The sequence below is a fragment of the Camellia sinensis genome, chromosome 9 (assembly GCF_055761805.1).
Source record: "Camellia sinensis isolate YWXY chromosome 9, ASM5576180v1, whole genome shotgun sequence".
In the NCBI taxonomy this organism is placed as follows: Eukaryota; Viridiplantae; Streptophyta; class Magnoliopsida; order Ericales; family Theaceae; genus Camellia; species Camellia sinensis.
The window spans coordinates 18825834-18897922 of NC_138969.1; the positions used below are offsets into that span (position 1 = coordinate 18825834).

The 72089-nt window shown below is 33.7% G+C and overlaps 6 protein-coding genes and 1 pseudogene across 6 annotated transcripts; 5 read left to right on the forward strand and 2 right to left on the reverse strand.

Moving 5' to 3' along the window:
- The first annotated feature begins 5280 nt into the window (after positions 1-5280).
- Positions 5281-7162, forward strand: LOC114258490 (tetrahydroberberine oxidase-like). Its single transcript, XM_028198441.2, has one exon. It carries the CDS (start codon positions 5315-5317, stop codon positions 6920-6922), a length of 1608 nt encoding a protein of 535 aa, XP_028054242.2. The 5' UTR covers positions 5281-5314; the 3' UTR covers positions 6923-7162.
- Positions 7163-9348: 2186 nt separating this feature from the next.
- Positions 9349-14821, forward strand: LOC114293371 (ribonucleoside-diphosphate reductase large subunit). The gene is made up of 11 exons (XM_082886251.1): positions 9349-9630; positions 10151-10223; positions 10306-10425; positions 10648-10850; positions 10939-11088; positions 11184-11331; positions 11815-11898; positions 11976-12023; positions 13072-13393; positions 13514-13656; positions 14397-14821. The coding sequence occupies exons 2-9, from the start codon at positions 10203-10205 to the stop codon at positions 13261-13263; spliced, it is 966 nt and encodes a 321-aa protein (XP_082742377.1). The 5' UTR covers positions 9349-9630; positions 10151-10202; the 3' UTR covers positions 13264-13393; positions 13514-13656; positions 14397-14821.
- A 20256-nt stretch (positions 14822-35077) lies between these two features.
- Positions 35078-36940, forward strand: LOC114258489 (berberine bridge enzyme-like 18). The gene has a single exon (XM_028198440.2). It carries the CDS (start codon positions 35094-35096, stop codon positions 36255-36257), a length of 1164 nt encoding a protein of 387 aa, XP_028054241.2. The 5' UTR covers positions 35078-35093; the 3' UTR covers positions 36258-36940.
- On the forward strand, positions 36321-36701 carry LOC145799268 (cannabidiolic acid synthase pseudogene; annotated as a pseudogene).
- Positions 36941-39807: 2867 nt separating the features above from the next.
- Positions 39808-41386, forward strand: LOC145799269 (uncharacterized). Its single transcript, XM_082888815.1, has 3 exons — positions 39808-40756; positions 40853-40981; positions 41252-41386. Exons 1-3 carry the CDS (start codon positions 40280-40282, stop codon positions 41384-41386), a joined length of 741 nt encoding a protein of 246 aa, XP_082744941.1. The 5' UTR covers positions 39808-40279.
- A 3080-nt stretch (positions 41387-44466) lies between these two features.
- On the reverse strand, positions 44467-46350 carry LOC145799043 (uncharacterized). Its single transcript, XM_082888615.1, has 2 exons — positions 45846-46350; positions 44467-45746 (listed from the first exon to the last, which is right to left on the reverse strand). The coding sequence occupies exons 1-2, from the start codon at positions 46315-46317 to the stop codon at positions 44701-44703; spliced, it is 1518 nt and encodes a 505-aa protein (XP_082744741.1). The 5' UTR covers positions 46318-46350; the 3' UTR covers positions 44467-44700.
- Positions 46351-63627: 17277 nt separating this feature from the next.
- Positions 63628-65628, reverse strand: LOC114258462 (berberine bridge enzyme-like 8). The gene has a single exon (XM_028198410.2). The coding sequence runs from the start codon at positions 65484-65486 to the stop codon at positions 63837-63839; it is 1650 nt and encodes a 549-aa protein (XP_028054211.2). The 5' UTR covers positions 65487-65628; the 3' UTR covers positions 63628-63836.
- Between the last annotated feature and the right edge of the window lie 6461 nt (positions 65629-72089).

The following is a 72089-nucleotide window of genomic DNA, read 5'->3' on the forward strand; positions in this document are numbered from 1 at the left end:
GCCAACTTGTCTTTTTGGTAAAGTTCTTAGCGCAATATGGCTTGGGTGCCTTGGCCCTTCTTCTGCTTTTCCTGTCCATATTTTCATTAGTAAAAAAATTTCATTGATAAAAAATAAAAAGTGGAGAAAGTATTGCCTAGTTTAGATTATACAAGATGGGGTATGAGAAGTATGGTTGGGCAAGCATTCATCCACCTGTTAAAATCGAATGACCTGAATTAGTCCGTCAAAAAATGGATGGTTTCAATGGTCCAAATGAATCAATGCGGGTGTATTTCTCTCAATCCGCCTAAGCTCGGACAGATGGTTGATGAGAGGCTACCTAACCTAACCCAATCTGCCAACACCCTTAAGAAAATAATGTTACGTTTTTTGTGTTAAAAAAATACCTTTTATTTAGTAATTACATTAGCTATTTAATTATGAAAAATGAAAGTTGAATTTTTATTTTTATTATAAGAAATGAAGAATAAAAAAATTCGTACCAAATAAGGCCCAAAATAGTAAAGAGAATTATTGGAAAGCAAATCGAAAAAATGCCCCAAACTCTAAGGCCCAAACTGCTTAATTGTTTCGCATCCATCTGCCAATCTATATGGCTTGCTCAATTTGTATCCGCTAACTAAGCGGATGGATGTAGATTGATTTTTCTCAATTTGCCTAAGTTCGAACGAACGACAGATGAGAGGCCCTCCGATCCTCGAGCACCACTATCCAGGCTAAGGCCATTGAGGCCTGTGCCTTAGACCCCAAAAAATTGGTCCAAATAGGGGCCCCAAATTTAATAAGTGTCATAGTATATTACAAATTTAAATATGGCCCAAAATATTCTGTTAGACCATATTTATATATAAGTGTGATTTGGCTCAATTAAAATTAAGATATCTACAAAAAAGTGTTGGTGGCCTAGGAAGAAGAATAATACATCCAAGCTCTCAATCTCTCTCTCTCTCTCTCTCTCTCTCTCTCTCAAAGTGACAAAGGAAAGGAAGCATACCAAACATAAGTAAAGCTGAGCAGCAGCAGAAATTGATCAGAAATTATCAATGGTGGCAACTCACTCTCTCTCTCTCTCTCTCTCTCTCTCTCTCTCTCATAGTAAGTCCCCCTCTCTCTCTCATCAAATTTTAATGGAATAAATAAATTTGTCCTAATGTTTTTCTACTTTCTTTATTTCTTTATCAGATTTTAGCAGAATAATAAATTTGTCCTATTTTTTTTAATTTCTTTATTTATCAGTTTTCAGTGGAATAAATAATTTTCTCCTAATTTTTTTATCCTAATTTTGTTTCATTAAATTATTTTGTTTATAATTTATTTTCTATCAGATATGAGATAATCAGTAGATTGTGATTTGTGGATTGAATTGTAATTATAGTCATGTTTTCTTGGAAGTATAGTTCTAGAGATGAAAAGAGAAAGAAGAATCTAAAAGTAGGACAATTAAATCAATCTCAATCAGGAGCACTTGATAAATATTTTGATCGTAAGAAACAAGTAGATTTGTTTGCTTCACACTGCTAGAATATTTCATTAATTAGATTTGTTGATCAATTAATTTGTTTTGTTAATTTGAACAATACCTTAGGGTTTTTTTTTTGGAGGGGTACTCTATAATGAATATATTTTGATATCTATTTTAGTATCAATCGTCGACAGTGATACCACACATGGTGTTTTATTATTATTATTATTATTATTTTATGAATATAGGACGCTTTTTTGGTTTCGCTTTAGGCTCCTGAAAACTTAGAGCCAGCCCTGGCTAGCACCCCTAATGAGAAGTGTTGATTGATACAAACCTATCATTTCAATAATGTTTAACCCAACATAATTACCCTCTCAAGTTTAAGGACTAAGATTCTCTCCATTACATAGTTGTAATGGAGGATATCCACTACATTATATAAGAGTTATAAAATAATAATAAGAATTTATCAATATTTTAAATTTAAAAAGAATCATTACAAACCCTTGGGTAATGCAGTAGACATCTTCTATTATAACTTTGGAATGGAGAGAATTATAATCCCAAGTTTAAACTCATAATCTCAATATTAATATCCTAAGTCCTAAAAGAAGGTATGCATGTGCCATGGTTTTTATGTCTTGGTTCATCCAAAATAAATATTTATTAATTATTTTATTAAAAAAGAACTTAAAAAAAATTAAGACAAAATCCGTTTTATCTCTTTATAGTTTAGCTTCAGGGCACCTTATTCAAAATAGTCAAACAGACCCCATATAATTTTAGATTAAAATGAGGAGCAAGCGACCATTTTTCATTAAAAATTCTCATGATGGTTAGTTAGGATTTGGACGGATTTGAATTAAAATACAAAATTAAAGAGTAAAATTATCACAATTAGAAGTACATGAATTACTACAGTAACATGCCTAATGTTTTGGAACATTTTTTTAAAGCATTTTTGACAAGTATAAGATGGGTAAAGTTGTTAATTAATATTTGACTTCTGTTAATATAATATTTTCGATGATACTAATCAAATAGTAGTTCTATATTTTCATAAAAATTGATATAATATTGCATGGCTGAAAAATGATGACAATATGGACAAGATGTCTATTGCACTTATTTATTATTTAAAGGTGGAAAAAAAAATGGATAAGATGAAGAATAGTAGCATTTATTAATAAAACTGGGCTTTTTTTCAATCAACGTGATTTTTTTATAAATATGTAGTACTTAACGAGTTTTACACATTGAACGGTTCATATTATCAAAACGAGACCCATGGTGGACTTTTACGAACCTAACAATACCCTCCAATCTAATCACAAACGAAAGAAAAGCCAGCCTCTTATCAAAAAACATTGACAAAATTGTTCATATATGGGATGTGAAATGTCAATAACCATGACTATTGACTAATCAATAATCTTCAATTGATATATGACAACGGCCTAGTTGGTAGAGCTTATTTTCAGTTTATTTTAGCTTTTAGCTTAATTTAAGCTATTTTGATGTGTTTGGTTCAGCTTAATAATACAGCTTATAACTTTTTGTAAGTAAAAAATCAACTTATTTTTTGAGTGGAGGAGGCGAAGCTTAATTTATAAGTAAAAAATCAGGTTATGTTCACAGTTATAAGTTATAAGCGGTTAGGCTATAAGTTATAATCACTTTCCCACAGCTCTACCAAACGAGGCCAACTTACTCATAAAGTACTCGTTTTACCAAGAAAATTTAAGAACAAATTAATCAATTAGTATATATAAGATTACTGTGGAGGACTCCACAATGTTATACATACATTGAGTATCGGAGTTATGATATTAAATTAAAAGAGTATTTATTAATTATAATATTAAAAAAATTTATAAATATATTTCACATAAATTTTTACGATTGAGTTCAAGAAATATATATATATATATATATTATTTGTAATTAATATATCATGAATAATTAAAAAAAAAAGAGTCATGGATATAAGTTTCAAAATAAATTATGTAGTGATAAAGTAATTTTTTATAGAAAATTTTAGAAAAATTCAAGAATTATACTAGGGACCTCAAATAAATTACTAAATTTTTACCAAACCTCTCACATGGGTGTGAGACCCACACACATGTGATTTGTGTAGGTCTCATACCCATGTGAGAAGTTTGATAAAAAATTTAGTATTTCATTTGGAGTCCATAGCATTTTTCAAAATTCACTGTAAAAATACCATTCACATTTCACTGTAAACAATATTTTATAATTTTCTTATTTAAAATATTTTCCTTACGTCTTAAAAAAAAAAATTTATTTCAAAACCCAAGGAGACAAGTGACCCCTGACCCTGTTTGCCTCCGCTGCCGCATACTATTTCATAATTCTCCAACAAATGGTGTTGTTTGGGGCTATTTATATAATTTTTTTTTTTTTTAATTTAGTTTGATTTGAGTGTTTGTATCAAACTATTTAAGATAGTTTTTGAAAAAAACATAAACAATTTTAATAAATTAAAAAAAAAATGATTATTTGAAAGCTGGCACATGGTTGTTTCTGACTTCCACTTTGTCATTATTAGCTATTAGTTTATCTATACTATATATTAAGTAAAAGTAGATTTTTAATTCCAAATTTTATGAGAGCTCTAATTTCTCAATCTAAATTTCTTGATTTTTTTATTTTTTTTAAAAAAATGTTAGCATAAAAAACATATATAGCATAAAAACATAAAAATCTTAACTCCTAAGTCTTACCCTCATAATAACACTTTAATGCATTAAGAACAAACATAAAAAAAATTTTTTGAAATCCAACACATATAATTATTATCCCTCATAATAACACTATAATGCATTAAGAACAAGTATAAAAAAAAATTCTTGAAAAGTCCAACACATATGATTATTATCAAAATATTAAACTTTAATTTAATATAATAAAAAAAAAGACATTTAATTCCTTGAAAAGTTCAACACATATGATTATTATCAAAATATTAAATTTTAATATAATTTAAAAAAATATATTTAAAAATTACAATTCACATATATAGATAATTGTAAATATAATCTGTGGATAGCACGGGTGATATGTTAGTAATAATTATCTGAAAACACAATAATCCTCTATTGAGTATTCAAAGGTAATAAAGCCGTTACTCTCCATCTCTCTTTTCTTTCCAGGAAAAAAAAATCCAAAAAATAAAATAAAATAAAATGTTTAATATTGGTCAAATTTCATTTTTTAAAATTTTTTAAATTTCCTAACTTTTGTAACAAAGCCAAAATGCTTACGCAACATATTGATTTTTTGGGTTTTTTTTTTTGGGGGGGGGGGGGAAGATGTATAAGATTTCTTATCATAAAAAATCTGTTGTACTATTGGTCAAATTTCAATCAATAAAGTTATTCACTCAGGATATTTGTCAAGCATTTCATCTAGAATTGAAAATTGTGATTGAGATTAATTAGCATTTTGTAAGGTCTATGCATAGAATGAATTTGAATTATACATTGATACTTTGAGGCAAAATTTGGATCACATATTATTTAATTTTAATTCTCAAATGCATGCCAAGAACAACTATTGTAATATTGGTCAAATTTCAAATGTCAAATGCCATGCAAGAAGGTTGCTTCGTATTTGGCTAGCTAGGAATTTTATGCGGCCTAATTTGATAAGGAAAGCCATGAGGCAGTGGTTAGAATAGTCATATATATGGCACAAAATTCTAAAACAATAAAGATGAAGAATCCAGGGTTCACATTATCTTAGTTTTCATGGCAACTAGCTAACTATAAATAGCAAAACTTGTATCCTCTTATTATGCACTAACTCTAGAAAACAACAAAGATGAAGACTACCACCACCTTGTTGCTTTCTCTTGTTTTTGTTCTTCTTTTTTCAACTTCATGGGCTCATACTCATGAAGATTTTCTCCAATGTCTTTCCCTTCATTCTCCAAACACAACCTCAATCTCAAAACTAATTTACACTCCAAACAACTCTTCATATTTATCTATCTTGCAATTCTCAATACAAAATTTGAGATTCGCAGAACCATCAACACCAAAACCTCTAGTCATTATCACACCATTGCATGAATCGCAAATCCAAGCAACTATCTATTGTTCCAAAAATCATGGAATGCAAATTCGGGTTAGAAGTGGTGGCCATGACTATGAGGGTCTTTCTTATGTTTCTGAGGTCCCTTTTGTCATTGTTGATCTTATAAACCTCCGGTCCATCACTATCAATGCTGAAAACAACACTGCTTGGGTTGAATCTGGCGCGCGTATTGGGGAACTTTATTATAGAATTGCTGAGAAAAGTAAAACCCTAGCTTTTCCTGCCAGTGTTTGCCCTACTGTTGGGGTTGGTGGACACTTTAGTGGGGGAGGGTATGGCGCGTTGTTGCGAAAGTATGGCCTTGCTGCTGATAATGTCATCGATGCTCGCATTATCGATGTTAATGGCAACATTCTTGACAGAAAATCCATGGGTGAAGACCTTTTTTGGGCTATTAGAGGAGGTGGAGGGGCTAGTTTTGGAGTCATTCTATCATGGAAAGTAAAGTTGGTGGTTGTTCCATCAACTGTCACTGTTTTCACACTTGACAGGACTTTAGAGCAAAATGCAACCAATCTTGTTCATAAGTGGCAATACATTGCCCACAAGTTCCCTCATGAATTATTCATTAGAGTCTTCGTAAGGAGAGTGAATTCAAGCCAAGATGGGAAGAAAAAAACAATCCAGGCTACATTCCAGTCTTTGTACCTTGGTGGAGTTGACAAGCTCATCCCATTGATGCAAGAAAGCTTTCCTGAGTTGGGATTGACAAAACAAGACTGCACTGAAATGAGCTGGATCAAATCGATCCTCTATTTCCATGGTTTTACCAATGGAGAACCCCTTGAAGTCTTGTTGAATAGGACTCAAACATCTGTGTCATATTTCAAAGCAAAATCAGACTATGTGAAGGAGCCCATTCCAGTGACCGGGTGGGAGAAGATTTGGAAAAACTTTTATGAAGAAGAGGCAGAGACGGCTCAGATGATCTTTAGCCCATATGGTGGGAAAATGGATGATATTTCAGAGTCTTCAATTCCTTTCCCACATAGGGCTGGGAATATTTACAAAATCCAACACTTGGTAACTTGGCAAGAAGAGGGAGAAGAAGCTTCCAGAAGGCATATAAATTGGATTAGAAGGCATTATAGTTACATGGCTCCCTATGTTTCAAAGTTTCCAAGAGCTGCATATATGAACTATAGAGATCTTGATGTGGGAGTGAACAACAAATTGGGAAACACAAGCTATGCACAAGCAAGCATTTGGGGCTCCAAATATTTCGACAACAATTTCGATAGATTGGTGCAAGTCAAGAGCAAGGTTGATCCTAGCAATTTCTTTAGGCATGAACAAAGCATTCCATCCACATGGAGGAAGAATGGTGATTAGGGAATCTTGGGCAAAGGAAGTATGATTTACATTTTATTATGTTGGCCTAAATAATTATGAGTCATAAAAAGTATTCCAAAGAGTAAGCAGAAAATGAAGTGCGTGGGTCAGATTTATAATCTATACCATATACTTTAGTTTGTGACTACGTGTGGGATTATTTTTTTATGATTTTTTTTTTCAATAAATGTAGTGGTTCATGTCCAATAAAGTTTAATAGCTTGAATTGCATTTATAGAATGAGTAGTGTAATATGATTTCATTTGTTTAGTTGTGTTTAGATTTTGGATTTGAGATATGATTCATAGAAGAAAGTAATAAGTGGACTTATTATCTAATAGGTCCTATGAGAATTAATGGCAATTTTCATCAAACACCATTAACAAAAGTCACTAATTGTTAATTTTCAGGTACAGTTTGAAAATTATCACAAAAAATCACCAAATATAAGTTTTAGCGACAGTTTTTAAAAATCGTCACAAAAAAGTCACTAATTTTCAATTTTCAGCGAAAGATTGAAAAATTCGTCACAGAAAAATATCATTAATTGTAAGTTTTAGTAACAATTTATAAATACCGTGATAAAAAAATCACTAATTGTCAATTTTTATTTTTAGTGACATGTGCAAAAAAATGTCACAAATTTATTTTTAGCGACAATTTTATTGGGATTTATTTTCAATAAGACTTAATGAAAATTAAAACGAACTATTAGATTCTATTGATAATTTATCTAAAATAAAAAACTAAAATTTTATCACTTTTTCCTTCTCGTTTCATTTTTCTCTGCAAAAATTTGAGATTTAATCATAACTTTAATAATGGAGAGAGTCCACTACGTAATTTATGTGGTAGTTATTGGAGTTATAGGGGTTGTACGTAATTTTTGTGGTGATGGTTGGACTTGGTCCGTATTAGAAGTTTGAGTTATTTTTTGTGATTGTTATTGGACGTGGTAGCTATCGACCATTCAGTTATGGTTAGATTTTAATTGCTCAATTCGATAAGATGTCATGTTTAGTTTAATTTTTAAAAATTTGTTTAAATTTTATTTTTAAATTAAAAATTAATTTGGTGAAAGAAATAAAAAATAAAAAACACTTACTATTTTAACATAATTTTGTCTTTTGTGAGGTTAGAAATAATATTTAAATTTTAAAAATATTTTTTATGTCTATATTTTTATCAAATTAATTTTTATTTTTTTTAAAAAAAATTGAAATTTTTTTTCTCGAAAATAAACCAAACAAGGCTGATGTTTCTTCTATTTATAATTAATCTTTTACTAACTGATCCCAAAAAAAAAATGTGGGTCATTAAATTGTTAATGAATAAAAACATTACTTTGAGGTTGTATTTGGTTCAAAAATTTTAGAGGAATTCAGAAAGAAAAAAGAAAAAGAATAGAAAAGTATGAATAAAATATACTTATATTTTACCTAATTTCACATATTTTTTATTTTTATTTTTCAAATCTCTCTCCATCTCCTTAAAACCAAACACAAGAGCATGAGATGGTTGGGCCATGGCTATAGATGATAGTTATCAAGTTAGTGGAATTCCCATGCAGTGGTGGGTTGTACTTTTATTGGGCTGTTTGTAAAGAAAAGACTTCGGCCCGAAAGTGGTGGGCCTTTTGAGCTGAAATATTGGGCTTCTAAAGAGAATATTTATCAGTGCACAGTATCTTTAATTTCTGGAATTTGGAGTTCAATAAAATGGTTGTATGGGATTTGATTCTTTAGAAACCTTTTGGGGCCTGTTGAATATATTTTTTGAAAACCTAAGATGTCCAGTCTCATTTAATGAACTTCAGTACTTATAGTTCCTACATATCTTATGTAGTCACCAATAAATTATAATATTCTTTTTTCCCCATCATCCTCTTTATCTTCTTTCTTTCTACAATATTTTTCTTAGAGCCTTATACTCTCATCACCATTGTTATCGTTGTCGACCACCGCCACCATCGTCATCCACTAGTCACTACCACCGTCATCGTCTACCCACCACCGTCACCGTTATGTTCCACTTGACATTCACTACCACTACCAACAATTTGTACTTCACATCACCAATCTACCACTACTAGAAAAAGGAGCATTTGACACGGAACAATTTGTGACGGTTTAAGTGCCGTCGCAAAAGCTTTCTTTTTGCGACGGTTTAAGTGCCGTCACGGAATTTATAGTTTTTGCGATGGAGAAAGTTAGACCGTGGCAAAAAATAAGGTTATATGTGATGGTAAGTTAAACGTGGCAAAATTTTTTTGGTTTTAATTTTTTTTCCTATTTTGCGACGTTCTTTTGCCAATCCATCACAAAATTTTACTGTTTTCTCTTTTATTTGCGACGGCCTTAATATCGTCGCAAATAATATTTCCTAATTTCGCGCCAAAGCCCCCTCTCCCACTCTCCTCTTTCCCGATATTCCCAAATTCTATGTTATCTCTTCAGATCAAAAAAAAAAAAAAAAAAAAAAAAGCCCTATTCTCACTGCTCTCTCCCTCCCTCACACCCAGTCGTCACTCTATCTCTCTTGCCCTGGCAACAGCAGCGTCTAGGTAACCAACCCTCTTCTTTCCTCTCGCGCTTGCTCACGCATACCCTCCTTATCACCCAGTCGTCGTTCTGTCTCTCTTGCAGCGGCAACACCGTCTCTCTCACGCATACCCTCCCTCTCACCCACCGTCGCTTTGTCTCGGGTAGGTATGTCCTCTGTTTCGCCCTCTCTCTCTTTCTCTCGCTGTGCGTGTGTCTGTCTCTTTCTGTCTTCCTCTTTATGTCTCCTTCGATTCGCATATGCCTTCACACCCAACCCTAAAGTTGACCCAGCCCCAAATCGGGGAATTTGGGGCTTTATTGGCATCAAACTGGAAAGGATATGACCCTCTCCTAATTTCTTTGGAAAATGCTAAAGTCCCCAAATAATCTATCAAATATTTTACTAAACCTTTTACATGGGTGTGGGACGCAGACAAACCCACATGTATGTGGGTCCCACATCCATGTGGTTCCCACGGGACCCACATCCGTGGTGAGAGATTTAGTAAACATTTGATAGATTATTTGGAACATCTAGCATTACTCAATTTCTTTTTCTCATGGCTTTTCTATTACTTAAGGGTATCGAAAAGGCATTGGTAGCATTATGTAATGGGTTTTATTGGACTAGGATATGATTTTGAATATTGGTATATTAATTAAAAAGGTCAAATCTTCGACACAGACCCATTGGTATTGGAGTACAGGGTCTTGCAAATACCTTTATTTTACTTGGCATGGCATTTGATTCACCTGAGGTAAAAGCAAACTTCGTTTGTGCTTCTCTATTGTAACTTCTAATTAGATCACTTGGGTCTGATGATTTGTTGGTTGTGGAAGGCTCAACAGCTGAACAAAGACATATTTGAGACCATATATTATCATGCTCTAAAAGCTTCTTCAGAGTTGGCTGCAAAAGAAGGCCCATATGAGACATATAGCGGAAGTCCTGTGAGCAAGGTATGCTTTCCAAGTGGTGCTTCCATGAAAGTGTGATTTAGCTACTTGGCTTCTGTTAATGAAATGTCTTATTATGGGCTAACAAAAGGAAAATGCACTTTGTTCTTGAATTTTGCAATTGTGGGCTAACGTGTTTGTGGTGAGAGTCTCCAGGCCACAAAATGATATACCTACATGTTTAACAATAGTTAGGGATGCTTATATGGTGTTTATCCTGTCCAGGGAATTCTTCAACCTGACATGTGGGGGGTAACACCTTCAAGTCAATGGGATTGGGGTGCACTTCGGGATATGATAGCAAATAATGGAGTAAGAAATTCACTTCCTGTAGCACCTATGCCCACTGCTTCAACCAGCCAGATTCTTGGAAATAACGAGTGTTTTGAACCGTACACCTCAAACATCTATAGTCGCAGAGTTCTAAGGTTTGTAATTGCCATTATATGCTAATGAGTGACTTCTAAAGGTTGATTTTTCCTTCTTGTCATCTAATACTCTTCTTTCCCTTTTCAGTGGTGAGTTTGTTGTGGTGAATAAGCATCTTCTTCATGACCTAACCGAGATGGGTCTTTGGTCACCTGCTCTTAAGAACCAGATAATTTATGAGGATGGTTCTGTTCAGAAAACCCCAGAAATTCCTGATGAACTAAAAGTTATTTACAAGTATGAATTTTCTAATTTGTGTGTTTCCTTTTTCGTCTTCCTTTTCCCTTTTCTTATTCATTCTGCCTCTGGACTAATGCATTTTGCTGTATCAGGACTGTTTGGGAGATTAAGCAAAAGACATTGGTTGATATGGTTGTTGATCGTGGATGCTACATAGACCAAAGTCAGAGCTTAAATATACATGTGGACCAACCCAATTTTGGAAAACTTACTTCATTGCACTTTCATGCGTGGTCCAAGGTAAGAATTTTTGTTCATATTAGCATTTGGTGGTTTGAGATTTTGATGATGAGGTTTGCCATACTTTTGTGGTCAAATTTATGTTGGTATAACTTATATTATGCTCATTTAAGTTGATGTGTCAAGATATCAATGGATGGTTTTGGGACATGTTTTTATACATTTGGTTTTCAAAATTATGTCTCGTTTGGTTGTGGAAAACAGCCGTGAACAAGATAAGAAAATGGATGTAAACCATTACCAACATTGATATCCTTATAAATGATTGGTGTGGAGGTTTTCCTTTTACATTGGATGAATATAATTGTCGGTGTATGGAAATTAATTGTTGCATGATTTGATTGTAGTATAAAATTGCTTCCTGAGTTGGATGGTGCAGATGATTGTTTTGTGCAAACATTTTGAATTAACAATTGTGATTTTGGTGAAGTGTTCTGTATTAATATCTGATTCATTTTTTCTCCTTGTTCCTTGATACAAAAAGGTTTGAAAACTGGAATGTATTATCTAAGATCACGTGCTGCAGCGGATGCCATCAAGTTCCCAGTGGACACTTCTATCCTTAATGTAATGATTTGTATGGATTATTATAATCATGATCATTTAAATTATTGAAATAAATCTAACATTTGTTTGCAATGCAGGAAAAACCCAAAATTGAAGATGATGAAAGTTCCAAAATGTCACAAATGGTATGTTCTTTAACAAACCGTGAAGAGTGCATGGCTTGTGGCAGTTAGAATTCTATGTAGTAATTCCAAAACATGCGTTGCTTTTTGCTATAATTGCTTCTCTGCTTACTGAGGGGCCACAAGATTTGGCACGGTTATGGTAGTCTAATAATGATGGATGTTGGCAATGGTGGCACTATGCAATGTTTTGTGGAGAAAAAGATGTGGTCAAATTATTGTGATGTGAAGTCTAAACGGCTTCAAACTGTCTTTGTATAGGCTACAACATAGTATTCTGTCTTTTTGTTTCAGATGTCTTTGTTTCAATAGTTGTTAATTGTCCTGGGTTCATGGATTTTGCTCTTTACTTGGTCTTTCAATATATTAATTGTCTGTCAACTACAAATGGGAATTTGGCTGTAGAAAGAATTTCATTGTCTGTTGTTCAATGAGTTATCAGCCCTGAAATTCTAGTGCCTTAGTACTGGACTAAGATTGACGTGGGTTCTATTGAAAGCATGTTTGGTTGTGAAATTAATTTCCGGATTAATAATCCAATATGATTCATAATCCCATTGAGAAATGGGGCTAGCATAGCTAGTAATGACTTAAGATTGAGAAATGAGTCCCGCGGGACTTAAAGAGACCCATTTTTTTGTAAGAATTGTTTTTGACTTTTTTTTAATATAGATATATGTTTTTTTTTTAATTTTATATAAAAATAATTTATTAATTCCATTGTTAATCATTTTTTACAATATTATTAAAATAAACACATTTTTATTTAATTCTCATTAGTATAATTATGTTTCCAAATTTGTACAGAATCAAAAAACAGGGTAGTTATGTTACTAGTCTAGTCTGTTGAACTCAACAAGGGTTAAAGAGTGTTTGTTTGTTACTCTTCAAGCAGAAATATTGATCGGTTGTGTAAGTAAATAGGAATTGAATTTGTAAGATGCCCATGAAGTCCTTCACAAGAACATATTTCCTACACATACATAGCCAAGTTTTTTATTTTTCATATAAACTACTTGCATTATGCTCACTGCCATAATCATTTTTGCAGGTTAGTGAACAATGGGTGCAGGTGGCCGAATGTCTGTTCCTCCTGAGGGAAAGAAGTCAGACCGCGATGTCATCCGGCGAGTTCCTTACTCGAAACCTCCATTCACAGTTGGCGAGATCAAGAAGGCCATACCACCCCATTGTTTTCGTCGATCTGTTCTCCACTCATTCTCCTACGTTGTTTATGACTTGATCATAGCCTTCCTGTTCTACTATCTCGCCATCAATTACATCCACCTCCTTCCTCAACCTCTCTCGTACCTTGCCTGGCTGGTTTACTGGATCTGTCAATAGATTATAAATAGTCTTCAAGCAATTGATAGGTAAAGGCCAAGTCTGAGATTGCTTATTTTACTGCATATTGTGTGTTCATTCTTTTTCCACGAGTTCCTTGCTTTCGAAATTAATCGGTAAACAAACTTCTCTGACCTTTGTTTGGTCAGCTAGCAGGAGACTTGACATTACTGATGGGTTGAAGAGACTTAAATGTCGGACACTCATATTTGTTGGCAAGGACTCGCCTTTCCATTCAGAGGCTGTTCACATGACATCAAAACTGGATAGAAGATATAGTGCCTTAGTTGAGGTATGTGATGCATCAAATCAGTATGTAAGAATGCTTGTATGATATGAGATGAACAAAACATATACATGGTGGTGGCCCATCCAGGTATAAGTAAAAAGATTGGTGTTCGTTTGGATGGATGTGGATTTCAAATCAAGGGATTTGAGGTTCAATTTTATAAAAATCTTAGAGAGTTAAGTCACTATAGAGAAGGTAAGTTGATATGGAAAAGATGTATTTCAGTAAGATCTTTGAGCTAGGAGGAGACCCCTTAGTATGATTTCAAATATCTACTGTAATAAAGCTTTATAATCCTCATTATAAAGCTTTTTAATCCAATTTTGAAATTCTTAGATGAATTGTCTAACTTGAATTTGAGTTATTCTTCTTGAATAATTAGGGCTTGTTTGGGAATTCGATTTTTTAGTGTCTTTTTGGCTGAAATGTTTGGTTCCTAAACATAATGCCAAATCTATGCATTTCAAATGGAATTTTAGTTTTTGTTGAAGCATTTTCAGTCTATCCAACTTGTTTTACTACATATAACAAATTTTGTTCCTGATATAATATATGCCATGAACAATAACCCCTTGTTCTAGGGCTTTATTTCTTGAACTTCTTTGACTATCATGCCATCTAATTGCTAAATTCTCTACCTTTTTAGGCTGGCAATAAATATATATAATATATAATATACATAAACTTGAAATTAATTATATTGTAAATGATTTTTTTTTTTTTTTTTAGTTTTTTTTTTGTAGGTGCAACCCTTTTGAGTATGTGATGATATCTTCGCGTATCGATATCAAAGTTTACAATCTTATTTATTTATTTATTTTTTGAAAAAAATATCAAATGTTTTACATTTTCTGTAAGCTTAAAAATAATTATGTTGTAAATGATGATTTTTTTTCTTTTTTGTTTCTTTTTGCAAATGCAAACCTTTTGAGTACGTGATAGTTTCGCATATCGATATGGGAGCTTACTATTGATATCAAAACAAGCTACATTATATCTGTTTTTATTTTTTTATTTCTATTGTCGATATTAAAAATTTGAGTTCTTGAATTTCAAAAATTATTAGTATTGTTAAAGGTTATTTTATATATTTTTGTAAATAATATTTGATTGACAATTGTTACAAGGTACATATATTATTCTTGGTATATGATTTTTTGAATGTGAATTTGGATGTGGATGTGGATGTGGATGTGGATGTGGATGTATTTTTAAAAATATTAATAATTTGTATAGGAAATATTTAATAAAATATGATTTTATAAAAAATAATTTTATTGTGACAATAATAAACCGTTGCTAATGTAATTTTCATTTCCTTATATTTTATTAACGACGAGTTAACCTGTCGCATATACATATTAGTTCCAATCTTTTGCGACGGTTTCAACTGTCCCAAATAAATATTTTGCGACGGTTTAAACGGTTGTCAATACGGTATGAACTTAATATTACTTTTTTTGCGACGTTTTAGACCGTCGTTAATAATATTTTTTGCGATGGCAAATACCGTCGCTAAAAAAGGTTTTTTGCGACGGCAATCAACATCGTCACTAAAAATGCCATTTTTTTCCTTTTTTTTGTGTCAGGCGAAATCGTCGCAAAAACTATTGATTAGCTGTCGCTACAAGAATGCGACGGTTTGTAACTGTCGCAAATACTTTTTGTCACGTCCCTTTCCGCCACCCCTCATTTTCCGTCGCTGCTCTGTCGCAAAAAGTCTTTTGCGACGTTTGGGACCGTCGCAAAAAGTCTGATTTTTAGTAGTGTACTACCACTATTCATGAACCATCTCCACCATTACCGATCTACACTCTACACCTCCGATCGCCACTCTACCATGGTTGATTCACCGATCGAGTTCTAAATCTATACCAATCTATTTGTTTCAATGGTCCTGTTCAAAAAAAAAGAAAAAAAGTTGTTTCAGTGGTAAAATCGACTCCAAATAACTCCAAGCAACAGTGTTTTTTTAGATCTTACCCCTCTTCCTTTTCTCTGTCTTTATTTTTAAATTATATCTGCTGCTAATTTATTTTTCAATGATAAATATATCAATCTTTGGTTTTGTATGCGTATGTAGGATATGAGTGTCTTGTGAGTAAGTGATTGTAAGTGTGAATGTGAAGGAGTAAATTGGCGTCTGTAATTTTTTACAAATCACTCAGTGATAAATTTATTACTAATACATTTAGTGAAAATTATCACTGAATGTATCTTTAATTCTTTTGTTGATTTTGTATTGATCTATATGATGGTGAAGACTAATGAAAACTATTTGCTAGTAAAACTTTAGGTTGCGTTTGGATGAACTTTAGAGTTATGATTTGAAAATAGAGTTGTATTTTGAATTTATGAGTTTTGAAATTATGATTTGAGTGTGAAAAATTTGTTTGGTTATGAGTTTTGAAAAGAGTTTTGAATTGGGTTTGAATTAAGTAATGTAACATCTGATATTTGATTAAAAAATTTACAACTTGTAACCAAACACACAACCCAAAATTCTATTTAAAGCTCATAAAAAAAATTTAAAAAAAAATTCAAAATATTTTTTTATTTAAAATATAAAAATAACAGGTGCCAAAAAAAAAAAAAAACATGAACACTGTTTCGGTCAACTGGTCGGACGTGCGGGAGGATGACCAGATAGACGTGTTTTGAAAAGTGGGTATGGAATCAATTTTTAAAAATTGTAAACAAACAGAGCACTCAAATCATATTGTAGAATCATATTTGGAAAGCTCTACCAAACATAACCCATCTCTCTCTCTCTCTCTCTCTCTCTCTCTCTCTCTCTCTTGTTGTTACTAGAATTAAGGAGGTAGTGGGAATAGTAATGTGGTGGAGTTGAACATTTGTTTTTGTTGAACATTTGTTTTTGTTGAAAAATGGTCAGAAAAATATTATTGAAAATTGCCTGAACTCAGAAGTAATTGCCAGTAGTAAAAAATGGCGGTCGGAGGTGGCCACTAGAGGTTTGAGGTACTCACTAAAGGTCGGAGGTTGTTGCCGGTGACCGGAGGTAATTGTTGGTAATAGCGGTCATGCCAGTAGTGTTATGGTTGATGTGTTGGATGAGATCAGTTGATGATATTTTACAGATATTGATAATTAAAAAAGAAGCAAGACCTATAGATAAACAAGTCTAATCAATAGGACCAGCCCGTTAGTACCCTTTAAAACTTCGGGTTAGATATTGGGCCTAAACGGGTTACTTTGCTAGATTATCTTTTTAGAAAATGTTTGTGACCTGCAAAAAATTCTTATAATTTGATTCACAATGATGTGATATAAAATAACTCTTAGAAACCCATAACTTTAGATCCACAAGTAAAGAAGTTGGGGCCGTATATCATTAGATGTGTATCAAATCAAAAGTTTACACATATCATACTACATCATTGTGGGCCAAATTGTAAGACTTTTTTGCGAGTTTTAAACATTTTCCGTGGTATAATAAGTGTCAATTTTGATTTGTTAAAACACTTAATGGTAAGACCTAACTCATTTACTATATCATTGTAAGTGTATTTGTAGGTCTTAAAGTGTGAATTTTTAGCATTTCTCTTCTGTTTTTTAAAGGAATTTTTAAATGCAAGAATTGTGATTAATTTTTGAGTTTTTGTGTTTTTATTTTTTTATTTTTGTGTTAATTTTTGAGTTTAAAGTACCGGAAAGTTAATTCCCATACTACCCTAATAGTAATATGTGTGGTCCAAATGTCAACATAAACACTTTTGATGCAATCTAAATAGCCAAAAACAATTGCTAAATAGTAGCAGTATTTATTCTTTTCACACTGACTGACTAAGATCTAGCACATTTCTCCAATTTGCTTGACAGCAATTATTTTTGTTTTTGTTGGAAAAGGGCGCATGACAGCTTGTTATAGCCTCTTTTGAAAATTGTTATAAAAAAAATATATATATATATATATATATATATATTATTATTTTATTAATTTATTTGAGTCATATCATCTTTTTATTTATTTTAGATCTTTTTATAATAAATAAAAACTAAATTTTTTTTGCACTTTGCAAACCAACCCTAACGCTGTGTTTGGATGGAGATTTAGGATAAGACTTGGAAAAGAAAATAGGTGAAATGTGAATAAAATATAGATATAGGATCTCTGCTGTGCTGGAGGCACAACAGACACTATTGTGTTTGTCAAATGGATCCATTTCGTGACCCATTTTGATAATCCAAATCATTTTGGATAGAATATACCTATAAAAAATTAAGTTGATCGGATATCATTAACCAGTTCATCGAATAACATTTATATCTACAAAAATAAATGACAGTTGCTATTTGAAATATAAATATGAATAAAAATGTGAGTAGATGAAAAGGTTAACGGATACGATTAACTTAATTTTTCGCAAATATGTTCTATTCGATGTATTCTAAAATATGAAGGGTTCGAATCATCAAAATAGGTCCGAAATGAGCCCATTTGGCTACACAACAGGGACTCAATTCTATAAAATATACCTACATTTTATCTAATTTCACACACTTTTTCCTTTTCATTTTTCTTTTCAATTTTTTTTTTTTTAAATCTCCAACCAAACATAACTTTAGTACTATATATTTTCTAATTTTTCTAACAAAAGAAAAAGTTTAAGAACAAGTACAATTTTTGCATCTACAAATTGAATCTGTTAGCAATCATAAATAAGATTTTTTATTTTTATTTTTATCTCATATCTATGTATATGTGTTCCTAACACTATTGATAAAAAGCTTATGTCACTTTTAGAAACTTCACTTGTTCTAACATTCAAACATAATATATCATATTTTATTTATCATTCCTTATTTAATGTAACAAATTTATAATAATAAATTTAACTTTAATATTATTAATTTTATTTATTGTGAGTATATTGCATCAAGTGATAGAAAAATATAATAAAAAAACAATTCACTAATAAAAATTTTGTACTGAATTTCATATCAAAATGATGTGCAACAATTTTTAAAAAATCACAATGATAATTTTTTGTTATAGAGAGTGATAGTACTCAAGATTATCATATCATTTTTAATAAAAATTTACTGCTCAACATCTCTTTCTTTCCTTGTTTTTATTTATTTATTTATTTATTTTTTAATTTTGTTGTCAAAAAGTTGGGCGGCTGTGAAAGTCCACTTCTTGTGATCAATAAATTGTGTTCCCAAAAGACAAACCCCAAATTTTCGATAAGAAAATGAAAAAGATTAATGTAATGATGATATTACGTAATGATGGACACGTAATGTTATGTTTAATAATAAATAATTATGCTATTGTAGAATACCACATGATTGTGGCTGCGATTAAATGGTATTTTGTGGTTTAACTCTTTTATTTATTTTATTCTAAATGATGTAAATATATAATGGAAAATGTTTGGTGGTTACAAATTCTGTGACTCAAATGGTCCGAAACTGTTAAAACGATGTCGTTTTGCGTCGTTTTGCATCCAACATGACGTTGTTTTGGGTATTTTGAACTATTTGAACCACAGAATTTGTGACCACCTAGTATTGCTGATATATAATGATCTCATGTTATATCTTGAACGAGCTAAGGCTCCATTTGGAGAATTAAATTTTTAGTTTAAAAATTATTATAAACTATTATATATTTTTATCTTTTTATGCATTTTTTTATTAAAATTAAAGAATAATTAAAATAGTTAATTTTTAAATCACCAACGTAAAACCATTTCTAAAATAATCTTTTTGTATTTGTTGCCTCCAGTGACAGTGCTAACTTGTCTGCTAATTGTAGAGAGGTTAATTTTGAAGAGAGAGCAAGAGAAGGAGAGGAGCCAAAGAAGGTGTGCTAATTCTAGGTTCATTAATGGGTTAGTTTTTAACTTTTTAATTTTTTAATTTGGGATTAAAAAATTTTATTTATGAAGAATTTTTTTGATTTTTTTGACTTTTTATGAGAGAAATAATGTAATAATTATGAGTTTGATGTAATATTTTGTCTTATTAAGTTAAAAAGTCTATTTTATCTTTTTGTGACTAAAATAGCCCCAAACTTAACCCAATCCTTCTTCCCATACGAAGCCATTAACAAATATTTAATATATAAAATTAAGTATCATTTTTAATACATAATTTTAAGGGGTTTTTTTTAAGGTCCCTGATATTAAAATTTTATAACATAAAAGACACCTAATATTGTCATAATGTCTAAGGTCCCTCAACATCAATCCAGAAAAAATTCGACCCAGAGAATTTCTCTGGACTTCCAGAGATTTTCTCTGTACTTCCCGGAGAATTTCTCTAGACGTCCTAGAAATTTTCTTTCCAGAGAAATTTGTGTTTTGACTCCACCAGATAAAATTGATCAAAAAGGGACCTCAAGATCAATATATACCTAATCATTATCAAACCAGAGAAAATCCATTCAAAATCACATTTTTCAAATTTTTTCCCCTTCCAATATCTGAGCAAGTAAACAAATTAATAGAGAAACTAAAGCAACCAAATATTAAAAAGAAACCAACACATCCTGAGTTTTCCAGAAAAAATTCGCACAGTGACGAAATCCAAAGAAAATTCACATAATAGCCAAATCTAGAGAAAATTCACACAGTAACTAAATTCATAGAAAATTCACATATAATCTGCATAAGCCCTTAGAATCTTTTAGTAAACAATCACCACTCTCATCATCTCCTAACTTGAACAAAATTTACAGAGAAAATCTCACAGAAATTCACATCAACCTAAAGAAAATCTCACCTCCACCCCAAAGAAAATCACTCAAATAAGAGAAAATCTCCTTTTCCAACCCAGAGATATTTCCCCTCACAATCTGTTCTGGTTGAAAATTATAAACCTCAGGCAAAATGTGTTCTATGGTTCACACATTGGCTCCAGAGAGAACAATTTCAATTTTGTTGAAAAAACCACTACTGCAGAGAAAATCTCACCTCCATCCCAAAGAAAATCATTCAAATAAGAGAAAATCTCCCTTTCCAACCCAGAGAAATTCCCCCTCACAATCTTTTCTGGTTGAAAATTATAAACCTCAGGCAAAATGTGTTCTATGGTTCACACATTGGCTCCAGAGAGAACAATTTCAATTTTGTTGAAAAAACCACTAATGTAGAGAAAATTCAAAGACAGAACCATAAATGCAATAAAAACAATCAATTTGGAGTTGAAAGTAGATTTCAAACCTAGTGAAATTCTCTGTTTCTCTCTAGAGAAATTTCAATTTTGTTGAAAAAATCGCTAAAGCAGAGAAAATCCAATATTAAAGAAATTTGAACAACGAAAGACCTACCAGAGAAATTTGAACAGAGAATTTCTCTGGGCTCAAACTAGAGAAAATTGAAATTTCTCTGAGTTCAAACCAGAGAAATTCTCTCCAGCCAAAGAAATTCACGATCAATCATCACAATCAGAGAAAATGTAGAGAAATTTGACATCTTTGCCATATAAAATACAGTACAAGTTTTGACATCTTTACACCCTTATTTTCCTCATATTTAATATAGTAACAACAAGAGAGATTTTTCATTGATAGCAATGGCTTAAATTACATATCCACCATCCATCAATTTGTTACTGGTTGTTATTGGTCACCCATAAGCCTGCAGACAACTAGAAATCTTCAACCCAAGTTTCAGTTTTGGTGTCCCAAACTTGACAACCCAAATCCCCAACTTCCTACATCATATGACCCACAATTACACCCCCACTGTCAATAGATTTCGCTCCTCTCTCCAAACACTCTTTTATTTTACTATGTTAATCGAAAAAATAAATACACATACACTCTTTCAACACACACATCAGAACCCACCACCTCTAACATTGTCTGGGTTAGCAATTGATTTTGAATTTTTTTAAAAATAAATAATAATTTAATGACAATGTGGGGCCAATACAAACTGGTTGTTTTTTTGGTTGAAATTGTGGCAGAGAGGCTGGCATAAAGTGGAGAAGCCAGGAGTTGCGATGAATATCTAATAATTTTTATTGGTACAATTGTTAACTAAATATTGTGAATTTTTTTTTAATACTATGATTTATTGTAATTGGTAGGTACTGTATTGTGTGATTTCTTGATAATTGAATAGACTTTTAGGTTATGATTTGTTGATTTCCTCTAACAATTTGGATAAAAATCTAAATGTTGTTTTGCGCTGTCATATATTTTATGACTTTTAGAAATCGGATGGAAGATGGTTTTTTTGGCTAGTTATTTGATTACGTACATTGAAAAAAACATTGCTCAACGGTTTGATGTAGACTCTATCATTCATGCTTTTGATATTATGAAAGAGCGTCGAGCTCAATTGAAGATGCCTAATTTTAGTAAATAAATGCATGTAGAAATAGTTACTACTTTTTATAAGTAAATATGGGCAAAAAAATATTCTCAATTGTATGATCATCTTTTGGTACTCAACTATGTTGATAAGGAATATATAGTTCAATATTTTATCGTAACATTATTGATTTTTTTTCATGTTAGTAGAAATTGGTATTGAACTTCAAATTTTATTGGTTAGAGGTTAAACGTGTTAGATAATCTTCACTGTATTTAAATAGATTAAATTCTGTTGTGTACTAAACAACAATCAGAATATAAAGAAATAAAGAAAATGAGAGAATTTGTTTGATTACAAAAATCAAACTCGAAATATAAAAAAAGAGAGAATAAAAACAGATTTTATTTTGTTACCAAAACAAAATTAAAATCTGATTTAAATAAACAAATAAAACAGAATAATAAATTAAACAACTTACTTGATTAATTTATTCGAATTAATAACCTGATCAAGTCTAGTGTTTGACACTATGTCCTTAAGACAGATTCGTCCTCTCCACGGTGCTTCAGAATGTGGACGTCTATCTTCCAGGATGAAATGATCAATTACAAATAATAGCAGCACTACAAATTGTTTGCCTTACGAACACACTAAGTGTTTACACTCTTTCTTACAAGAAAATGAATGCAGCAAAATACAGAGATTTATAGCAGAAGATGGAGTACGAAAATTGGAGTACTAATCCAAATGGGGGGCTAGTCTATTTATAGGCAAAATTGTGGCTGATAGTTTTGAATTAAATAGGTGCAAAACCTGTTCAATTTAAACAAATAGGCACTGTTTGGACAGGTTGAAACCTGTTTGGTTTTGAATTTAAACATATTTAAATCTGTTGGGTTCAAAAAACGGAAGGGACCTGTTTGGGTGTACAGAAAAAATCGGACCAGTTTATTTTTGAATTCTGAATTTTATTTTACCAAAAAATAAAATTAAATTCAAATATTTTTGGCCCAAAAAAGATAGGTATTGGGCCGGACAAGCCCAACCTAACCTCACACCACGCACCTGCGGCCAAGCCCAGGCCCAGCCCAGCCCGCCCGACCGGACAGACGGCAGCGGCGCGCACGCGCGTGAGTGGTGATTTTTGGGTCCAATGAGTCTAGCCCATTTTGTCCACAACCTCCCTCTCTAAAACACTTGGGTACCCCTTGGGGCACATCCCAAGTACCAAACCCATGCATTATAAACCCATTCAAAACTTCCCACCAAATTAATGTGGGACAAGCCTTATTCAAACCTTTAAGGATTTTTCACCAAAACTCCATTTCCATGGAGTATACTTTGTCTTCAATTTCCCATTCACTCGGTAATGGTTTTGAACAACCAAATATACCACGTGAATCACAACGTGGCATAGAACGCGTTACCACTTTGACTCGCGAAATTCGACGCACGGGGGCCCACCTAAAAAATAGACCAAAGTTGGAAAAAAATTCTGGTTTACCCAGAATTTTTCCAAACCATTTCCAACAATCCCCCACATGAATGGAATTTGATGACGATGGAAATGCAACAATATGCAAACTTTATCGAAAGAGTACAAGTCGAAAATATCTTGCATCAGGATAGGTAGCTTTCGGCCATGAACCTTCCCTAGTGATAACCTATCGGACTTACTAGCTAACCAATGGACGTGATGCCTTGAATTGTTCATCCGTTTGTGTAAGCCAAGACAATAGATTTCACACAAAATATCTTCTAACACATCGTGATTCTCACTGTTGTGTTCATTTTGGCCTTGAACGCTCCTGGTTTTCATGAGTGTTTCTAGAGAATTTAGCCTCTTCATTCTCATAGAACCGACCCCAGTTCAACATTCATATAGGTGATTTTTATTGTGAGTATCTCCTTATACTCGTCTTGACTTTATGCCTTAATCAAGATATAAGTAATCAATAAAAGCAAAGCTTATCCTTATGCCCTTGCAGACAACATATGCTGCAGATATCACTCTCACCATAGGAATGGGTAGGGACTCTTAATCCCTTGGTGATTTCTGACGAGCCATACATAACTTAGTTGTCCCTTTGAACTTAGTTCTTGGGATCTCCAGTCATATAAGTAGGGTTACCATTATGACGACTCTTATATAATAGGCTTTAATCTCATCCCTTTCGATAAACTATACAGTAGCTCTTTTGTCAAACATTTGGTTAACGGATCCGCAATATTCTCTCTAGATTTTATATAATCTATTGAGATTATTCCGTTTGACAACAATTGCCTTACGGTATTATGTCGACGGCGAATATGTCGTGACTTACCGTTATATATATGATTATGTGCCCTACCTATTGCAGATTGACTATCACAATGAATGCAAATAGCTGGCACAGGTTTTGGCCATATTGGAATGTCTTCTAAGAAGTGACGAAGCCATTCTGCTTCTTCTCCTACTTTGTCTAAAGCAATGAACTCGGATTCCATTGTGGATCGTGCGATGCATGTTTGTTTCGTGGATTTCCAAGAAATAGCAGCGCCTCCAAGAGTAAAAACATATCCACTTGTGAATTTTGAATCTTTAGTATTCGATATCCAATTTGCATCACAATAACTTTCAAGTACTGCTAGATATTGAGTAAAGTTTAAACCATGATCACGGGTGAATCTTAGATATCTAAGAACCTGAATGATCGCTTTCCAATGGTTTTCTCCGGGATTACTAGTGTACCTACTCAATTTACTGATAGCATAAGCTATATCAGGGCGAGTACAATTCATTAAGTACATTAGGCTTCCAATGATTTGGGAGTGTTTTAACTGAGACACCACATCACCTTTATTTTTTGATAAATAAAGACTGATGTCTACAGGTGTTCTAGTTACATTCAAATCATCCTTAATAAATTTATCAAGAATTTTCTCAATATAATGAGATTGAGATAATGCATATCCTTCAGATATTTTAATAATTTTCATTCCTAATATAACATCTGCGACCCCCATATCTTTCATATCAAATCTTTTGTTAAGCATTTACTTAGTTGATTTGATCATGTTTTGACTGCTTCCAATGATAAGCATGTCATCCATATAAAGACAAACTATGACATATCCTTGGTCAGTGTCTTTAACATAGACGCATTTGTCACATTCGTTTATCTTAAACTCATTAGTAAGCATTGCATGATCAAATTTTTCATGCCATTGCTTAGTTGCTTGTTTTAATCCATAAAGGGATTTTACAAGCCGACAAACTTTCTTTTCTTGCCCTGATACTACAAACCCTTTGGGTTGCACCATATAGATCTCTTCATTTAGATTACCGTTTAAGAAAGTTTTCTTAACATCCATTTGATATATTTCTAAATTAAACAACGCTGCTATAGCAATAAGCATGCGAATGGATGTTATTCTTGTCACAGGGGAATATGTGTCAAAATAGTCTAGACCCACCTTTTGTCTGTAACCTTTAACTACAAGTCTTACTTTATACTTGTCAATTGAACCATCTGCTTTCATTTTTCTCTTGAATATCCATTTATATCCAAGAGGTTTAGAACCTGGTCGAAGATCTACCAATTCCCAAGTATGATTTTGCATAATAGATTCAATTTCATTATTAACAGCCTCTTTCCACAAAGGTGCTTCAGGACATGTCATTGCTGCCTTAAAGCTTTGAGATTCATTTTCTAACAGGTATGTCAGAAAATCTGGACCAAAGGATTTTGATAGTCTCGCTCTCTTACTTCGTCTTGGTTCATCATCATTTAAATCCTGTTGGTCGAGACCATTACTAGTCTCTTATGTTTGATTGTCATTAGTCTCTTGACTTTGTGTACAATCATAAGTTCTTTTCAGTGAACTTAATTCCTGTCCTTTCTTGTAAGGAAAGACATATTCAAAAAACACAGCATTCTTTGACTCTATAATAGCGTTCACATTTATATTAGGTATTTCTAATTTATAAGTCAGAAACCAATATGCACTACTACTCTGAGCATAACCAATAAACACGCAATCTACTGTTTTTGGTCCAATCTTAGTCTTTTTAGGAACAAGAACTTCAACTTTTTCCAAACACCCTCACACTTTTAAGTATTTGAAGGAAGGCGGTTGACTTTTCCACAATTCATAAGGAGTGCTGTTAGTTTTCTTATAGGGTATTCTATTAAGAACATAATTAGCTGACAATATTGCTTCCCCCCACAAGTTCTGTGGTAAGCCTGAACTTAGTAACATGGCATTCATCATTTCTTTTAGGGTTCTATTCTTCCTTTCGGCAATTCCATTTCGCTATGGAGAATAAAGGACTGTAGTTTGATAAATAATGACATGTTGTGCACAAAATTCATTTAATGGTGCATCATATTCACCACCCCTATCACTTCTAACCATTTTAATGGTTTTACCAAGTTGATTTTCAACTTCTATTTTGTAGATTTTAAACATTTCTAAGGTTTCATCTTTACTTCTAAGTAAATAAACATAACAATATCTTGTGCAATCATCGATAAATGTTATGAAATACTTTTTGCCTCCACTAGTTTGAACAAATTTTAGATCACATACATCAGTATGAATTAATTCTAGAGGTTCGGTTTTCCTTTCAACCGATTCAAATGGAGCCTTAGTTAGTTTCGCTTCTACACAAACTTCACATTTATGATTAGGATTAATTTCAAACTTTGGTATATAATCTAAACCAATTAATCTACGATGTCCTAATCTAAACCAAAGCATCAAACTTCACATGTCCTAATCTACCATGCCATAAATTCGACTCAAGAATATAAGCAAAAGATGTGTTATTCTCATTCATAGCAACTTTTGGTACAACTGTCATTACATTTAGTTTGAAGAGACCATCACTCGTGTATCCCTTACCAACATACATACCACTCTTTGTTAATACAAATTTATCAGACTAAAAAACAAGTCTAAAACCATTTTTACTTAACAAAGAACCAGAAACTAAATTTTTCTAGATGTCAGGTACATGCAGTACGTTGTTGAGGGTCAGTTTTTTCCCTGATGTCATCTTCAAGATCATTTTCCCTTGTCCAGCCACAGTAGAAGTAGAAGAATTTTCCATGAAAAGTTGTTCACCATTTGCAGCCTCATTGTAGGTAGTGAACATTTTCTTGTCCGCACAAATATGACGAGTTGCTCCAATGTCAACCCACCACTCTTTGGGATTTCCAACCAAGTTAGCCTCAGACACCACAGTAGAGAGGTTGATGTCATTCACTCCGTCAGAGATGTAATCTAATTCAGTTACATTGGCCTGATTGGTATTCTTCTTGCTTATACTTTCATGATCCTTCTTAGGGCGGCGGCAGTCAGAAGCTCGATGTCCAGTTTTGCCACAGTTATAGCATTTTCCTTTGAATTTCTTGTTGTTATCGCCTTGTTTAGGACCATCTCCAGTAAACTTCCTCTTTTTGTTATGTGGTCTATGAACTTGTTCAACCACATTAGCCTTGGACTCAATAGGATTTTTTTCATTCCTCTTTTCAGCCTTTCAGTTATCTTCCTCAATTCTCAATCTTACAATTAATTCATTCATGGTCATCTCTTTGCGTTTATATTTTAAATAATTTTTGAAATCTTTCCAAGCCGGTGGTAATTTTTCCACTAAAGCAGTGACTTGGAAAGACTCGCTAAGAGACGTACCTTCTGAATGAATATCATGCAAAATTATCTGAAAACTTTGAACTTGAGAAATTACCGTTTGGGAGTCTATCATAACAAAGTCCAGAAATTTTTCGATAACAAATTTCTTCGTGCCGGCATCCTCTGTCTTGTATTTCTTCTCCAAAGAATCCCGCAATTCTTTTGCTGACTTCAGAGGACTGTAAACATTATACAGCATGTTGTCAAGGCCATTGAGGATGTAGTTTCTGCACAGGAAATCTGAATGTTTCCAAGCATCTACAGCGGCAACAACTTGCCGATCACTTTCACCCTCTTTAAGTGCTGGAGCCTCTTCATGGAGAAACCGGGTCAAATTAAGAGTTATAAGATAGAACAGCATCTTCTGCTGCCATCTCTTAAACTCAGTACAGTTAAATTTTTCCCATTTTTCTCCATGAGTTATTGGTACGTGAACATGGTTCTGGACAGGGACCGGTGTTAGTGTAACAATCGGCGTACCACTTCCAGTTGCTGTTCCAGTTGCAGTAGCCATAATCTCTAATTACAAAAATCAGAAAAAATTAAAACACGAATTAATTTTCTAGTTACTAAAACTAGAAAATAAATTATTACACAAAATAATTTTATTTTCCTTGTTACTTAAACTAGAAAAATAAAATACCACAATAATTTTCTGTAACACAAATTAATATTCTGCAATTGTTAATGACACCAGTATATTACTACTAGTTGTCAAAGAAAAGAGACAGTATATTACTACTATCTGTCAAATAGCATAAATCACTATTTATTTTTCCAACCAGAATATGTCTTTATGAAATCACAGAAAATTAAATACAATGAAGATACCAAAAATGATTTTGTATTAAGATTGTTAGATAATCTTTACTGTATTTAAATAGATTAAATTCTGTTGTGTACTAAACAACAACCAGAATATAAAGAAATAAAGGAAATGAGAGAATTTGTTTGATTACAAAAATCAAACTCGAAATAAAAATAAATGAATAAAAACAGATTTTATTTTGTTACCAAAACAAAATTAAAATCTGATTTAAATAAACAAATAAAACAGAATAATAAATTAAACAACTTACTTGATTAATTTATTCGAATTAATAATCTGATCAAGTCCAGTGTTTGACACTGTGTCCTTAAGACAGATTCGTCCTCTCCACGGTGCTTTCAGAATGTGGACGTCTATCTCCCAGGATGAAATGATCAACTACAAACAATAGCAGCACTACAAATTGTTTGCCTTACGAGAACACACTAAGTGTTTACACTCTTTCTTACAAGAAAATGAATGCAGCAAAATGCAGAGATTTATAGCAGAAGATGGAGTACGAAAATTGGAGTACTAATCCAAATGGGGGCTAGTCTATTTATAGACAAAATTGTGGCTGCTAGTTTTGAATTAAACAGGTGCAAAACCTGTTCAATTTAAACAGATAGGCACTGTTTGGACAGGTTAAAACCTGTTCACCAAAAAATAAAATTAAATTCAAATGTTTTTTGCCCAAAAATATAGGTACTGGGCCGAACAAGCCCAACCCAACCTCACACCACGCACCCGCGCCCAAGTCCAGCCGAACGGGACGGACGGCGGCGGTAGCGCGCGTGTGTGGTGATTTTTGGGTCCAATGAGTCTAGCCCATTTTCCCCATAACCTCCCTCTCTAAAACATTTGGGTACCCCTTAGGGCACACCCCAAGTACCACACCCATGCCTTATAAACCCATTCAAAACTTCCCATCAAATCAATGTGGGACAAGCCTTATTCAAACCTTTAAGGATTTTCTACCAAAACTCCATTTCCATGGATCATACTTTGGCTTCAATTTTCCATTCACTCGGTAATGGTTTTGAGCAACCAAATATACCACGTGAATCACAACGCGGCATAGAACGTGTTACCACTGTGACCCGCGAAAATCGACGCACGGGGCCCACCTAAAAAATAGACCAAAGTTGAAAAAAAATTCTGGTTTATCCAGAATTTTTTCAAACCATTTCCAACAAAACGTATTTGGCCCCCCCTCAAAACTCATAATCCTGGATCTGTCCCTGGTCACCGTTATCAACTTTGCGGTTATTTCAGAATTATTTATGAGATAGTACGGGTTTGATTTTTGGTTGCTCTGCTCTGTTGTTTTGTTTTTGATTTTTGAACTTTACCTTGATGGTTTTTGTTGTTGTGGTTTTATCTGTTGACGCCTTTGCCAACTTGTCTTTTCGGTAAAGTTATTAGCGCAATATGGCTTGGGTGCCTTGGCCCTTCTTCTGCTTTTCCTGTCCATATTTTCATTAGTAAAAAAATTTCATTGATAAAAAATAAAAATAAAACATAAAAAGTGGAGAAAGTATTGCCTAGTTTAGATTATACAAGATGGGGTATGAGAAGTATGGTTGGGCAAGCATTCATCCACCTGTTAAAATCGAATGACCTGAATTAGTCCGTCAAAAAATGGATGGTTTCAATGGTCCAAATGAATCAATGCGGGTGTATTTCTCTCAATCCACCTAAGTTCGGACAGATGGTTGATGAGAGGCTACCTAACCTAAGCCAATCTGCCAACACCCTTAAGAAAATAATGTTACGCTTTTTGTGTTAAAAAAATACCTTTTATTTAATAATTACATTAGCTATTTAATTATGAAAAATGAAACTTGAATTTTTATTTTTATTATAAGAAATGAAGAATAAAAAAATTCGTACCAAATAAGGCCCAAAATAGTAAAGAGAATTATTGGAAAGCAATTCGAAAAAATGCCCCAAAGTCTAAGGCCCAAACTGCTTAATTGTTTCGCATCCATCTGCCAATCTACACGGCATGCTCAATTTGTATCCGCTAACTAAGCGGATGGATGTAGATTGATTTTTCTCAATTTGCCTAAGTTCGAACGAACGACAAATGAGAGGCCCTCCAATCCTCGAGCACCACTATCCAGGCTAAGGCCATTGAGGCCTGTGCCTTAGGCCCCAAAAAATTGGTCCAAATAGGGGCCCCAAATTTAATAAGTGTCATAGTATATTACAAATTTAAATATGGCCCAAAATATTCTGTTAGACCATATTTATTTATAAGTGTGATTTGGCTCAATTAAAATTAAGATATCTACAAAAAAGTGTTGGTGGCCTAAGAAGAAGAATCCAAGCTCTCTCTCTCTCTCTCTCTCTCTCTCAAAGTGACAAAGAAAAGGAAGCATACCAAACATAAGCAAAGCTGAGTAGCAGCAGAAATTGATCAGAAATTGTCAACAGTGGCAACTCACTCTCTCTCTCTCTCATAGTAAGTCCCCCTCTCTCTCTCATCAAATTTTAATGGAATAAATAAATTTGTCCTAATGTTTTTCTACTTTCTTTCTTTTTTTATCAGATTTTCGCAGAATAATAAATTTGTCCTAATTTTTTTTGTAATTTCTTTATTTATCAGTTTTTAGTGGAATAAATAATTTTCTCCTAATTTTTTTATCCTAATTTTGTTTCATTAAATTATTTTGTTTATAATTTATTTTCTATCGGATATGAGATAATCAGTAAATTGTGATTTGTGGATTGAATTGTAATTATAGTCATGTTTTCTTGGAAGTATAGTTCTAGAGATGAAAAGAGAAAGAAGAATCTAAAAGTAGGACAATTAAATCAATCTCAATCAGGGGCACTTGATAAATATTTTGATCGTAAGAAACAAGTAGATTTGTTTGCTTCACATTGCTAGAATATTTCATTAATTAGATTTGTTGATCAATTAATTTGTTTTGTTAATTTGAACAATACCTTAAGGTTTTTTTTTGGGGGGGGGGGGAGGTACTCTACGATGAATATATTTTGATATCTATTTTAGTAGCAATCGTCGACAGTGATACCACACATGGTGTTTTATTATTATTATTATTATTTTATGAATATAGGCCGCTTTTTTGGTTTCGCTTTAGGCTCCTGAAAACTTAGAGCCAGCTCTGGCTAGCACCCCTAATGAGAAGTGTTGATTGATACAAACCTATCATTTCAATAATGTTTAACCCAACATAATTACCCTCCCAAGTTTAAGGATTAAGATTTCCTCCATTACATAGTTGTAATAGAGGATGTCCACTACATCATATAAGAGTTATAAAATAATAATAAGAATTTATCAATATTTTAAATTTAAAAAGAATCCTTACAAACCCTTGGGTAATGCAGTAGACATCTTCTATTATAACTTTGGAATGGAGAGAATTATAATCCCAAAACTCATAATCTCAATATTAATATCCTGAGTCTTAAAAGAAGGTATGCATGTGCCATGGTTTTTATGTCTTGGTTCATCCAAAATAAATATTTATTAATTATTTTATTAAAAAAGAACTTAAAAAAAATTAAGACAAAATCCGTTTTATCTCTTTATAGTTTAGCTTCAGGGCACCTTATTCAAAATAGTCAAACAGACCCCATATAATTTTAGATTAAAATGAGGAGCAAGCGACCATTTTTCATTAAAAATTCTCATGATGGTTAGTTAGGATTTGGACGGATTTGAATTAAAATACAAAATTAAAGAGTAAAATTATCACAATTAGAAGTACATGGATTACTACAGTAATATGCCTAATGTTTTGGAACATTTTTTTAAAGCATTTTGACAAGTATAAGATGGGTAAAGTTGTTAATTAATATTTGACTTCTGTTAATATAATATTTTCGATGATACTAATCAAATAGTAGTTCTATATTTTCATAAAAATTGATATAATATTGCATGGCTGAAAAATGATGACAATATGGACAAGATGTCTATTGCACTTATTTATTATTTAAAGGTGGAAAAAAAAATGGATAAGATGAAGAATAGTAGCATTTATTAATATAACTTGGCTTTTTTTCAATCAATATGATTTTTTATAAACATGTAATATTCAACGAGTTTTACACATTGAACGGTTCAGATTATCAAAACGAGACCCATGGTGGACTTTTACGAACCTAACAATACCCTCCAATCTGATCACAGACGAAAGAAAAGCCAGCCTCTTATCAAAAAACATTGACAAAATTGTTCATATATGGGATGAGAAATGTCAATAACCATGACTACTGACTAATCAATAATCTTCAATTGATATATGACAACGGTCCTATTTGGTAGAGCTTATTTTTAGCTTATTTCAGCTTTTAGCTTAATTTAAGTTATTTTGATGTGTTTGGTTCAGTTTAATAATACAGTTTATAACTTTTTGTAAGTCAAAAATCAAGTTATTTTTTGAGTGGAGGAGGAGAAACTTAATTTGTAAGTAAAAAATCAACTTATGTTCACAGTTATAAGTTATAATTACTTTCCCACAGCTCTACCAAACGGGGCCAACTTGCTCATAAAGTACTTGTTCTACCAAGAAAATTTAAGAACAAATTAATCAATTAGTATATATAAGATTACTGTGGAGGACTCCACAATGTTATACATACATTGAGTATCGGAGTTATGATATTAAATTAAAAGGGTATTTATTAATTATATTATTAAAAAAATTTATAAATATATTTCACATAAATTTTTACGATTGAGTTCAAGAAATATATATATATATATATATATATATTATTTGTAACTAATATATTATGACTAATTAAAAAAAAAAGTCATGGATATAAGTTTCAAAATAAATTATATAGTGATAAAGTAATTTTTTATACAAAATTTCAGAAAAATTCATGAATTATACTAGGGACTCCAAATAAATTACTAAATTTTTACCAAACCTCTCACATAGGTGTGAGACCCACACACATGTGATTTGTGTAGGTCCCATACCCATGTGAGAGGTTTGATAAAAAATTTGATATTTCATTTGGGGTCCATAGCATTTTTCAAAATTCACTATAAAAATACCATTAACATTTCACTATAAACAATATTTTATAATTTTTTTATTTAAAATATTTTCCTTATGTTTGCAAAAAAAAAAAAAAAAAAATATTCTAAAACCCAAGGAGTCACGTGACCCCTGGACCCTATTTGCCTCGGCTGCCGCATACTATTTCATAATTCTCCAACAAATGGTGTTGTTTGGGGCCATTTATATAATTTTTTTTTTTAAATTTAGTTTGATTTTAGTGTTTGTATCAAACTATTTAAGATAGTTTTTGAAAAAAACATAAACAATTTTAATAAATTAAAAAAAAATGATTATTTGAAAGCTGGCACATGCGTGTTTCTGACTTCCACTTTGTCATTATTAGCTATTAACTCATCTGCACTATATATTAAGCAAAAGTAGATTTTTAATCCCAAATCTTGTGGGAGTTTCAATCTCTTAATCTAAATTTCTTGATTTTTTTATTTAAAAAAAATGTTAGCATTTATTAACACTCTTAACTCCCAAGTCTTACTCTCATAATAACACTTTAATGCATTAAGAACAAGCATAAAAAAAATTCTTTGAAATCCAACACATATGATTATTATCCCTCATAATAACACTATAATGCATTAAGAACAAGCATAAAAAAAAATTCTTGAAAAGTCCAATACATATGATTATTATCAAAATATTAAACTTTAATATAATATAATAAAAAAAACATTTAATTCCTTAAAAAGTTCAACACATATGATTATTATCAAAATATTAAACTTTAATATAATATAAAAAAGGAAAAAAAAAAGACATTTAAAAAAATATATTTAAAAATTACAATTCACATATATAAATAATTGTAAATATAATCCGTGTATAGCACGAATGATATGCTAGTAATAATTATCTGAAAACACAATAATCCTCTATTGAGTATTCAAAGGTAATAATAGCCGTTACTCTCCATCTCTCTTTTCTTTCCAGGAAAAAAAAATCCAAAAAATAAAATAAAACAAAATGTTTAATATTGGTCAAATTTCATTTTTTAAAATTTTTTAAATTTCCTAACTTTTGTAACAAAGCCAAAATGCTTACGCAACATATTGATTTTGTGGGGGTTTTTTTTTTGGGGGGGGGGGGGGGAAGATGTATAAGATTTCTTATAAGAAATCTGTTGTAATATTGGTCAAATTTCAATCAATAAAGTTATTCACTCAGGATATTTGTCAAGCCTTTCATCTAGAATTGAAAAATGTGATTGAGATTAATTAGCATTTCGTAAGGTCTATGCATAGAATGAATTTGAATTATACATTCATACTTCGAGGCAAAATTTGGATCACATATTATTTAATTTTAATTCTCAAATGCATGCCAAGAACAACTATTGTAATATTGGTCAAATTTCAAATGTCAAATGCCATGCAAGAAGGTTGCTTCGTATTTGGCTAGCTAGGAATTTTATGCGGCCTAATTTGATAAGGAAAGCCATGAGGCAGTGGTTAGAATAGTCATATATATGGCACAAAATTCTAAAACAATAAAGATGAAGAATCCAGGGTTCACGTTATCTTAGTTTTCATGGCTACTAGCTAACTATAAATAGCAAAACTTGTATCCTCTTATTAACTCTAGAAAACAACAAAGATGAAGACTACCACCACCTTGTTGCTTTCTCTTGTTTTTGTTCTTCTTTTTTCAACTTCATGGGCTCATACTCATGAAGATTTTCTCCAATGTCTTTCCCTTCATTCTCCAAACACAACCTCAATCTCAAAACTAATTTACACTCCAAACAACTCTTCATATTTATCTATCTTGCAATTCTCACTACAAAATTTGAGATTCGCAGAACCACCAACACCAAAACCTCTAGTCATTATCACACCATTGCATGAATTGCAAATCCAAGCAACTATCTATTGTTCCAAAAATCATGGAATGCAAATTCGGGTTAGAAGTGGTGGCCATGACTATGAGGGTCTTTCTTATGTTTCTGAGGTCCCTTTTGTCATTGTTGATCTTATAAACCTCCGGTCCATCACTATCAATGCTGAAAACAACACTGCTTGGGTTGAATCTGGCGCGCGTATTGGGGAACTTTATTATAGAATTGCTGAGAAAAGTAAAACCCTAGCTTTTCCTGCCAGTGTTTGCCCTACTGTTGGGGTTGGTGGACACTTTAGTGGGGGAGGGTATGGCGCGTTGTTGCGAAAGTATGGCCTTGCTGCTGATAATGTCATCGATGCTCGCATTATCGATGTTAATGGCAACATTCTTGACAGAAAATCCATGGGTGAAGACCTTTTTTGGGCTATTAGAGGAGGTGGAGGGGCTAGTTTTGGAGTCATTCTATCATGGAAAGTAAAGTTGGTTGTTGTTCCATCAACTATCACTGTTTTCACACTTGACAGGACTTTAGAGCAAAATGCAACCAATCTTGTTCATAAGTGGCAATACATTGCCCACAAGTTCCTTCATGAATTATTCATTAGAGTCTTCGTAAGGAGAGTGAATTCAGGCCAAGATGGGAAGAAAAAAACAATCCAGGCTACATTCCAGTCTTTGTACCTTGGTGGAGTTGACAAGCTCATCCCATTGATGCAAGAAAGCTTCCCTGAGTTGGGATTGACAAAACAAGACTGCACTGAAATGAGCTGGATCAAATCGATCCTTTATTTCCATGGCTTTACCAATGGAGAACCCCTTGAAGTCTTGTTGAATAGGACTCAAACATCTGTGTCATACTTCAAAGCAAAATCAGACTATGTGAAGGAGCCCATTCCAGAGACCGGGTGGGAGAAGATTTGAAAAAACTTTTATGAAGAAGAGGCAGAGACGGCTCAGATGATCTTTAGCCCATATGGTGGAAAAATGGATGAGATTTCAGAGTCTTCAATTCCTTTCCCACATAGGGTTGGGAATATTTACAAAATCCAACACTTGGTGTCTTGGCAAGAAGAGGGAGAAGAAGCTTCCAGAAGGCATATAAATTGGATTAGAAGGCATTATAGTTACATGGCTCCCTATGTTTCAAAGTTTCCAAGAGCTGCATATATGAACTATAGAGATCTTGATGTGGGAGTGAACAACAAATTGGGAAACACAAGCTATGCACAAGCAAGCATTTGGGGCTCCAAATATTTCAACAACAATTTCGATAGATTGGTGCAAGTCAAGAGCAAGGTTGATCCTAGCAATTTCTTTAGGCATGAACAAAGCATTCCATCCACATGGAGGAAGAATGGTGGTTAGGGAATCTTGGGCAAAGGAATTATGATTTACATTTTATTATGTTGGCCTAAATAATTATGAGTCAGAAAAAGTATTCCAAAGAGTAAGCAGAAAATGAAGTGTGTGGATCAGATTTATAATCTATACCATATACTTTAGTTTGTGACTACGTGTGGGATTACTTTTTTATGATTTATTTTTCAATAAATGTAGTGGTTCATGTCCAATAAAGTTTAATAGCTTGAATTGCATTTATAGAATGAGTAGTATAATATGATTTCATTTGTTTAGTTATGTTTAGATTTTGGATTTGAGATATGATTCATAGAAGAAATTAATAAGTGGACCTATTATCTAATAGGTCCTATGAGAATTAATGGCAATTTTCATCAAACACCATTAAAAAAAAGTCACTAATTGTTAATTTTCAGGTACAGTTTGAAAATTATCACAAAAAATCACCAAATATAAGTTTTAGCGACAGTTTTTAAAAATCGTCACAAAAAAGTCACTAATTTTCAATTTTTAGCGAAAGATTGGAAAATTCGTCACAGAAAAACATCATTAATTGTAAGTTTTAGTAACAATTTATAAATACCGTGATAAAAAAATCACTAATTGTCAATTTTTATTTTTAGTGACATGTGCAAAATTTTGTCACAAATTTATTTTTAGCGACAATTTTATTAGGATTTATTTTCAATAAGACTTAATGAAAATTAAATCCAACTATTAGATTCTATCGATAATTTATCTAAAATAAAAAACTAAAATTTTATCACTTTTTCCTTCTCGTTTCATTTTTCTCTGCAAAAATTTAAGATTTAATCATAACTTTAATAATGGAGAGAGTCAACTACGTAATTTATTTGGTAGTTATTGGAGTTATAGGGGTTGTTCGTAATTTTTGTGGTGATGGTTGGACTTGGTCCGTATTAGAAGTTTGAGTTATTTTTTGTGATTGTTATTGGACGTGGTAGCTATCGACCTTTCAGTTATGGTTAGATTTTAATTGCTCAATTCGATAAGATGTCATGTTTAGTTTAATTTTTAAAAATCTGTTTAAATTTTATTTTTAAATTAAAAATTAATTTGGTGAAAGAAATAAAAAATCAAAAACACTTACTATTTTAACATAATTTTGTCTTTTGTGAGGTTAGAAATAATATTTAAATTTTAAAAATATTTTTATGCCTATATTTTTATCAAATTAATTTCTATTTTTTTTAAAAAAAATTTGAAATTTTTTTTCTCGAAAATAAACCATACAAGGGTGATGTTTCTTCTATTTATAATTAATCTTTTACTAACTGACCCCCAAAAAAAAATGTGGGTCTTTAAATTGTTAATGAGTAAAAACATTACTTTGAGGTTGTATTAGGTTCAAAAATTTATGAGGAATTCAAAAAGAAAAAAAAAAGAATAGAAAAGTATAAATAAAATATACTTATATTTTATCTAATTTCACACATTTTTTATTTTTATTTTTCAAATCTCTCTCCATATCCTTAAAACCAAACACAAGAGCATGAGATGGTTGGGCCATGGCTATAGATGATAGTTATCAAGTTAGTGGAATTCCCATGCAGTGGTGGGTTGTACTTTTATTGGGCTGTTTGTAAAGAAAAGACTTCGGCCCGAAAGTGGTGGGCCTTTTGAGCTGAAATATTGGGCTTCTAAAGAGAATATTTATCAGTGCACAGTATCTTTAATTTCTGCAATTTGGAGTTCAATAAAATGGTTGTATGGGATTTGATTCTTTAGAAACCTTTTGGGGCTTGTTGAATATATTTTTTTAAAACCTAAGATGTCCAGTCTCATTTAATGAAGGGCGACTGACCCAAAGGTCCAAGCCCAACATATCATACCCCATTTAGACCCAAAACAAATTTAATACTCCATTAAGTCCTCAAATTAACAATAAGACGAAAATACCCACAATATATCATCCAATTTACACGCGCGCAACCATCTCCCACGTCCCCATCATCTCAGTCCGATCACTACACTGTCACGTCTCCGCCGCTCGAAATCAACTCCTCAGTCCTCCATCTCTCTTCCGTTCAACTCCATCCCCTCTGAAACCCTAACCCTAACCAGAAAACGTAACCGTTCATCTTCATCACCCACAATCATCTCAGCCTGATCAGTACACTGTTACATCTCCGCCGCTCGAAATCGCATTCTCAATCCTCCATCTCTCCTCCGTTCGACTCCATTCTCTCTGAAACCCTACCCTAACCACAAAACCAAACCGTTCAACTTCAACACAACACCAAGCCGTTCATATTCTCCAATCGGCGACTCTCAACAACACGAAGAACCATCACCACTCTGAAGAGATTTCATAGTTCCTGACTTCCGATTCACAAAAATGGGGAAAAAAAGTAACATCTCTCTTCACCTATTCATTATTTTTCATTCACATTTGTACATCATTCTTTAATATTTCTTATATACACATTTTACATACTTCCAAATGTATAAACCCTCTTTTAATATATATATAGTCCCCTGTTTTTCAACATTCTAAACACTGTTTTTGCACATAAATCCCTGTTTTTACACATTCAACACCTTATTCTTATTCTTGTTGTTCAATATTGGCTTCTCTTATTCTTATTTTTGAATTTTTAATCTTCTTGTTGTTATTGTTGCTTTTTACAAAATACAATGGGCTGTTCCTATTGTTCATACTGTTTCCTTATAAAAACTGCAACATCATAGTGTTTCATTTCATCACTATACAAGCAACATATCTAAATTTATTCAAACTGCAAATGAAACTGCAAAATTACACGGTTTAACCAGTACTCAAAACAAATAGCTAACTTATTATAAAGTGCAAATCAAACTGTCAAATTATACAGTTTCGTAACTCTTACCAACAAAATACAAATAACTTCATATTAAACTGCATATAAAACTTCAAAATTATATAGTTTTGTCATTATATTACTCATACCCTGTTGTCACTTTCATTTTTTCAGAAATAGCTGTTGGAAGATATTGGAAGAAACAAACCCGTATGCCCACAAATCCAATCAGGGATTTAACCATCTCCCCTTTTGAAAGTCCCTCTCCTGTATCCACTCAAATGCCACCACCATCTCCCCATCCACAAAAAACCAAACCACCACACCCAAAAACAACCAAACCCAACAGACCCCACCAAAAAACCCACAAAACAACCACACCACCTACAAGAAAAAGCCCAAGAACTACACCACAGACCCCACCCACCCAACAAACACCAACCACACCTCCAACCACAACAAAAACAAACAAAAGAAAGCCAACAAAAAACCAAGAAGCTCCTCCAACCAAAAAAAGAAAGCTCCAAGAAAGCCAATCAACTCCCAAAACAAAAACCAAGGCATCAAAAGAAAAAAAAGCAGCAGTCCCTGCAAAGAGAGTCCAACAATTTAATTATCGTTCCAACATCGGAACGGTAATCAAACTGTTGAAGGGAGTCAAATTCACAAAAGCCCAACAGACAGAGCTGCAAAAAAATCCCTTTTTGGCCCCTTATAAATGCTCTCTCCTCAACACAACTGAAGGCCTCTTGGTGCAGATGCTACAATTCCATTGTAGCAGAAATGACAACACTCTACAACAAAAGAAAAAGATCATTTGTACTTGGCAAAAAGGAAATGAAACTCAGAACCAGTGATGTCAAGCTCATTTTTGGTATCGACTGTGGAGAAGACAGCATCACCACCAAATCCTATGCAAGACCAAAGGATTTTGAGCTTCCATTTTACAAACGAAGATGCAAATCAGTCAAGAGATTGGATGGCAAGTCTTTGACCAAAATGTTTCAACAAACAAAAAAAGGAAAATCAACCAATGATTGTCAAGATCTTGCAAGGGTAATCACCCTTTACTTGTGCTTGAAACTTCTCATGCCCACAACAGGCCATACACTCAGTTGGAGTTTCCTCAACTATGTTGACAATCTCAACAACATCAAGAAGTACAATTGGGTTGAGGCAATAAAAGACACACTGATGAATTCAATGGCAAATGCAAACAACAACCCAAGGCATGTCACTGGATGCGTCATGTTACTCTTGGTAAACACATTACTCAACTACTTCCCACAAAAATATCAGACATCCACCTATTTCTAACTATCTAACATATTTCAACTTTTTTTTTTTCTTTTACAGTACTGGTACTGTGAGCACAGTAAACTCCTCCGACCATCCAACAAAGAAGGCTTCCCAAGGTTTATGAAATGGAACCTTGGCAAAATGTACTCCAAGTGGAAACACATCAGCCTCGCTCACTTTGAAAAGGTATTCAAACTCTTCTATACTATCCTAGCACAAATCTATTCAACACTCCTTTCATATTCATTGTAGTACAAATCATATTATGAAACTGTGAAAATTTTCAGTTTCAAAGCACACACTTCTTTAACATCACTCATGTTATGAAACTGTAACATTTTTCAGTTTCAAAAAACATATTTCGACACTTAACCCACATTACTCACAGTAAACTCATCTTATGAAACTGACCAAATTTACAGTATTACTGATATATGCCACATCGTTCCAATGCAGGTTAACCAAAGTGCTTTAACCCCAACTGAACAAGAAATACAGTTATTGCATATCAATCAAAGCACATCAACAGACTTTTCAGCAAAGAAACAAGACCACAAAAAGGACAATAAGCAAAAAAAGAAAACAAAATAAACAAAAAAAAGAACACTTCTAGACAATGATGAGGATGACTTTCTCGAAGAAGAACATCATTCAGAATCAGAATCACAATCAGAACAAGAAGCACAACAAAAAAAAAAAAGAAAAAGAAAGCAAAAACCACAAGAAGAACCACAAAGTGATGAACAAGAAGAAAAGAGTGATGATGAAAAAAATCAAGTGACTGATGAAGAAAAAACTGATGAAAAAGAAACTGAAGAAGAAGAAGAAGAAACTGAAACTGAAGAAGAAGAAGAAGAAGAAGAAGAACACCTTGATGAAGAAGAAGACCAACAACAAGAACAAGAAGAACAACAAACAAACCAACACGAAGAAGTCAATGAACAAGAACTGACAAACCAATAAGAAGAACTGCAAGAGAAATCTGACATACTTCATGCACAAGGTAAACTATTGTCTAATACTAAAGCATACTGCAAAATTTCATTAAACTAACCAAAACACAATCCAACATTTTTATAGGTCATGACCAACCACAAACACCAACCAAAGAGGACGGCAAGGACAAGCTCATATCAGCCCTGAGAGCACAAATGCAAGAAATGGAACAAAAATTCATGGCTGAATTGCGTAAAAAAGAAGATCAATTGAAGGAAATGTCCACCAAAAAAACTGGCAGTCCCCAACAAAGATCCATGGTCAAGAGAATCAAACAAAAATCAAGAAAACAAGCACATGACCCAGATTTTGAATACCAATCAATGACCAAACCCAAAGAAGATGCAACAAACAAGACACAAACTGCTGCTGATGTACCCAAACCAACACAGGGTACCAATGAAGAAAAAGAGAAGAAGAATGACAACAAAAAAGATGGTGCTCATGAAGCAAAACACAATCCAACATTTTTATAGGTCATGACCAACCACAAACACCAACCAAAGAGGACGACAAGGACAAGCTCATATCAGCCCTGAGAGCACAAATGCAAGAAATGGAACAAAAATTCATGGCTGAATTGCGTAAAAAAGAAGATCAATTGAAGGAAATGTCCACCAAAAAAACTGGCAGTCCCCAACAAAGATCCATGGTCAAGAGAATCAAACAAAAATCAAGAAAACAAGCACATGACCCAGATTTTGAATACCAATCAATGACCAAACCCAAAGAAGATGCAACAAACAAGACACAAACTGCTGCTGATGTACCCAAACCAACACAGGGTACCAATGAAGAAAAAGAGAAGAAGAATGACAACAAAAAAGATGGTGCTCATGAAGCAAAACAACAGCAGAAAGAAAAGATGCAAGAACATATTGGCCAAGAGAAACCAGTTGCTGCTGAAACAAACCCAAAAGAGCATGCCAATCAAAAGAAGACAAATCTTCAAGTATTGGAAAGTGATGATGATTTCCAGGAAGAATCAATCCCAAACAAGCCACTCACCATTTCATGCCGCAAAACAAACAAGGTTTGGCATAGCCTATCCAAAAAAGACCAAGACCAAATTCAACTCATCAACAACACACAATCAACTGCTTGTGTCTGGTCTGGCAGCGAAGATGAAAACTGCGTATACTTTTCAGATATATGCAGATTGACCAACAGGGAACCCTTATATGGGAATGTAGGTCTCCAACTGCACAATTTTACAGTTTCTGTACATATTCAATAACCTATTCCACAAACCTAACACATTCTCATATATAACATGTTTCAGGTCATTGATGCCTTCTCAGAAAAGCAATTGGCACTCCAACCAACCATTGAAGAATTTGAGAAAAACGATCTAGTCTTTGCAAGCAATCCATACGCAGGAAGATCTTACGTTTTCTCAACACTCATCAATGTAAGCAAAACTTAACATACCTTACAACTGCAAAATTTTCTACTTTATCAACATGTATTACTACATAGTTTTATGACATATTTCAAACATATATATGACTTACAGACTCCACTACAAAACCAAGATCAAGCACTGAGAGAAAAACTGATGGACAGCCATTTTCCAGAAGCAATGAAAAACAGATATATCCATTTCCCAATCAACCACGACAACCATTGGACAATTGTGGTCTTTGACAATGCTGATGGAATATGGAGACACTATGACTCTTTGACACAGGAAAAGATTGCCACAACAAGCACTTTGAAATTGCAAAGCAAATTGTAAGCTAAAATAAAATTTCATACTTAGTTCCATTCCTTTACAAACATCTCAACTCATCACTATAACTAACAAAAACACCCGCTAACTATTTTGTAGCAACAACATCAACTGAGATGGAATAAAGCATTACTCAGCAAACAGGGAAACATGTTTTCATCTCAAGAGTGCGAGACAGAAATTGCATCAATTGAGGAATGCCCACAACAAACCCCACACTCGTAAGATACAAAATCCATAAACTAATCTTCCAATATGCTAATTTTTGCAGTTTCACCTAACTAATTAACTTCATCTCAAACATTGCAAGAATGATTATGCAATTGCTGTCTGCAATGTTATCAACCAATATCTCAACTGGCAACCTGTGCAGAAAAAACTTCGTCCAACTGAGTGGGTCAAATTTCGAGCACAAATCATCAATCAATTCCTCAATGATGAGAACCGATCTTGGAAACTCGAGCACTACCAAATGTTGACAAAACATACCAAACCATAGAAACAATGAACAAACTTCTTAACAATACAAATATTCAAGGGAACATATCTTTGAACCCTTTTTTTATTTTATTTTTTTTATTTTATTTTTCTTTTTTAACATGTGACAAGTACTTTATATACTTTTGGGAATGATCTTTTTCTGGTTATCATGGTTATGGTGAAAATGATTGATGTTGTTGTTGCTCTTATTATTATTATTATTATTATTATTATTATTGTGGTTCTTCTTCTGATTGTTTGTCTACCTGTTTGTGGTTGCATATATTTTCATACAGTAAAGGTTGATTCTAATAATTCTTCAAACTGCAAAATTTTTCAGTTTCATCAGCTTGTTTCTAATAATTTTTAAAAATGCAAAATTATGCGGTTTCATCAGGTTGTTTCTAATAATTCTTAAAACTGTAAAATTATACAGTTTTATCGCTATGAAATATGAACTGCGTTTCCATATTATACTGTTTCAATAAGAAATTTTCAACAACCTTCTCTGCATTCCATAAAAATAAAAAACAAAACCAGACTATTAGAAAACAACTTCAATAAGTAAAAAACACATCAACAAACAAAAAACAATTCAACCAACTTTATTCATTACTTCCATAATACCAAGTATCACATTTTTTATTATCATAATTCCTCAAATTCAAATACAAATCCAAAAGAATAGATTGTGGCCTCAAATAGCAGCATTGCACGTCTTCTTATTGTGATTCCCATATTTCAAGCACCTCCCACACTTGATTTGCTTCACATTCTCACCCCTTGAAGGTATCCTCTTCTTCTTGTTCCGCCCGGGCTGCTTCTTCGTTATAGGAGGTTTGATAACCGAACTACTGGCACCATCAAAGTCAAATCTCTCACTTGAAGGCACTGGATAAACAGATTCCTTGTATGACTCTCTAAAACAATCTACATGAAAAAAAGGATCAATGAAACCATACACATCTCTACCACTACTACGCAAAGCATGCACAGCATGACAACAAGGAAAACCATTCAATTGCCATTCATGGCAAGAACAAGTTTGTCTACCAATATCAACATAAAAAGAAATAGAAGAATGAATCTCAAGCACAGTATCACTAGCAACAATCACATCCCAAGACTTAGCTAGCTCCAAAGAGTCCACCAACTTCTTTTCCATAACTGGACACAATTTCGTAGTCCATCTTCTAGATTCAGCTCTTCTATCCGACAATTGAGTCATGATTTGAACCCTAATCATATCAACCATACAAGTAATAGGCAACTCACGGGCCCCACCAATCCAATTATTGTAAGACTCGGCAGCATTAGATGACATCTCACCATATCGTTTCCCTCTAAAAAATGCATTGGCCCACTTATCATTTTGCAAACCATCCAACATATTATCAACTCTACCATTCCCAGCAATACGCCTCAATTTCTCCATATAATGTTGGAAAGAAGCAACCGTTGGCGCATAAGCACATTTAACTAATATTTTCATCAAACACAGCTTATAGTTAGTACGAAGTCCCACCAATTTGTCAATCAAATTTCTCTTCAAATGATTCAAGCAATAAGCATGATGTGCATTGGGGAAAACCACTGAAAGAGCGTCTAGCAATCCATGTTGACGGTCCGACACAAAAGTCAATCTCCGGCCTGAACCAACAGCCTTCAACAACTGACTTAAGAACCACATCCAATTATCTTGATTTTCAGCGTCAACAATCGCAAAAGCCAAAGGAAACAAACCTGCAAACAAAACCACATGAAACTGCAAAAATTAGCAGACTCACAATACAATAACACACTGACAAACTAAACCAATACTAACTGCAAATAAATACATACCTTGATTACCATCCTTTGATGTTGCTGCAAGCAAATGCCCCTTGTAACGCCCCTCCAAAAATGTACCATCAACAAACAACAACGGACGACAAAATTGAAAGCTATACAAACATCCATAAAATGCCACAAACAACCTCCGAAAACACCCACTACTTTCATCCACATCTAATTCAAACACACTTCCCGGATTCGTTCTCATAGCCGTCTCAAGGTACCATCGAAGCTGGTCAAAAGAAGTTGCAAAATCACCAAACAACCCACCTCTTGCCTTATCAACTCCTAACCATGCAACCCGATAAGAAACATCTATACCATATTGCTTCTTCAACTTTTTTTTAACTTCAATAGGACGAGTCAACGGATTATCACTAATATCATTTTGCACAATATCAGACACAAGTCTAGAACTAACCATTTTGCTACAAGATCTACGAGCAACAACCCCACAAGTATGCACATTATCCAACTTCATTATAAAAAAAAACACCAGAATCCATCAACACCCTTCCATGTACAAACCATTTACAACCCGTAGACGACTTCATCATACATTCAGCGGTTACTCTTGTTGCATCATTCTTCAAATAATTCACTGCAAAACCACACTAAACCGCATACTTAGCCAATGCAATGCGGAACCCCGACACTCCACCTTCAAATTCTTAACCAACACTATGTATAATCCCCTTCCAACTAGCAGACAACAAAACTCTCTCTAGTTCTGGATAAAAACTACGCAACAAACCACCAACATCATCACAATCATTCACAAAAGAACTCTCACAAGTTACAGAATCAATCCTACAAGAATTACCATCATCAACCTCCACAACTCTCTTATCCCCCACAATAACATCAACAACATGACAACCACTACCACCTACCATTAATAGCATATTCCCCAAATCATCATCACATTCAACAATACAATTAGAATATCCAGGAACAGAGAAAAACAAACAAAAGTTACCAACACTCAAATCCTTGAACTTCGCACATATTTTCTCAACAACTTCATCATAACTACATCCGTCACTAATCTTAATAGCAGCACAACAATTACTGTATTTGCACATTAACATGAAACACCGCTCCATACTACAAAATCAGAAACCAATAAACAATTGTTCACAGATTCCAAACTGCAAAATTATGCAGTTACAACATATCAATAACAACAGTGCACAATTTACAATTCCAAAACTGCAAAATTATACACTTACAACATATCAGTATCAAAACACCAGAATTCACAATTCCAAAATACAACTTCAAAACACATTACACTATACGACAAACAAAATCAACAAAATCAAAATCAAACAAACAAAATTCGCCAAACACAAACCACATATCACGCAAATTTGCTTATATATATATACATACATACATATATATCGACAAATACAAACCACATACACACACAGACATATATATATATACATATATATGTATATCTATGTATCGACTGATACATACATACACATACATATATCTATCACCAGAGAGAGAGAGAAAGAGAGAGAGAGAGAGAGAGAGACAACGTACGAAGATATCGCCTGTACACAGAGATTCAAATCGCATAACCAGATCCACCTCACAGCACAATAAGATCGACCACACAGCACAATGAAATCGCCACAACGAAGAGAAATCGAGATCGCGGAGACGAAGATTTGATTTCCTTTTTTTCAACGAAGCAAAAATTTGATTTCTCACGTATATAATGATCTCAAAACAAAGGGTAACACAGTCATTTAAAAATACGAAAATAAAAAACGGGACCTCTGGGTATAAAACTAAAAAAACTGTGGACCTATTAAACTATTAAAAATAAATTGGGATTAGAAGGGAAATAGATCCCCTTCATAGGACTACATGGTAATTTTCCCTTTAATGAACTTCAGTACTTGTAGTTCCTACATATCTTATGTATTCACCAATAAATTATAATATTCTTTTTTCCCCATCATCCTCTTATCTTCTTTCTTTCTACAATATTTTTCCAAGAGCCTTATACTCTCACCACCATTGTTATCGTTGTCGACCACCGCCACCATCGTCATCCAGTAGTCACTACCACCGTCATCGTCTACCCACCACCGTCACCGTTATGTTCCACTTGACATTCACTACCACTACCAACAATTTGCACTTCACCGTCACCAATCTACTACTACTATTCATGAACCATCTCCACCATTACCGATCTACACTCTACATCTCCAATCGCCACTCTACCATGGTTGATTCACCAATCTAGTTCTAAATCTATACCAATCTATTTGTTTCAATGGTCCTGTTCAAAAAAAAAAGAAAAAAAAAGTTGTTTCAATGGTAAAATCCACTCCAAATAACTCCAAGCAACAGTGTTTTTTTAGATCTTACCCCTCTTCCTTTTCTCTATGTCTTACCCCTCTTCCTTTTCTCTATGTCTTTATTTTTAAATCATATCTGCTGCTAATTTATTTTTCAATGATAAATATATCAATCTTTGGTTTTGAATGCGTATGTAGGATATGAGTGTCTTGTGAGTAAGTGATTGTAAGTGTGAATGTGAAGGAGTAAATTGGCGTCTGTAATTTTTTACAAATCACTCAGTGATAAATTTATTACAAATACATTTAGTGAAAATTATCACTGAATGTATCTTTAATTCTTTTGTTGATTTTGTATTGATCTATATGATGGTGAAGACTAATGAAAACTATTTGCTAGTAAAACTTTAGGTTGCGTTTGGATGAACTTTAGAGTTATGATTTGAAAATAGAGTTGTATTTTGAATTTATGAGTTTTGAAATTATGATTTGAGTGTGAAAAATTTGTTTGGTTATGAGTTTTGAAAAGAGTTTTGAATTGGGTTTGAATTAAGTAATGTGACATATGATATTTGATTCAAAAATTTACAACTTGTAACCAAACACACAACCCAAAATTCTATTTAAAGCTCATAAATTTTTTTTTAAAAATTTCCAAAATATTTTTTATTTAAAATATAAAAATAACAGGTGCCAAAATAAAAAAAACATGAACACTGTTTCGGCCAACCGGTCGGACGTCCGGAAGGATGGCCGGATAAACGTGTTTTGAAAAGTGGGTATGGAATCAATTTTTAAAAATTGTAAACATACAGAGCACTCAAATCATATTGTGGAATCATATTTGGAAAGCTCTACCAAACACAACCTCTCTCTCTCTCTCTCTCTCTCTCTCTCTCTCTCTTATTGCTACTGGAATTAAGGAGGTAGTGGGAATAGTAATGTGGTGGAGATGAACATTTGTTTTTGTTGAAAAATGGTCAGAAAAATTGTGACAACCCTCACCACTGATTAATGCTAATCTATGATTAAGCATGTTAAGTGACTGATTGACTGATTGATTGAGTGTATTAGTTTAAATGCATGTCTATCTGTTTGACTGCTAAATTATCTGTTCATGTTTTATGTTTTAAACTGCAAATTGAAGGCCTTATCGGCGGCCGAACCAGAAATCGATTTGTGTTTTGTGTTAATTAGAATTTATGTGATTTTATGGCATGTTTAATTGAAATGTGATTTGGTATGAGTAAATTAGATTAATTATTGATAAATTACATTAGTTGGCTTATTTACCCTTTTGCCATTAAAGTGGCCATTTCCTACAACTTTGACATGGACTCAATTGTCGCATTACAAACACCATCTCACCCTTTTCCATCTAGAGCTAGCCGACTAGAGAGAGAGAGAGGGAGAGAGAGATAGGAGATAGAGTGATTTCATATTGTTTTGGCTTGGAGATTAAGAGATTTGAAGGCAAATTGCATAGTTGAGCTTCTACACTTGAAATCCAAGGTTTAAGGTAGAGCATTCAACCTCTCATTGATGTATTTATGTATTGTTTTGCATGGTTCATGGGAGTTTGGTGATCTAAGTCAAGTTTTGGTCTAAAAAAATGTTGAATTGAAGCTTAATCCATGAATGCATGTACATGCTCTAGTATTTTGAGGTTATTTTCAAGAGAGATTGTTACATGCATGTTCATATCTTGAGTATAGTTCATGAATTTATCATGTTCTTGAGGAAATTGACTCTTTTGAACAAGTATTTAAAGCTTTAAAGTTGTTTAAATTCTTGCATGTTGCATACACTTCATGTTCTTGAAGTTTTGTTTGAAAATGGGTTTAATTGACTCACCTTTGGGCCTTGATTTTAAAAATTGAGCTTTGAATCATGTTATACTATGAATTTACAAGTGTTTTTTAGAAAATTGGCCCAAAAGGATCGAATTTGATGCATTAAAAGTTGGTTTTGAGCTTGAGGTTTAAATTTGGAAATTCTAGATTTTGGACCCACGCTTGAGCGAGGAACTTCACGTTCAAGCGTACACCCTAAATACATGCAGTCCGCTCGAGCGTAGAAAGTGACGCTCGAGCATGAAATGCGTGTATCTAGTACTTTGCATGTGTTTACAGTCCGCTCGAGCGAGAGAGTTCACGCTCGAGCGAGGACTTGTGTCTCACGCTCCAGCGTGGATCGAGTGCCCGTCGAGCGTGATTTTTGTGCATCCAATATTTTTTACTGTAGCTTACAGTCCACTCGAGCGACGGAAGTCACGCTCGAGCGGAGCTCTTTTGTCTGCATGTCCGCTCAAGCATAGAAAGCCGCGCCCGAGCGAGACCCCTGTTTTCTGAAAATTTTGAAAAGTGTTTCAAAGTACATCTTTGCATCCTTATTTCATCCTAGGCATTCCTAGGCCTAGTTTAAGACATCTTAATGAGGATATTGATGTAGAACCACATCGAGGCAAATTAGGGAGTAAGTTATTATTTCCCAACTGTGTAGCTTAGTGTGTGTTCGTTCTGTAACTATGTAGGGTTGGCATCCGAGGACGCCTACTAGCTTATCTGTAGCCTAGAACTCTGTGAGTAACAATGTTGTAAAGATATGTTCAATTGAGATTATTTTCTGAACAAATGACTGTACTGCTTTATAAAATGACACTGTTTACTGAATGAATGTTTGTCCTATTTGTGAATTGTATTCGTGGCATCCATAGCAATTTACTGTTACTGTTACTGTTACAGAGATCTCATTCGGTTCCCATGTTTGGGACCACTACTATTTACTGATATGATGGCCATCATTGACTGCTCGGTCTGTTAAGACCTACTGTACTGTTTTGCTATTAGATGTACCATATATGATTATTATAGTTTCTGAATAACCGTTATGGCATGAAATATAAGCGACAAGCTGAATGACTGATGCACTGATAATTGATTGTTTTCAATACTGAAAGGACATTCATTCTTAACCTCTTTACGCATAGGTTATTCACTGGGCTTTAACTTACTGCTTATATATATGTTGGTGTACAAGCACCAGACCGTTGCTAGGAGCGTCGGGCTAAGCTCCCGTTTTGTCAAAGCCAACCACCGTGCCTCACTGCAAGGTTCCAAGTCCTTCAAGCTAGGGATTTTTGGGGTGTTTTAGTTTTTTCCCTTTTTTTGTATCTGGTTTTGTAACACTGTATAGACTGAATGATATGTGTATCTGTACTGTACTATTATGTTAAGGATTTGGTCCCTAACCTGAATATCTGTATATGATGGTGTATGTACATACTGTTATGGTTTGAATGTGAACATGTTATGAAAAGTCTTTTTACATACAGACTGTCACAGCTCATTGGACATCTTTTAATTACTGTTTTGGCTTCCGCCAGCCCCTATACTCTGTATTATTGTTTTACTGTTAAGAAGGCCTTCGGTAATCTCAGATTACTGGCCGGTTACGGTGCTAAATTCATAGGGGCGAGTTTGGGTCGTGACAGAGTGGTATCAGAGCGATACTAAATCACGAGTTATACCGCACACACGTGTCCAAATGAGCTATAGGATGTCCTAGAAAAGTGAATAGGGCATTGCATGAGCATTGATAAGTGTGTGTGGTCATGACATGAATATACGTGTTTATGTGTTTAAGTATGCAACTGCCTATGTTTATTATTGCCATAATTGTCTAATGAAATGGATAACGCAAGAACTATTGATGAATCTGAATCATCCGAGGCCAGAATGGCAAGGCTCGAAAGAACAGTGGAAATGTTAACTGAGGCCTTAAGGCTACAACAACAGAACCAACAGCCCCCACCTCTTCCAGTACAGCAGGAACAGAATGTGAATGATGACATCATTGCTCTAACATAGAAGTTTGGCAAGATGAAACCGTCATCCTTTCAGGGAGGCCTTGAACCCTTAAAGGCCGAAGCATAGGTCCTAAAGACCGAGAAATTATTTGAAGTCTTTCCGTGTTCTGAAGCACACAAAATGCTACTGGCTACCTTCATCTTACAAGAAGAAGCCAGAAAGTGGTGGATGCTTGTCCGCGACATCGACACCGTTATGACTTGGGCTCAGTTTAAGGGAGCCTTCTTTGAGAAATACTTTCCACAGTGTGTCAGGGACTGAAAGGTGACTGAATTTGAACAACTGAAACAAGGCACCATGTCGGTAGCAGAGTATGAGTCAAAGTTTACTGAACTCACCAGATATGCACCGCATATGGTTGACACTGATTACAAGAAGGCCAGGAAGTTTGAAGGCGACCTTAATGTAGAAATTCTTGACAGAATTAATGTTTTGAAACTGCTGAAGTACGTGGATGTTCTTGACCGAACAATAATGGCTGAGTCAAACATCGAGGCACTGAAACAAACTGAAACACCGAGAACCGAATGACGTGGTAAAAGACGGGGTTTCAAGTTTAAGAAAGGCAGAAATAATTTATCGAACAAAAAACAGAATACAGGGTCGACAACTAGTTCTAGTCAAGAAAATCGTTCTATACCGCCCTGCTCCGAATGTGGTAAGAATCATAAAGGGGTTTGTTATAAAATTTCAGGTGCTTGTTACAGGTATGGCAAGGTAGGCCACATGGTGAAAGATTGCCCTTCCACATCTCAAGGCAATAGTAAAGCTGCACCAAGCGCAGCAGCATCGACTGTCCCACCAAAACCTAACCCCAAAGCTACCGGAAAAGAGCCTATGAGGCAAGGTCGAGTGTTCGCACTCGTACCGGGAGATGTACAGAATACCAAAACCGTTGTGTCAGGTATACTCTCAATTTGTGCTCAAAATGCATATGTTTTGATTGACTCGGGGTCTACACATTCATATGTATCACATGCTTTTTCGCAAAAATTGAATAGACCTTTGGAACCCATGAACTATCTGTTAGTTATATCTTCACCTGTTGGGGGATCCATGACTTGTGCTTATATGTACCCTGTATGTGAAATTATTGTTGAAGATGCGCATTTGTATATTGATTTAGTGCCATTGAATATAGATCATTTTGATGTGATATTGGGAATGGACTGGTTAACGAAATATCATGCTACCATAGACTGTGTAACAAAACAAGTTGTTTTCCATCCACCCGGACTGCCTAAATTTGTGTTCAACGAAGTTGGAGTAGTATCTCCCCCGTATCTGATTTCATCCATGAAAGCTTTTAAACTGATAAGAAAGGGGTGTAAAGGGTATCTATGTTCTGTATTGACTGTACCTACTAATGATAAAACTAGTGTGAACGGTATTTCTATAGTCAAAGAATTCCCAGATGTTTTTCGAGATGGACTACCAGGGGATTTGATTGATAGGGAGATTGAGTTCACCATTGATGTAATTCCAGGTACACAGCCTGTATCTAAAGCTCCATACAAATTGGCACCTACCGAATTGAAGGAGTTGAAAGTTCAGCTACAAGAGCTATTAGATAAGAAGTTCATCAGGCCTAGTACTTCACCGTGGGGCGCGCTAGTCTTATTTGTGAAAAAGAAAGACGGCTCACTAAGACTCTGCATTGACTACCGTGAATTGAACAAGGTAACAGTGAAAAATAAATATCCATTGCCTCGCATTGATGATTTATTTGACCAGTTACAGGGTGCCCAAGTGTTCTCCAAAATTGACCTTAGATCTGGATACCACCAGTTGAAAGTCAAGACAGGGGACATTGAAAAGACTGTCTTTCAAACAAGGTATGGACATTACGAATTCTTAGTTATGCCTTTCGGAGTTACCAATGCACCTGCTGCATTTATGGACCTTATGAACCGAATTTTTAAACCATTCCTCGATGACTTTATTGTTGTATTCATAGATGACATTTTAATTTATTCCAAAAGCACGGAGGAACATGAACACCATTTGAGAATTGCCCTACAGACCTTAAGAGAACAGAAACTTTATGCAAAACTAACTAAATGTGAATTTTGGCTAGACAGTGTGATGTTTTTGGGACATGTGATCAGTAAGGATGGTATTACAGTTGACCCACAGAAGATTGAAGCAGTAATGAACTGGCCTAGACCAACAAATGTTACCGAAGTCTGAAGTTTTCTAGGCTTAGCCGGGTATTACAGAAGATTTGTCAAAGATTTCTCCAAAATTGCCCTACCACTAACACAGCTGACTCAGAAGGGGATATCATTTGACTAGACCGATCAGAGGGAATCAGCTTTTCAAGAGTTGAAGACTCGACTAGTGACTGCACCGATTCTTACCTTACCCTCAGGTACGGATGGTTATACTATATATAGTGATGCTTCTTATAAGGGTTTGGGATGTGTTTTAATGCAGAATGGTAAAGTGATTGCGTATGCTTCCCGACAACTAAGACCACATGAAAAGAACTACCCGACCCATGATTTAGAACTAGCTGCAGTGGTGTTTGCACTAAAAATTTGGCGTCACTACCTTTATGGGGCAACATGTGAGGTGTATACAGACCACAAGAGTTTGAAATACTTCTTCACACAGAAAGAACTGAACATGAGGCAGCGGAGATGGTTAGAATTGATAAAAGACTATGACCTACAAATTTTGTACCATCCAGGAAAAGCTAACACCGTTGCTGATGAACTGAGTCGGAAATCGATTGGAAATTTAGCATGTTTACTCACCGGGCAAAAAGAATTGTTATGTGACCTTGAAAGACTTGAAGTTGAGATTGTTTTTCGTGAATAATGTGGAACCATAGCCGCTATTTTTGCTCAACCGGCACTAATTGAAGAGATTAAAGAGAAACAACAACAGGATGACTTTTTGAGGAAGATCATCGAAGAACGGGACTTCAAACTGAGGTCAGATTTCAAATTTGTGAATAATGCGTTGAAATTTCAGGGAAGATTGTGTGTACTGAGCGATTCTAAACTGAAAAGGAGAATTTTGCAAGAAGGCCACAATTCAAAACTATCTATCCATCCAGGAAATACAAAAATGTACCAAGACTTGAAACTGAATTTCTGGTAGCCGAGAATGAAGAAAGAGATTGCTGACTTTGTGTCAAAATGTCTTCATTGCCAACAAGTTAAAGCCGAACATTAACGACCAGCAAGTTTACTGCAACCATTACCGATACCGGAGTGGAAATGAGAACATATCACTATGGATTTTATTGTTGGTTTACCTCGCTCCAGTAATGGTATGGATTCAATTTGGGTTATTGTTGATAGACTGACTAAATCTGCTCATTTCTTACCTGTCAAAACAATTTTTAATTCGGACAAATTGGCTGTAATCTATATTGATGAGATTGTTAAATTGCATGGAGTGCCTGTGTCCATTGTTTCTGATAGGGACTCGAAGTTTACATCGAGATTTTGGCAAAGTTTGCAGACAGCATTGAGTACTGAATTGAGACTGAGTAGTGCATACCATCCTTAGACAGATGGTCAGTCAGAAAGAACCATACAGACTCTGGAGGATTTACTGAGAATGTATGTTCTGGATTTCCAAGGAAATTGGAAAAGCCATTTATCGTTAGCTGAATTTGCCTACAACAACAGTTTTCATTCAAGCATTGGTGTGGCGCATTTCGAGGCTTTATATGGCAGAAAATGTCAATCTCCGATTTGCTGGGCAGAAGTTGGAGATGGGCCTTTGCTTGGGCCTGAGATTGTACAGGAAACTACTGAAAAGGTGAAACTGATTCAACAGAGATTGAAAACCGCACAAAGCCGACAGAAAAGTTATGCGGATGTCCAAAGGCGGGACAGAGAGTATGAAGTAGGTGACCATGTTTTTGTAAAAGTAACACCGATGAAAGGCCAGACTCGTTTTGGAGTCAAAAGTAAGCGAGCGTCGAGATATGTCGGACCGTACGAGATTATTGAGAAAATCAATTCGGTGGCGTATCAAGTAGTGCTTCCTCCTGAAATGGAGCATATGCATAACATGTTCCATATTTCAATGTTGAGGGATTACCTCCGGGATCCCTTTCATGTGATTGAGCCTACCCGTGTAGTGCTAAGTGATGACTACACTTACGAAGAACGACCTATTCAGATTGTGAACAAACGAATCAAGAAGTTGAGGAATAAAGAAATTCCGTTAGTGAAAGTTGATTGGCAAAACCATGGTGGCGTGTATGCCACTTGGGAAAGGGAAGACGATATGATCAAGAGATATCCTGAACTGTTCCCACTGAATCATGTTTTCTTCCAAGAATGAAGGTAATTCGAGTTCGGAGGATCAAACTCTTTTTAAGGAGGGGAGACTGTGACAACCCTCACCTCTGATTAGTGCTAATCTATGATTAAGCATGTTAATGACTGATTGACTAAAATTTTGACTGATTGATTGAATGTATTAGTTTAAATGCATGTCTATCTGTTTGATTGCTAAATTATCTGTTCATGTTTTATGTTTTAAACTGCAAATTGAAGGCCTTATCGGCGGCCGAACCAGAAATCGATTAGTGTTTTGTGCTAATTAGAATTTATGTGATTTTATGGAATGTTTTAATTGAAATGTGATTTGGTATGAGTAAATTAGATTAATTATTGATAAATTACATTAGTTGGCTTATTTACCCTTTTGTCATTAAGTGGCCATTTCCTACAACTTTGACTTGGACTCAATTGTTGCATTACAAACACCATCTCACCCTTTTCCATCTAGAGCTAGCCGACTAGAGAGAGAGAGAGATAGGAAATAGAGTGATTTTATCTTGTTTTGGCTTGGAGATTAAGAGATTTGAAGGCAAATTGCATAGTTGAGCTTCTACACTTGAAATCCAAGGTTTAAGGTAGAGCATTCAACCTCTCATTGATGTATTTATGTATTGTCTTGCATGGTTCATGGGAGTTTGGTGATCTAAGTCAAGTTTTGGTCTAAAAAATGTTGAATTGAAGCTTAATCCATGCATGCATGTACATGCTCTAGCATTTTAAAGTTGTTTTCAAGAGAGATTGTTACATGCATGTTCATATTTGAGTATAGTTCATGAATTTATCATGTTCTTGAGGAAATTGACTCTTTTGAATAAGTATTTAAAGCTTTAAAGTTGTTTAAATTCTTGCATGTTGCATACACTTCATGTTCTTGAAGTTTTGTTTGAAAATGGGTTTAATTGACTCACCTTTGGGCCTTGATTTTAAAAATTGAGTTTTGAATCATGTTATACTATGAATTTACAAGTATTTTTCAGAAAATTGGCCCAAAAGGATCGAATTTGATGCATTAAAAGTTGGTTTTGAGCTTGAGGTTCAAATCTGGAAATTCCAAATTTTGGACCCATGCTCGAGCGAGGAACTTCACACTCGAGCGTACACCCTGAATACATGCAGTCTGCTCGAGCATAGAAAGTGACGCTCGTGCGTGAAATGCGTGTATCCAATACTTTGCATGTGTTTACAGTCCGCTCGAGCGAGAGAGTTCACGCTCGAGCGAGGACTTGTGTCTCACGCTTAAGCGTGGATCGAACGCCTGTCGAGCGTGATTTTTGTGCATCCAATATTTTTTACTATAGCTTATAGTCCGCTTGAGTGACAAAAGTCACGCTCAAGCGAAGCTCCTTTGTCTGCATGTCCGCTCGAGCGTAGAAAGCCACGCTCGAGCGAGACCCCTGTTTTTTGAAAATTTTGAAAAGTGTTTCAAAGTACATCTTTGCATCCTCATTTCATTTTAGGCATTCCTAGGCCTAGTTTAAGACATCTTAATGAGGATATTGATGTAGAACCACACCGAGACAAATTAGGGATTAAGTTATTATTTTCCAACTATATAGCTTAGTGTGTGTTCGTTCTGTAACTGTGTAGGGTTGGCATCCGAGGACGCCTACTAGCTTATCTGTAGCCTAGAACTCTGTGAGTAACAATGTTGTAAAGATATGTTCAATTGAGATTATTTTCTGAACAAATGATTGTACTACTTTGTGAAATGACACTGTTTACTGAATGAATGTTAGTCCTATTTGTGAACTGTATTCATGGCATCCATAGCAATTTACTGTTACTGAACTGTTATTGCTACTGTTACAGAGATCTCTGTCGGTTCCCATGTTTGGGACCACTACTGTTTACTGATATGATGGTCATCATTGACTGCTCGGTCTGTTAAGACCTACTGTACTGTTTTGCTATTGGATGTACCACATATGACTATTATAGTTTCTGAATAATTGTTATGGCATGAAATATGAGCCACATGCTGAATGACTGATATACTGATAATTGACTGTTTTCAATACTGAAATGACATTCATTCTTAACCTCTTTACGCATATGTTATTCACTGGGCTTTAGCTCACTGCTTATATATATGTAGGTGTACAGGCACCAGACCGTTGCTAGGAGTGTCGGGCTAAGCTCCCGTTTTGTCAAAGCCAACCACCGTGCCTCACTGCGAGGTTCCAAGTCCTTCAAGCTAGGGCTTTTTGGGGTGTTTTAGTTTTCCCCATTTTTTTGTATCTGGTTTTGTAACACTGTATAGACTAAATGATATGTGTATCTGGACTGTACTGTTATGTTAGGGATTTGGTCCCTAACCTGAATATCTGTATATGATGATGTATGTACATACTGTTATGGTTTGAATCTGAACATGTTATGAAAAGTCTTTTTGCATACAGACTGTCACAGCTCATTGGATATCTTTTAATTACTATTTTGGCTTCCGCCAGCCCCTGTACTCTGTATTACTGTTTTATTGTTAAGTAGGCCTTCGGTAATCTCAGATTACTGGCCAGTTACGGTGCTAAACCTATAGGGGGCGGGTTTGGGACGTGACAAAAATATTATTGAAAATTTGCCTGAACTCAGAAGTAATTGCCAGTAGTAAAAAATGGCGGTCGGAGGTGGCCACTAGAGGTTGGAGGTAGTCGCTAAAGGTCGGAGGTTATTGCCGGTGACCGGAGGTAATTGTTGGTAATAACGGTCATGACAGTAGTGTTATGGTTGATGTGTTGGATGAGATCAGTTGATGATATTTTACAGATATTGATAATTAAAAAAGAAGCAAGACCTATAGATAAATAAGTCTAATCAATAGGACCAGCCCGTTAGTACCCTTTAAAACTTCGGGTTAGATATTGGGCCTAAACGGGTCACTTTGCTAGATTATCTTTTTAGAAAATGTTTGAGACCCGCAAAAAATTCTTATAATTTGATTCACAATGATGTGATACAAAATAACTCTTGGAAACCCATAATTTTAGATCCACAAGTAAAGAAGTTGGGGCCGTATATCATTAGATGTGTAACAAATCAAAAGTTTACACATATCATGTTACATCATTGTGGGCCAAATTGTAAGACTTTTTTGCGAGTTTTAAACATTTTCCGTGGTATAATAAGTGTCAATTTTGATTTGTTAAAACACTTAATGGTAAGACCCAACTCATTTGTTATATCATTGTAGGTAAATTTGTAGGTCTTAAAGTGTGAATTTTTAGCATATCTCTACTGTTTTTTAAAAGAATTTTTAAATGCAAAAATTGTGATTAATTTTTGAGTTTTTGTATTTTTATTTTTTTATTTTTGTGTTAATTTTTGAGTTTAAAGTACCGGAAAGTTAATTGGCAAACTACCCTAATAGTAATATGTGTGGTCCAAATGTCAACATAAACACTTTTGATGCAATCTAAATAGCCAAAAACAATTGCTAAATAGTAGCAGTATTTATTCTTTTCACACTGACTGACTAAGATCTAGCACATTTCTCCAATTTGCTTGACAGCAATTATTTTTGTTTTTGTTGGATAGCCTCTTTTGAAAATTGTTAATATATATATATATATATATTATTATTTTATTAATTTATTTGAGTCATATTATCTTTTTACTTTTTTATATCTTTTTATAATAAATAAAAATTAATTTTTTTTTGCACTTTGCAAACCAACCCTAATGTTGTGTTTGGATGGGGATTTAGGAAGAGATTTTGAAAAGAAAATAGGTAAAATGTGAATAAAATATAGATATGAGATCTCTGCTGTGAGGCAAAGCAGACACTATTGTGTTTGTCAAATGGGTCTATTTTGTGACCCATTTTGATAATCCAAATCATTTTGGATAAAATATACCTATAAAAAATTAAGTTGATCGGATATCATTAACCATTTCATCGAATAACATTTATATCTACAAAAATAAATGACAGTTGCGATTTAAAATATAAATATGAATAAAAATGTGAGTAGATGAAAAGGTTAACGGATGCGATTAACTTGATTTTTCGCAAATATGTTTTATTCGATGTATTCTAAAATATGAAGGGTTCGGATCATCAAAATAAGCCCGAAATGAGCCCATTTGGCTACACAGCAGGGATCTCAATTCCCTAAAATATACCTACATTTTATCTAATTTCACACCTCTTTTCCTTTTCATTTTTCCTTTTAATTTTTTTTTTAAAAATCCCCAACTAAACATAGCGTTAGTTCTATACCTTTTCTAATTTTTCTAACAAAAGAAAAAGTTTAAGAACAAGTACAATTTTTGCATCTACAAATTGAATATGTTAGCAATCATAAATAAGAATTTTTTTTTTTTAATTTTTATATCTCATATCTATATATTATGTGTTCCTAACACTATTGATAAAAAGCTTATGTCACTTAGAAACTTCACTTGTTCTAACATTCAAACATAATATATCATATTTTTATTTATTATTTATTATTTAATGTAATAAATTTAACTTTAATATTATTAATTTTATTTATTGTGAGTATATCGCATCAAGTGATAGAAAAATATAATAAAAAAACATTTCACTAATAAAAATTTTGTACTGAATTTCATATCAAAATGATGTGCAACAATTTTTAAAAAATCACAATGATAATTTTTTGTGATAGAGTGATAGTACTCAAGATTATCATATCCTTTTTAATAAAAACGGAATGCTGGAAATCCCAGCTCCGAGGCAATCCCCACGTGGGGAGCTGTCAATGGCTGAAAAAAAAAAACAGTTTTTTGGGCCAATCCCAAAGGATAGTACTCAATATCTCTTTCTTTCTTTGTTTTTATTTCTTTTCTTTTATTTTTTAGTTTTGTTGTCAAAAAGTTGGGCGGCTGTGAAAGTCCACTTGTTGTGATCAATAAATTGTGTTCCAAAAGACAAGCCCCAAATTTTTTATGACGTGATGGTGGGCTATTTTGAGAAGTTGGCAGTCATTTTTTTTTTTTTGGTTTGTAACCAAAGTTGAAAGTTGGTTTTTTTATTTTTTATTTTTTTTTATTTGGGAAGTTGATTTTTAGCCAACGGTAAAATTATAATTTTATCTTTATGGGTCAAAATGTATTACATAGGTGAAGTTGTAAATATTTTAAATAAATAAGAATAATTTGGTCATTTTATTATGATTTGACATTATAAACAAAGATTAATCAAAAAAGTCAAAAGTTACTTTTTATCAACTTCCCAAATCATTTGTCTAAAAAAATCAAAAACTTAATTAAAAGTTAGAAAATTACTTTTTACTATCTTCCCAAAATAAGCCGTTATCACGTGATGTTATGTTTAATAAATAATTATGCTATTGTAGAATACACATGATTGTGGCTCCGATTAAATTGTATTTTGTGGTTTAACTCTTTTATTTATTTTATTCTAAGCCTCTGTTTGGCAACATAGGTTTTGGGCTTTTTTGGTTATTTTAGCCACAAAAGACAAAATAGGCTATTTTAGTCACAAAAAACAAAACATCACATCCAACCCATAATCATTACACTCTTCTCTCACAAAAAAAGCTAAAAAAGCCAAAAAGCCAAAAAGCCCTTCCCAAACCAAGCTTTTTAGCCCAGGCTAAAATAGCCAAAAAAGCCAAAAAGCCAAAAAGCCAACCCACTTCCCAAACCAACCCTAAATGATGTAAATGAATAATCTCTTGTTATATGTTGAACGAGTTAAGGATCCATTTGGAGAATTAAATTTTTAGTTAAAAAACTATTATAAATTATTATATTATTTTATTTTTTATGCATTTTTTATTAAAATTAAAAAATAATTAAAATAGTTAATTTTCAAATCACCAAAGTAAAACCATTTCTAAAATAATCTTTTTTGTATTTGTTGCCTCCGGTGAGAGTGTCAACTTGCGTGCTAATTGTGGAGAGGTTAATTTTGGAGAGAGAGCAAGAGAAGGAGAGGAGAGAAAGGTGTGGGAATAACAGATTTATTTTTATTTTTATTTTTCGTTTTTATACTCACTTAACAGCTACACTAAGGACTTGTTTATCATAATCTAAAAAAATTAAAAAGTTACTATTCTATTTAAGTCGTATCACTTTTTTATCATATCACTTTAAATCTAACTCATACCTAACTCATATTTGATAAAAAGAAAAAAAGTGTACTCAGGTTATCCCAAACCACCCCTAAGTACTAATTCATTCTGGTTCGTTACTGGATTGGTTTTTTAACTTTTTGATTTTTCTGTTATTTTAATTTGGGTTTAAAAAGTCTCGTTTGGAAATAATCTTTTGATTTTTTTGACTTTTTATGAGATAAATAATGTAATGATTATGGATTGAATTTAATATTTTGTCTTATTGAATTAAAAAGCCTATTTTATCTTTTTGTAACTAAAATGGCTCCAAACTCAATTCAATCTTACTTCCCAAACAAAGCCATTAACAAATATTTAATATATAAAATTAAGTATTATTTTTAATACATAATTTTAACCATCCTATTAAGAATTCGTTTAGGAAGTAGGTTGGTTTTTTTGTCTATTTTAATTTGGGACTAAAAAATTTCATTTGAGAAGTATTTTTTGATTTTTTTGACTTTTTGTGAGAAAAAAAATGTAATGATTATTGGTTGAATATGATATTTTGTCTTATTAAATTAAAAATCTATTTTATTTTATTTTTTTACAAACATTAAATTATTTTATTTTGTCTTATCACATTAAATCTATAATTATTTTATTTTTTCTCTTACAAACATTACATCTAATTATAAAAAAATCTAATTATATTTCCAAAAATAAAAATTTTAATGAAAAATGTTTGGGACTCCCTTTTGGGGAGACGCCTACCACCCCACAGTGATGTAAATCAATGATGTGCTTGTATTTTTTCTCTCTTTCTTACTTAAACCAATCACAAATGAGTGGTGTTGTGGAGGTGATGTTTTGTGAGATCTGAATTATTACTGAATTTTAATATATTAAAGTAATCAAAAATTAAAATAACTTACTAAAATAACAATTTTCTAAACAACCATAGTATGGGAATATTTTTATCCTAAAGTAGAAAGTGTTGTTACTACTAAGATATGAAATAATAAAAAATGAAACAAAAAAGTATTGTACTAATTGTTCAATTATTTTGATGAACACTAAAACCATACATTAATGATGTAGTAAGGTTAAATTTGACCTACACAAAATAATTTATTTTTTTATTTTTTTATCTTTTTTTTCATCACATCACATTACTATTTTTTTATATATCTTTTCGTAAAAAGATAAAAAATATACTTATTTAGGTCATCCCAAACAACTCCTTAAAAAAAATACTACAATTTTTAAATTTTTTATTAAATAAGTGACTAAATATCTTACAAATATAGAGCTCATAAAATTACGATCTTATATCATGTGTGACATTTTAATCATTTATTTGATGAAAAATTTAATATGCCTACCATTATAACCAAATGCAAAGCAATTAACAACAAACTAAAATGGTAACACACCAAGCTCGTCTCCATATCTACTTTCTTCTGTAGATCCTACTCTTAGCTGGAAATGGAGGAATGCTCTGTTCATTTCTGAATAAATTCTGTGGATCAACCATGGTCTTCACTCTCACCAACCTATCAAAATTACCCTTAAAATACATCAACCCATAGACTTTACCTTCATTGTAACTGTCCTTCCCATTGTGTGTGATTCCAATATCAAGATCTCGGTAGCATAGAAATGCTTCTCTAGGGGACTTCGACACAAATGGAGTCATGAAACTGTGTAACTCTCTGATTTGACTCATATAGTTCTTGTATGCTTCAACCCCTTCATCTTCCCAACTCACTGAGTACTGGATTTTGAATATGTTTCCGGCACGGTGGGGGAACGGTGTCGCCGCCGCCGGAATTTCACTCATTCTCCCTCCATATGGGTTGAAGACGAATCCAGTTTTTCCCAATTCGATCATCTTTTTCCAAATCGATTCTAACCCAGTTTTGGAAATCGGAGTTTGAACATAGTCTGATTTTCTCTTTTGAAAATCAGCAGCGTAGGTTCGATCGATCAGGACATTTGGGGATGTCTTTGGGTCGAAATTTGCCCAGTAAAGCACAGATTGAATCCAACTCATTTCCATACAATCCAGTCTTTGCAAACCCAGTTCAGGAAAGTCTCTGTTCATCACTGTCATGAGTTGTTTTGAATTACCAAGAAACATTGAAATGAATGTTGCTCGAATCGTCTTCACACCCTTTTGTGTTCTACTACTAATTGGTTGTATCAGAACCCTCATGAACAACCCATTATCGATCTTGTCTGCAACGAATTGCCATCGATGAACAAGCTCTGTTGCATTCTGATCCAACGTTTTCTCAACCCGAAAAACCGTTACAGTTTCCGGCACCGGAACAAGCCTAATTTTATACGACAGAACCACAGCGAAGCTAGCGGCGCCGCCGCCAGTCACCGCCCAAAACAAGTCCTCACCCATGGCTTTCCGATCCAAAACCCGGCCATTAACATCAACGATTAGACAATCAACAACATTATCGATCGACAAGCCATACTTTCTCAACATGTTGCCGTAGCCGCCGCCGCCGATGTGTCCGCCGATGCCGACGGTGGGGCAAACTCCGGCGGGGAAACCGTGGGTTTTGCTGGTGGATGCGATTTTGAAGTAGAGTTCGCCGAGTGTGGCTCCGGATTCGACCCAGGCGGTGTTGGTGGTGGTGTCGAGGTTGATGGAACGGAGGTTGAACATGTCGAGGACGATGAAGGGGGCAGCGGCGGAGGAGGTGTAGGAGATGCCATCGAAATCGTGGCCGCCGCTGCGGATTTTGAGTTGGATTTTGGTGAGTTTGGAGCAGAGGACTGCGGCCTGGACGTGGGAGTGGAGGAGGGGGGTGATGATGAGGAGCGGTTTTGGGGTGGAGGAGGTGTTGAAGCGGCGGTTGCGGATGTAGGATTGGAGGACGGTTGGATAAGATGGGTTGGAGGAAGTGTAGACTATGGAGGAGATTTGGTGTTGTGGAGTTGAGTGGTTTGATAGGCATTTAATGAAGGTTTGATAGTTGGTTGTTGAATCTATGGCTGCCCATGATGAAATAGGAAGAAGAAGAACAAGAAAAAGAAGAAGATGATGATGAAATAGTAGTAATGGTGATGAAGTTTTCTCCATTGTTTGTTTGCTTGTTTTGGTTTTTTTGGGTAATGAGAAAATTTATGGGTATATTAGAGGGTTACAATCTACAAAGGAAAAGTTTCCAGGATCCATAAAGCTTCCAAAAGGCTCAGTTTAATTAGATAAATAATATAAAAAAATAAAAAAAAAAAAAATAATTTTTTATATGTTTGTTTAAATAGATAATTTTAGAAGCGTTTGGAAAGTTATGTAAGTTAAAACAACTCATTAAAAGATAAAAATATTAGAATAACTAATTATTTTATTTTTTTTATATTTATTAAATTAATTTAAAAAAATTAACTTTTTAAATATAAATATTTTAGCCAGATGAAAATAGTAAAAAATCTAAATAACCAACTAAAAAAAGTCAACTTTTCGAACTTCTTAGAAAATAATGAAAGCTAAATATAATCCAAATTAATTTATTAGTTAGACTAACAATTTCTTATGAAATGTAAAAGAATTTTTTTTTTTTCACAAAATGTAAGAAGGGATTTTTTTTTTTTTTTAAATCCAAATTTCTGCTCACAACTCTCTATTATACAATGATTGCTTTTTTTCTCAACAAAATTCAAATATATTTAAATTTTAATTATTGATATAATTAATTTAGAATATTACGTAAGCCATGTCATGCGGCTTCGTTTGTCATAATCTAAAAAAGTCAAAAAATTATTATCCTATTTAAGTCACATCACCTCTCTACTACGTCACTTCAAACCCAACCCATACACAACTCATATTTCATAAAAATTCAAAATATACACTTATTTAAATCATCCCAAATCACCCGACAAAACAATTATTAGATTAGATTATTAATGTGAATCTTAATTTGCTATCAAAATTTATATGAGAATTATATGTAGGTAGGAAATAGAAAAAAAAAATTACGAACACATGAGAGGTGCAAGCGTATAGTATAGTGGGCTACAAATAAAAGGTTGTAAGTGTCACTTGCACCCTTATGTATTGGTAATTTTTTTCTTTTCTTTTTCTCACTTACATGTAATTCCTCCAAATTTATACAGTGAATTGGTGATAATATAAAGGAAAATTACTTTTCAGTGATAACTTTTAAAAATTATTATGTACTAATGAAGAAAATTATAATTATAATTATTAGGATAAATTACACTGACACCTTCTGAGGTTTCTATTTAATATAGATCCTCTTTCACATTTGAAAAATTACACTTACCTTCTGTCAGATTAAAATGATATATTTTTCTTTTAACCTTTATACATATAAAATAATGAAATAATGTTGACATCTTGTTCATATCATTTCAAGGGAAATAACAATCATCTTTTTTTAATTTAACTCACACAAAAAATTGAGTTTTTTTAAATACTTTTTGTGTTTTTTTTTATTTGTACTAATTTTTTTAATATTTTAAGTAATTTTTATTTTATTTTTTAGATACACCCAATTTAGATATACTTAAGAAGTATAATATTTTTTCATTTTTTTTAAATTCACCAAATACAATATATATATATATATATTTGAAAATTCAGTAATACTGTAATAAGGCCTAGTTTGGGAAGACTAAATAATTGTACTTTTTGACTTTTTATGAAATATGGGTTGGGTTTGGGTTGGGTTTGAAGTGATATGTTAGAGAGGTGATGTGACTTAAATAAGATGATGTGACTTAAATAGAATAGTGACTTTTTGACTTTTTATCTTTTTTCAAACATGTCAAACTTGGCCTAAATGTGAATGACGGTGTTAGGTAATACTGTAATCAATGTGGGTGAATAGACGAGAAAGAAAAATGATGGTGAAAATAAAAATGAAAATTTTGATTTATATATAAAAATTTATACAAAAAATATCATAAAAATATTGTGATAGTGATGTTATTATAAATTAAATTATGTTTATGGTATGTTTTTGTTTTAAAGTGTAATGTTACCATTAAGTTATATCATTATATTTTAAAATTTTATATAAAATTTATGTTTGTATATCATAACTTAATAAGAATATGTTCAAATAAAATTTAATGGTAAAAATTTATTGAATGAAATCATGATTATAGAAAAATAAATTGTAAAAAAAAGATAAAATAGCCGTTTAGAAAATTTTAAGACATAATATTAGTAATTTAAAGAATAATTTATAATGAAATTAAAAATTTTGAGAAAAGAATGTAATTTTTTTAAACGTGAAAGAAAATTTTATTTTAAATAAAAATCAGGTGTATTTATCCTAATTATTAATATTTTGTAATTAATTTTCTCATACCCGCTGCATCGATATTTTCCCTCGTATGAATGCATTGATTGTTGATGTCTTGTCAGTAGCTGTGTCAGTGGCTGTGTCGGTAGGGATGTTTTTGCAATTTTGAGAGCTCCAAAAGAGAAATTATTCCCAAAAAAAAAGAAAAAGGAAAATGTCTCGTAACTCAAATTTTGTGGTTTAAAAATGGTTTAAATGGTCAAAACGACATCATTTTGGTCATTTTTATGTTGTTCTGTACTCAAAACAACGTCGTTTTGCCATTTGAACTACTTTTGAACCATAAAATTTGAGTTACGTAGTATTGTCGAAAGAAAAAAAAAAAAAGTAATTGGTTAGTTATAGGCAGAGTCATGGATATTTTATATGTATTTTAATTAAAGAAAGTAAAATTGATAATTTTATATTAATTAATTAAAAACATAAAAATAAATAAAAATTTATGATTGGTCAAAAACATGACTACCTAATGGCCCTCTATCCTCTAATAATTTTTCTCCAAAGTGACTACTTAAATTATCAATGATTTTGACAACAACACCCCATGTGCATTTTCTGGACCAAAGACAAAGCATGCTGTATTGGGCTGTCTGTATGTAGCTTACATTATTTCAGAGCATCTCTAATTATTATTACTGTAATATTATTGTTATTGTTATAATTTAATAATAAATAGTATTATTTTGTCAAATTATAGTAATGGTGTTTAAATGATCATTTGTTATTTTTAATAATTTTAATCAACTTTTCTTTTAAATTTGTAGGTGTTGTTTGGATATGATTTTTTTGTGATTTTATTTTTATTTATTTTTTGTCTTTTGTGACATTTTTTTACCTGTTTGTTAAAAAAATTATATATTTATATTATTCCCAACTAGATAAATATAAAAAATAAAAAAATTGAAAAAAAAAATTTGTTTGATTAATTCACCCCACTAAAAAACATATCACTACGGGTGTGTTTGGTAACGTTTACGTTTTCAGTTTATATTTACAAAATTTTTATAAACTGATTTTTGTTTATTTTCTGTTTATTTTTAGAAAAACATAAACTACAAAAGCGTTTGGTAATTGACAAAATGTTTAAAAAAATTTAAAAATATAAAAAAGAGTGAGAAATGGCAAGTGGTAGTAAGTGGCGACGGAAGACGGTGGTGAAAAGTGGTGATGGTGGGTGGTGGGTAGCTGGTGGTGGTGGGTGGTTGCAGGCGGGTTGTGGTGGTGGGTGGGTGGGTGACGGTGGCGAGTGGTGGGTGGTGGTGGTGGTGGCGGGTAGTGGTGACAGGTGGGTGGCGGATGGCGGGTGGTAGCGGGTAGGTGGTGGGTGGTGGTGGCAGGTAGTGGGTGGTAGCGAGTGAGTGGTGGTGGTGGTGGTGGCGATGGTGGGTGGTGGGTGGTGGTGGTGGCAGGTGGTGGATGGTGGTGGCAGGTAGGTGGCAGATGGTGGTGGCAAGTAGGTGGCGGATGGTGGGTGGTAGGTGGTGATGGTGGGTGGATGGGTGACGGTGGCGGGTGGTGGGTGGTAGCGAGTGGGTGGTGGTGGTGGCGGGTGGGTGGCAGATGGCGGGTGGTGGTGGCAGGTGGGTGGTGGGTGGGTGGTGGCAGATGGCGGGTGGTAGTGGGTGGTGGCGGGTAGGTGGCGGGTGGTGGTGATGGTAGGTGGGTGGGTGACGGTGGCGGGTGGTAGGTGGTAGCGAGTGAGTAGTGGTGGGTGGTGGTGGTAGGTGGGTGGTGGTGGTGGTGGCAGCGGGTGGTGGATAGTGGTGGTAGGTAGGTGGTGAGTGGTGGTGGCAAGTAGGTGGCAGGCGGTGGATGGTAGTGGCGGTTGGATGATAGGTGGGTGGTGGTGGTGATGGTGGTGGTGGTGGTGGCGGCGGCGAGGGATGGGTGGTGGTGGCGAGTGGATGGCAGGGGAGTGGTGGTGAGTGGTGGCTGGTGGCTGGTGGGTGGGTGGTGGTGGCAGGTGGGTGGTGAGTGGTAGTGACAGGTGGTGGTGGACAGTGGTGACGAACGACAGTGGTGGAAAATTGTGGCGGGTGGTGGCTAGTGTTGGGTGGTAAAAAGAAAAAAAAAAAACTAAAAACTCAAAATGGAAACACATTTTTTGTGTTTTTATTTTTTGGCCAAATTTATAAACTAAGACCACTGATTTATAAATCAAAAATTTTATCAAACAAGTTTTTATTGGAGTTTTTAAAATTTTTGTAAATATAAGAAGAAAACTGAAAACGTAAGTGTTACCAAACGGCACCTACATATTTAATAATTTTTTTAAACTACACATAAAAAATAAACAATCACCAATTACCCACCAACAACCAACAACCAACCACCAACAACCATCCAAATTAAAAATTAAATGACATTGCTAAATTTAAAAATACATTATCCTGTAATTATTCATCAAGAGGCATAGGGAAATAGCAATTTGGGCTGCTGACATTTGAGGACCACTTGGCGAAAGTCTCATTTTTTCGCATTGTGTAATATGCTTTTGTCTGAGGGTCCAAAAGAAAAATATCCGTAGTCATTATCTCATGTTCTTCTTTTCTGATCTCAAGTTCTTTCATTTCCTGCAGTGCTTGAATCCTTTTTTCTTCTCATTCATCTTTTTTCTTTTCCTTCTCAGTAAGGTGTTGGTTAAATGTCTCCAATTGTATGCTCATTTTTTGGACTTCAACTTCAACCATTTGATTTTTCTGAAATAATTCTTTTGAAGCTTTCCTACCCATAGGCCTTTTACCCCTTGCAGAGACACTGCCCTCATCGACAATTGGATTGTTACCAACACTTGGACTGGTGTCATCTTCAAAAGAAATGCAATTATCCATAGGAGAATCGGGGACTGAATCAGGGGAAACCGGTGTATGTATCCTTGACTTCACTGTATTCGCAGGAGCTAGATCTTGCCACTTGATATTGTTTTGCAAGATTGACTAACAATGTTCAAAAGCAAAATGTTTCTTTTCATCTTGATGGTATAAAAGTTTTGCTTGAAGCATCTGTATCAATAAAATATTAAATTAAGTAATTATTTAATTTTTATAGGAGACGAAATAAAATAAAAAAAAAAACTAACGTAATAAATGAAGATGAAATCTTACTAGATCAACTTGAGACATTCCACTTGGGTGTAGATTTTCGACTTGCGCTAAATATCCACGAAATTTGTTAGAACATTTCATAATTGTACCCTATCGAGATTGGATAGAAACTTGTGTTCTTAACTGATCATTCTGAAGGGAGCAATAATTTTCATAAATTTTCCCCCAAAAGTGAGTATAATATTGTGAATTGCCAACAATTGGGTCTTCAGAAATGTGACACCAAGCTTTACAAAGTGCCATATCTTCAGCAATGGTGAATGATTTTCCTCTCTTTATTTTTGATGAACCTTCTATACCGATTGTGTAAAGAAAATATAAATAAAAATGTAATTTAGAAAGTTTGTTGTGAAATGAAATTGAGTAAAAAGAGAGAAGAGAAGGTTTGTATTTATAGAAGAAAAAAAAAAGAACCGCTTTTTTATAGCCATTTTAACATAAAAATATGACCGTTTATATCCGTTGTGGATATGTTTCACTTATGTTTTTATTTAATTTTTATTTATTTTTAATGAATAAAGTAGCACACTTGGATCTTAGCTGTTGGATTGTTATTAATCAACGGCTGAGATCAATCATGTGTCTGTGTGTCTCTATCCTCTCATCTCTGTGTCTTTGCTCATTGAACAAAATAGCACACTTCGGATAAACTTCAGAGAAGATCAGAGAGAGAGAGAGCTTCGAAACACTTCGGATCAGTGAAGATCACTTCAAAACACTTCTGCCCATTAATCAACGACTGGTTCTCGCCTTCTCTCTCCCCCTGCTTCTCGGATCAGTGAAGATCAGAGAGAGAGAGCTTCGGATCAATGATTTTCAGATCGATGAGACTTTCTCTCATTTTCATCTTCGGATCGATGAAACTCTCTCATCTTCATCTTCGAATCAACCTTCTCTCATCCACCCCCCATCTTCTCTCACCCGAAGTTCTCTCTCTCTCTCTCTCTCTCTCTCTCTCTCTCTCTCTCTCTCTCTCTCTCTCCTTCTCCAGAACCACCACCAGATCATCCACCTATCCCTAACCCTCGAAGCCCTAACCCTCCACATCCACCAATCCTTCGAAGCCGTAGCCCCCATCTTCAACCCTCTTCTCCAACCTCAATGGTCACAGTACTTTAATTTGGCTTTCTGAAGAAGATGAATATTAGAGAAATTAGTGTAAATTCGACTTTCAAATCCAGGTATTTTTCTTAATGAATTTGTGAATATTGATATTGGAGAATTTGTGAATATTGGAATATTGGA

Excerpts from the sequence above, each read along its gene's own strand:
- LOC145799043 (XM_082888615.1), bottom strand. The coding sequence starts at position 46,317 with ATGAAGTTGGATAATGTGCATACTTGTGGGGTTGTTGCTCGTAGATCT. Across the intron at positions 45,747-45,845 it reads ATCAAAGGATGGTAATCAAG|GTTTGTTTCCTTTGGCTTTT; the intron begins GTATGTATTTAT and ends TTTTGTTTGCAG.
- LOC114258489 (XM_028198440.2), top strand. The coding sequence starts at position 35,094 with ATGAAGACTACCACCACCTTGTTGCTTTCTCTTGTTTTTGTTCTTCTT.
- LOC114293371 (XM_082886251.1), top strand. The coding sequence starts at position 10,203 with ATGGCATTTGATTCACCTGAG. Across the intron at positions 10,224-10,305 it reads TGGCATTTGATTCACCTGAG|GCTCAACAGCTGAACAAAGA; the intron begins GTAAAAGCAAAC and ends TGGTTGTGGAAG. Across the intron at positions 10,426-10,647 it reads GCGGAAGTCCTGTGAGCAAG|GGAATTCTTCAACCTGACAT; the intron begins GTATGCTTTCCA and ends TATCCTGTCCAG.
- LOC145799269 (XM_082888815.1), top strand. The coding sequence starts at position 40,280 with ATGACAACACTCTACAACAAAAGAAAAAGATCATTTGTACTTGGCAAA. Across the intron at positions 40,757-40,852 it reads GATGCGTCATGTTACTCTTG|TACTGGTACTGTGAGCACAG; the intron begins GTAAACACATTA and ends TTTCTTTTACAG. Across the intron at positions 40,982-41,251 it reads GCCTCGCTCACTTTGAAAAG|GTTAACCAAAGTGCTTTAAC; the intron begins GTATTCAAACTC and ends GTTCCAATGCAG.
- LOC114258490 (XM_028198441.2), top strand. The coding sequence starts at position 5,315 with ATGAAGACTACCACCACCTTGTTGCTTTCTCTTGTTTTTGTTCTTCTT.
- LOC114258462 (XM_028198410.2), bottom strand. The coding sequence starts at position 65,486 with ATGGAGAAAACTTCATCACCATTACTACTATTTCATCATCATCTTCTT.